At 46.7% G+C, this 66439-nt stretch overlaps 2 protein-coding genes across 3 annotated transcripts; one reads left to right on the forward strand and one right to left on the reverse strand.

The window, feature by feature from the left end:
* Positions 1 to 8718: 8718 nt before the first annotated feature.
* Positions 8719 to 11553, reverse strand: LOC146178042 (INO80 complex subunit C). Its single transcript, XM_084580711.1, has one exon. It carries the CDS (start codon positions 11094 to 11096, stop codon positions 10692 to 10694), a length of 405 nt encoding a protein of 134 aa, XP_084436837.1. The 5' UTR covers positions 11097 to 11553; the 3' UTR covers positions 8719 to 10691.
* Positions 11554 to 11684: 131 nt separating this feature from the next.
* Snx6 (sorting nexin 6) lies at positions 11685 to 46996 on the forward strand. Of its 2 annotated transcripts, none has more exons than XM_084580709.1 (12): positions 11685 to 11876; positions 16290 to 16391; positions 16524 to 16634; positions 18418 to 18539; positions 24538 to 24866; positions 26478 to 26553; positions 28629 to 28668; positions 29038 to 29124; positions 35707 to 35802; positions 36695 to 36758; positions 44906 to 44991; positions 46771 to 46996. In XM_084580709.1, the coding sequence occupies exons 1-12, from the start codon at positions 11817 to 11819 to the stop codon at positions 46831 to 46833; spliced, it is 1236 nt and encodes a 411-aa protein (XP_084436835.1). In that variant the 5' UTR covers positions 11685 to 11816; the 3' UTR covers positions 46834 to 46996. The 2 variants fall into 2 exon arrangements, with proteins under 2 accessions (XP_084436835.1, XP_084436836.1); XM_084580710.1 differs by having other exon boundaries at positions 11864 to 11997.
* Positions 46997 to 66439: the final 19443 nt, after the last annotated feature.

A 66439-nucleotide genomic window follows, 5' to 3' on the forward strand; every position in this document is an offset into this window, starting at 1 on the left:
CTCCACTACGGCTCCTCTTCCTCTCTTTCTACTTTCACTTCCACCTTCCTCCCTTCCTTTATGGCGCGGTTGAGGTGTCCACAGTAAACAAGTGAGACAGTTACCGCGCCTTTCCCTTCCTATAAATCAATCAGGCAGCGGAGGTGGCTCACTAACAGAGCCAGTAGCAGGCCCATGCATTTTCTTTTCCTTCTTCCTACAGCCCAACAACCCCGTTAGTAATTAGTGATAGCCTGGAGCAACACCACCTGTGTTGCCTGGAGTGACTAAGAACTGATTCTGTAACCTGCGGAGCAGGGTGGCTTGTGCTCGGTCGAGGTCGGGGTGAGGAGGCGGGAAAAGGCGTCGCGTCTCTTTGTGAAAATTGGTAATTTCGGAGGAAGTCTGGAGGTCTTCAGCGAGTGGGTCTGGATGCGTGAGACCGACTGCCCGGATTGTTAATCCTCGAGCAAGTTGGTCGGCCCCATCGTTTTCAGAGATGCCCGCGTGGGCGGGTATCTATATTAGGTTAATTATGTGGTCGAGAGTGCAGCCGCGCAGGATGCGTGCGGCAGGAAGGCAGATGTAGCCTGCCGAGAAATTTATAGCTCTTTTTGAGTCACTGATGACTGTACGCATACGCGAGTCAGCGATGGCCAGCGCTATCGTTGTTTCTTCTGCTGCGGTGGGGGAGGAGGCGCGCACCGTGGCGGCGGAGGCAAGGGTAGATTGCAGCGTGGTAGCACAAGCCACATAGGTTGTTGCATCTTGCCTTGCCGCGTCCACGTATGTTGCGTGTTTGTCGGTACGATAGACGTCATCGAGTGATTTGGCTTTGTGCTGGCGGAGGGCGTCACGTCGGCCAGCGAGCATGGTTTTGGCAGCGGTACCAACGAAGCGGCTGTGTACACATGTCGGGAGGGGAGCTGTGGGATGGAGATCGCCTATTGGCCTCGAGATCGAGCAGAGTCGCCACCTTGCGGCTCAGCGGCGAAACCTACTCAGTGTGGATGCGTTTTCGCGTCGCGTGCCAGCCCGCAGTGATTTACGCGCGCGCATGGGACGTGTACAGGAGTGTTTTTGTTTGTTTCGCAGTTCCTGTGAGCTTTTGCTTACCTCTATGCCTCTTGCAAAATAAATATGAACAGTTTATAACCCCACGCTTCATTAAAATAATATATACTTGTCCGTATCGGGTATGTCATGCCTGGATAAGGACATCATCCATCGCGGTCTTCGGCGCTTGAAATCCTTTGACATGCAATGTCTCAAACGAAGTGGTACTGTCGTTACCGCCGTGTCAAAGCAAAACAGGTTGCTGCCGTCAATAAAAGTTAATGCAAACGCTCAGAAATCGCATATTCCCGTTTCTGTTTGGAATACCGCAGCTACTAAAACATATGCCACCGCAGACGGCTTCATATAGCAGATGCAGTTTGAACAGACCACTCTATGCCTGCTATGCCTTTTGTATGCACGATAGAATTGTGTGAGTACTTTTTTTTTCTGCTTTTAAACCTCTGTCGCGGTGTCTCAATGGTAAGGGCCTCGACTGCTGATTTCGAGAACGGCCGGGGGATTCAATCATGACCGTTTCGAAAAGCGCTCCTGTGCTGTGAGATTTGACTGCACAGGCGTCGTGTGCTGTGCGATGTCAGCGCACGTTAAAGATCCCCAGGTGGTCGAAATTACTCCGTAGCCCTCCACTACGGCTCCTCTTTCTCTCTTTCCACTTTCATTCCCACCTTCCTCCCTTCCCTTACGGCGCGGTTCGGGTGTCCACAGAGCAAGTGTGACAGTTACTGCGCCTTTCCCTTCCTGTGAACCAATTTATTATTATTAATAAACAATGAAAAAAAAATAATAATAACGACACCAAAACCAGCCTCTCCAATCATCCGTCATAGCCGATGCCGCTTTCATGCGTTAAACCCGGGCCAATATGCATTTCTTTTCTTTTTTTTTTCCTTTCTTTTTCTTGCTTTTTTTTTATTTTGCTGTTGAAGGCTTCTCTGCATCCGTAAAAGGGGTAGTGAGCACATTTTACCTTAGAGAAATGCTCGAATATTTGAGAAACATCTTCCCTGAACCTAATTGTTACACTGAATATTACATAATACAGTTAGATTAATGTACTTTACTGGTAGCCTATTATAATCATTATAATCCCTTTTCGTCCAAATGCTGTCTTCCGAGAAAACTCGTCGTTTCTGACAAGGGGAGTAAAACAGCTTCATGCGGGCTTAAATATCAGTGTTTAGTTCGAGAATAAATACATTTTTATAGTCGCATTATAAGACGACCTCCATTTCTTTCGAAATAGTTTTATATCCGGCACCTGTTTTGGAAGCTACCCTAATATTTTACTTCGCATAAAATTAAGTCACTGCTAAATAATCAGTGATACAGAAATTTTCAGCCGTTAAAATTGCTTCACAGAACATGACAGTGCCCATGCGCAGTTTATAACGATGTCTTCGCAGCGAGTAATTGGTAGCTTGCACTTTAACGTTACTGAAAATTAATCGCTGATTATTGTAAATTCTGTCAAGTGTGTAAAAGCTCACACACGGTGAAATTTATTGACATTGCAAAACGAAATAATCACACTACTAATTTACCTTTATATATTAATATCACACACGTCAGAAATCCTTTATACTTTCCTCGGATTCAGGAAATCGTTTACAGTTAGTGCCACATGCAGGAATACGCTATCACATTCTATGACAGCGGCCGCAAAAAGCATCTCGGCAAATTCAATCCACTCAGCGCTGTAAACGTGAACAATCAGCTTTCCTGTGCGGCGAGGTTTCTGTATAGTGTCGGCGAGATCTCATTTTTGGGGAATACTTATGCGTGTTTGTCTGGGCCAGAGTTGATGTGCACTCAGTCTAAAGCAAATCGCCATGCCGTACGCTGCCAGTGCTACATTTAACCTGCTTATTTCTCTAGTCAAGTATATACGATATAATGAATCAGGCTTTCCCGATTCAATCTAAAGTACTGCCGGTCAGAGCCCGAACCTTGTATCTGCGGGAGCTTGACACTAAATTCACCAGTCTCACTCGCATGAGACACGCGTAAACTGTTTAAAAGTCGATAAGAAAAACAAAGCTGTCATTAAGCAGGCCCAAGTATTAGGCGCGCGAGCGTGGTACAGCGCAAGAAACGTGCAAAGTAAATCTAGAAGACTGGTGGTTGCGTGCTTTGTTTTCCTAAAATCCGCGCTTCTTCTGTTGCATTGGCGAAATCCTTGGATTTTTTTCTGCGATATTGCAGAAATACTGCAGAAGACACGTTTTCATCGCCAACAAGCCCGCCGTAAACTCGAAGGCAGACTATACGCAGCGTGCGTTTCTGCGAGCGCCGCCGGCTGCCGATCCACACTACCGGAGCGACGGTGGCGCCACCTCTAGGTCGATCTCGCGGCGAATTGGGTTGACATTTAACCGGTCAAGGATGAGACGGCCATGAATTGTCTTGAAGAGGCGATGAATTTGGGCTATCTTATGTCTTATAAGTTCGGAAAAAGTGTTGTAAAGGCCCAGTTGGAGGAGGTATTGTGTGCTAGCGTATTGTGGCAATCCTAGAGCAGCCTTGTACACCGAGCGGGTGATGCTTTTAATCGTCTCGTCATCTTTTCGGCAAAGGTGATAGTAGGGATAGGAGTATACTATCCTGCTAACGAGGAAAGCCTGTGTTAGCCGGCAGAGGTCGTCCTCCATCATGCCTCTATGACGTGTGGAGATGCGGCGGATAATGCCGATAATTTGGTGCGCTTGGGTGCGGAGGCGTTGTATTGCTTCCGAGTTCTGTGTATTGTTCTGTACTACCATGCCCAGGACACTAATGGTGTGAACGGAAGGTATAGGGTGTGTGTCGATGTGGAGCGTGATGAGCTCACGCGCTGCGGGAACGGGTCGGCGCACCTTCCTGTCGCGGATGACAAGCAGCTTCAATTTTGTTGGGCAGCATGTGAGGCTCTTCGCCTGTACATATATGTGGACGGTGTCAATGGCTGTTTAGAGGGATCTCTGGATGTCCCCGTGTGAACCAGAGTTGGTCCAGAGGGTGATATCGACGGCGTATAGGGAGTGTTTTACGTGAGGTATGGCGTTTAAAAGTGGGGGAAGGCGCCTCATGGTGACGTTAAAGAGGAAACGGGAGAGGACTGCACCTTGTGGGGTTCCTCTGATGCCCAAGGTAATCTTGTTACTGATGAGTTCGCCAGTGTGGAGTTCTGCGGTGCGGTTGTGTATGAGGTTTGCGATATGTAATTGTAGGTACGGGTTCCTACATTCATCTGAGAGAGATTTGTCAAAATGGAGGCGTGTGATACGTTGTCAAATGCCTTGCTAATATCGAGGCCGAGAATTGTCCATGTGGCCCGGATAGGACCTGGGTCGAGTATGTCATGTTGTATTTGCCATATGATGTCTTGAGTGGAGAGTCCGGCTCTGAACCCGATCATAGTGGGCTGAAGGAGATCTTTGTCTGCGTGTTTTATGTCTGTTAAGAATAACGTGTTCCATGACCTTATCAAGACAGACTTTAAGATAAATAGGTCGGATATTGCCCAGCTCAAGTTTTTTGCCCGGTTTAAGCATAAAGATCACGTTGGCATGCTTCCAGGTTCGTCATGCCAGTGGGTGTAAAGTTCCGTGAGTGCTTCGATGGACTGGTCATCGAGGTTACGGAGCATTTGGTTAGTTATATGATCGTTACCTGCGGCGGCGGTGGCCTTGATGTGATTGAAGGCTGCACGACCTTCGGCTGTGTTCGGCACATGACAACGAAGTTTTGACATTATCCAGCCGCGATGTTTTTGGCCCTTGCTTTGTAATAAACGGCACTTGTCAACGAGAACACGATCGAGTTCGCCAAGGTATCGGCTACGCATACTCAAGAAGTAGACACACGCATGCGGAGTGATGGATGCTGATTATATATTTCAATCATGACCATGTGCGCTTCGATCGCCGGCTGCCGCAAAAGGTGCATATATATGCATTTGCACAAGACGATATGCGATGTGATATACTTGAAAATCTTCATGTTTGGGATGATTAGCGCCGTTGATCGAGCGGCATATACACAGGCGATAGAATTCATTCATTCATGAATATGCGATGCATATATGTACAAAAGCCGACTGCATGTGCAGCTATCTGTGAATTATATAGCCACTCACGTCAACCGGCGCCAACATGCCGAATAAAATCAATTTTCAAACAGCACATATCGCAAGCGTTGACACGAACCAGCCTCGATCGATGTATGTGTATGCGCGCACCATGCGGCAGCTGGCACGATCGAAGCGCAAACAAACTTCGATCACGATTGAAGTCAGCATGAACCACATAACGCATGCACGTGCTTACTTGGTAGACACGGTTTGAAGTACGCGTCGTCGTTTCTTTGGCAAACACAGGCACCATTCTCGTTGACGAGTGGAATAAGGGTCGCTTCACTGTTTATCACAACACGCAAGCCATCGTTGCGCAAGCTGTCGTCTGCTTTCATGCGGCAGCTGCAGCTGCACTCTTTCGGCACTGACCGCTGAGGAGGTGCACAGTTTTGCTGAACTTTTCGTGAACTCGACCTGCACGACGTCTGCACTTTTCGAAACGAACGGCGTGGTGCAGAGGGCGCCATCTTGCATCGCTGAAACGAATGGTGAAGTGTAGCACCACGTGAACCAGTTCACGTAGTGCAGGTGAAACGAACGGACCTTAAACTACAGAGCCAGTAGCAGGCCCGTGCATTTTCATTTCCTTCTTCCTACAGTCGCAACATATCGCACAGCACACGGATGCCTCTTCGTTTCGTCATAGGCCCGCCGGGGTGGCGCAGTGGTTACGGCGCTCGTCTACTGTTCCCAAGGACGCGGGATCGAATCCCGGCCTCGACGGCAGCTTTTCGATGGAGGCGAAAAGCAAGGCGCCCGTGTGCTGTGCGATGTCAGTGCACGTTAAAGAGCCCCAGGTGGTCGAAATTTCCGGAGTCCTCCACTACGGCTTTTCTCATAGCCTGAGTCGCTTTGGGACGGTAAACCCCACAAACCAAAAAAAAAATTGTTTATTTATAGGAAGGGAAAGGCACGGTAACTGTCTCACTTTTCTGTAGACACCGCAACCGCGCCGTAAGGGAAGGGAGGAAGGTGGGAGTGAAAGTGGAAAGAAAGAGGAGCCGTAGTGGAGGGCTACGGAGTAATTTCGACCACCTGGGGATCTTTAGCGTGCGCTGACATCGCACAGCACACGGACGCCTCTTCGTTTCGCCTCCATCGAAACGCAGCCGCCGAGGTCGGGTTCGAACCCGGGTACTCCGGCACAGTAGTCGGGCCTCTTACCACTGCACCACCCCGGCGGGGCACCCCACAAACCAATCTATTGAAATAATACTGCGCCTTTCCCTTCCTCTTAACCCCACAAACCAATCTATTGAAATAATAATTGGTTAAGAGGAAGGGAAAGGCGCTGTATCTGTCACACTCCTTTCTGTGAACACCTGATCTGCGCCGTAGAGGAGGAGGTTAGGAGTGAAAGTGGAAAGAGGGGCCATAGTGGAGGGCTTCGAAGTAATTTCTACCACCTGGGGTTCTTTAACGTGTGCTGGCATCACACAGACACCTATATCGAAACGATAATTGGTTCACAGGAAAGGCGCAGTATCTGTCACACTTGTTTCTGTGGACACTTAAACCGCACCGTAATGGTAGGAAGGCGAAAGTGAAAGCTGTAGTGGAAGGCTGTGGAACAATTTCGGAATTTCGATGACCTGGGGAAGCCCCGCCGGGGTGGTGCAGCGGTAAGACGCCCAACTACTGTGTCGGAGTTCCCGGGTTCGAACCCTACCACGGCGGCTGCGTTTCGATGGAGGAGAAACGAAGTGGCGTCCGTGTGCTGTGCGATGTCAACGCACGTTAATGATCCACAGGTGATCGAAATTACTCCGTAGTCCTCCACTACGGCTCCCCTCTCTTTCCACTTTCACTCCCACCTTCCTTCCTTCCTTTACGGCGCGGTTCAGGTGTCCACAGAGCAAGTGTGACAGATACTGCGCCTTTCCTTCCTGTGAACCAATTATTATTTTTAACGTGGGTTGAAATCGCACAGCACACGGACGCCTCTTCGTTTCCCCTTCATCGAAACGCAGGCGGTCGGGATCGAACAATCGTCCTTTTTCTTAATTGGTCCACAGGAAGGGAAAGGCGATATAACTGTCACACTTGTTTCTGTGGGCGCATGAACCGCGCCGTAAGGTAAGGCAGGAAGGTGGGAGTGAAAGTGCATAGAGAGAGGGGGGTCGTAGTGGAGGGCTAAGCAGTAATTTCGACCACCTGGGGATCGTACGCTGACATCGCACAGCACACGGACGCCTCTTCGTTTCGCCTCCATCGAAACGCAGCCGTCGTTACTTTAGGTTTTGGGGAAAGGAAGGCTCGGGTGGACACCACGGAATCGTGGACACCCACATTTCATTAGGTTGTAGTAGCAAAAAATATATTTTAACAGAGGAATTCGGGGCTTAAGGTCACTTGAAGGTCAAATTTAGTGCCACGCGAAGGCAGGCACAACCTAGCGCAGTGGACATTTGCTTCGGGGTGGTGAAGGGTGGCAGTTCCTGGCCCTACGGGGCTGGGACCGTAGGTCAACGCCGCTTGCGGCGGGGCTAGCCAGCCAGCGAATTTTATTTGTAAGCCGTCATTGCACCTGCCACTGCTTCGGTTGTGGACGACGGCTGTTGTTGCGGCGCGCGTCTTTATCTCCCTCTTCTTTTTTCTCTATTTTCTGTCCGCACGAGGCAGCGGAGGTGGCTCAGCTATAGAGCCAGTAGCAGGCCCGTGCATTTTCTTTTCCTTCTTCCTACAGACACAACCTTTGCTTACATCACTATCTGTCAAGGTCACTTGAAGGCAAAAACCGGCGTCACATTGAAGCCACATGAATCTTTCGCTTTCCTCCAGTTACCCTATGTTAAACCAACAGCTAATTTTTTAATGCTCGGAGTCTCGAAAAATCACGAGTAATGTCTCTAGCAGGTGGCAGATGACATGGCCTGGCACGCATGAACCCTCCAGACGTGAAGCACCCGCTTTTCGTTTAGCAGGTGCGGGCAGTTCGCTGTGTGAGGCCTCCGCTACGTCGAAAAATAAGTCCAGAGCTGCTCCAAAAAAGCACTAGCATGTCTTGCCAGTTGGCAGGTGAGGTGGTTGGGCATGCCTGATCCTTAGTACACCCCAAATAAAAAACATTTGCAGACAATCAATGAGATCCGTCTCATATATGCGAGCGCACTACTTTCATGCAGTATACACGATTATTACCTCGGTAAAAAAAAGTGACAAAGATTAATGGTCTTTTTTCAATCATTGTACAGTAGCAGTTTTCTTTTAGGTGAATTAGACCACATGAGATGTTCTGTAGCCATCTAATTTTTTTCAGATGAAGGTTTCGAGCACAAGCTGATCAGCATAGCCTTAAGGCCAGAGAAGTGGACACTACCGTGCCGCTTCTCAGAGGCATGCCCATGATTGTTAGAAGTGGCAAAACCTAAAAAGGATTCCCATCTCATCCTCCCATATGAATGGAGCTGCTCGAATTGACAGCTCCTTCCAACTTGCCTATGCCATCTTGTCTCATGACGAACCTGCCAGCCAATCACACATCCAGCGACATCCATGAGCACCAGCATGCCATTGCACCTCCAACCTATCGTTGCTGGTCATGCCACCTACTAACTAGCACCCACGAGAGGAATTCTTGTGATTCTTGAAATGGGGGTGCACTTACTTTTGGAGTAAGAATATGTTAGTGCTTTTCCGATCTTTCAATATGCTCAAGGTGATGAGACGATGTGTGTACACGATAACAGCCTTATAGCACGACTCCCCTATGTTGCAACAGTTCTGCAATTACTTGATCTTCCTCTTCCATTGCCAGCAAGATATCCACTTTGGTGTTAACACTGTTCCAGTAAAAATGTTACAATTATTTTTGCTTTTTAGAGCCCACATCTTCGACCTTGCCCAATTTCCTCTTGAACAATTTTGTCCTACACTTCATATTTAGACCTTTCACAATCCTTTGTTTATTATACTTTACTAGTTGCTTAACTCTTAGTGATTATATTTAAGTTATATCTTGTTTAAGACTTTCATGCTCTAGGGTATCCTTCATGCATCATGTGCGGCGCATGTGTAAAATAAGGGCATTCTTGCCCATACCACATTGACTCGCCAATATCCTGCCGTGATGCCCCACCTGCTACTTCTATTGTACAGACTGTGAATATATTAGCAAGTTGTTGTTCACCTCGTTTAATATATTGTTACTCAGCTACAGTAAATACTTGTACTTTGGCAAGATTTAGAGCTCCTTTATTATTCTTTTCACCAATTTTTTTAGTTTCTTCCACATTAGCTTCCTGCATTTCCAATTCAAATACGGGCTAATATGAGACCTCAGGACCCAATGGTTACTTACATCTCTGCTTGCCAAGTACTAGCACATTCTGTACAAAGCCTAGATGCGGGGCACAAATAAAGTCAACACCATTTTTAGCCTCCCAGTCCAGACACTTCATAATTAACACTGCTTTCCCAAAATGGCTGTGGTGGTGGGCTCTAGATAATTTCTATCACCTGATGTTTTCTAACGTGTACGAACAATGCACAGCGCATCGCATCTATTGAATTGCAGCTGACGTGGCCTGAATAGAATCTGGGTCCTCAGTTCATTAGTTGAGTGCCCTACTTATTGAGCCACTACAGTAGGGGGGTTTCTCATTCGCAAAATAAGATATTCATGATCGACAAACCTATTTGCTTCTGTAAACTCTAGGAATAGCCCTCTTGTTGTTCCTAGTTGCACCACAGTCCTCTACTGCCTGGTCACTTGCCTTTTTTTTCCTACATTGGCATTGAAATGGCAGAAGCTACCCATCAGTACAGTGCACTGCATTTTTCTTTTTACTGATGAGATTTTGATTCAACTACATGAATCAAGTCAACCACTGATTCTGTTATCATAGACCCAATCTTGACCAAATGTAGGTGCATACAAAGTTCACGTTGTACCCATGGTTAAACTTCATCCCACTGTGTATTGTGCAGGACACATGGGTCCTGTGTGAATGCCATGTCGCCTTTGCCTAGCACAGATTTAATGTGTTGAGCGTGCAAATATCCAACACCATATCACCAGCGATTTCACATGTTATGCACACCTTAGTTCGGCAATGTCCAATCTTGGATTGAAGCAAGTGCATGCATGCGCTTCCAGCGAATGCAAAGGGCATTTCAATTTAATCACATGCATGATTGATGCTGCAATATACTAAATACAAACACACATCCAACAAGTCAGTGGAAAGTCGAGCTGAACGCCTCTTGACTAAGAAAAACTCAGATCTGAAAGGTGACTGCAGAGCACCGTCTTTAGAGCAAGCAATAAACCACAGGGTGAGATGAACTTGATGAACTTAGTCGGAAGCAGAAACAGCCCAACACAACCTGTGCGGAGTCGCGCGTGGCCTCGCCACGAAACTGTCCCTGCTGCACCTATCAACCTGCAGTGCATGCACAGTACCACAAACCAGCGCACGCCGCCTAAGAAAAAACAAACGAAGAAACAGCACACACGCTGGCTCCGGGAAGCAAACTCGTCTCTCCTGCCGGCAACCGAGACGAACACGCTTCTCGGCTGTTAGGTGACGGGCAGCGCTGCTCTCCTGAGTACCAGATACCCATTGACCTGGTCGGCGGTGAGAAGGCGCAGCCTCGCGTACTCGTGCCGGTTGGCGTAGCGCAGCTTGGTCTTGGGATCCGTGTAGGGTGCCACAAGACCGCTCAGGTCCGAGTACTTGCGCCAGGGACGCAGCGATGGAGCGGCTTCGAGCGCCGCGTACGCTCCCGGCTGCAGCCGCTCGGCCGTCACCACTTGCTTGAGGCTCTTCCATACTCGTGGCTTGTTCTTGGCCGCCTGCGACTGTGACTGCTGCTGCTGCGACGGCTGCTTTGAAGCTGCAGGGGGTTCCTTGGACGTCGACGGCCGGTCAGAAGGATCGTCCTCTTTCTTCTCGGGCTCGGGTCTGGAACGCTTCTTGCCCATGGCTGGCGACCGGTGTCACGCCGCCGCAGAGGTTCCCGTATAAAACGTCGCAAAGGGGATCGGTTTGCTCAATGGCAAGACGGCACCAAAGATTCCGACGAACTGCGCTGGTCGCGTCGCAATAAAAAATATTGCAAAAATAAGAAGGAAAAAAAAAACGCGGTTGGTTACGATGCGGACTTGGCTTGGATTGCAACAGATCGTTTTCGAGTTGACGAGTTAGTGGTTTTGGCGTTCTGGTTTCGCTGTTTCGCCATCGGCGTCGGTTGCGAAGCCGTACAGTACAAGCGCACTTCTGAAAGCACCCTTATTTCCTACACGAGTAGAAGCTTAATATAACACGTCTTTCAATGCACAAATAAGAAATAAACAAAAGAAAAGTTACTGGCGTGCGTGAGGTGCGTTCAGAATGCCCGCGTCAGCCGAATCGGCTGGCACAATTTGGGAGCCCTGCGATGCTCGCGTTATGTCATATTCGGTTCGTTTTGAAAGAAAGCCCTTTCCACATTGTCTGACTTTTCATCGCCCAACCGAGTCAGCTGCCCCACTATCAGCAGTGCAGCTGTGGGACGGCATGTCCACGACCGAGCCATGTGACACCGGCGGGGGGTGTGAGTGGGCGTTTTCGAACGCAGCAGCGAGCAAGGCCGGCTGCGGCGCTGAGCGGTCGGTTCTTGTCGCACGACGCACGGGGACTGCTTGCTTCGTCATCGCCCGGTGATGATGACTCTTCAGGACGGCACCGATGACACGGCAAATTCGGCGGACAGCTCGCTTAAGGTAAGCCCGGCGCGCAATTTCCACTTGTACGGCCACAAACACGCCGAGAGGTGTACGAGCGATGTTAGGCCTACCTGCTTGGGACGTGACTGAATACTGGCGCTCGGAAATGTCCCGCAGAGTGAGTTGATCGCCGTCTTTGCTGACTGTTTTGTGCAAGAAACGCTGTTTGTTTGTGTGAAGAACGTGAATGCGCTCTTTGCTTAAGCGAACCACGGCTGTTGCGCTGCTGAAACACAGACAGGTGACGCGACTTTCGGCTGTCGCCTCGCTGCGCTCATGATTTGTGTCACAGCTGAGGCTTTCCGTGTCGCCGGCGTCGTGCACACGGCGGTGGTGGTGGCGAAACCGATATCTTGAGGTCAATGCGTTTTCTGAAACCGCTTTCCGATGCTCTGGTTGACAGCGGCTGACAGCCGCCCCATCCTGTTCTTGCGCAGTTATTGCGGAGTGTGCATTTTTCTTCGGGGGTCGTGTCATTGTGCTGCTACTACTGCTGTTTACAGGCAGCGGTCGGCACAAGCAGCTTGCATACGGCTGCATTTAGTGTCGCGTCTTCAGTCGCCGTCTATTTGGCTGTGTTGCTTCGGCGCTTGTCGTAGCCACATGTCAAACGCCATCGATGAATGATAAAATACAGATGCGCGGTCGCGGCCTGTGGCTGTATGCGTTGATGCAATCCGTGACTACAAAACGCATCATTGACTTTTTTTCTTTCCCTTCCGGACGTCCGTTGTCGTGTCGTTCTGGCCGGCATTGGGGCGTGTCGTGTCGAGCGCCGAGCCGATGCTGTTTGTAAAATGTGACGGGTCTCGCAATCTCCGTTTGCTGTCAAGTTCGCGTGCCTTTACCGCTCTGAAACCAGGCGAACGAGCCGAGGCAGGCGGATGGTCTCAAGTGGATTAGTAGTTGCAGGACGTAAAACCGAACCCTTAGCAGAAATCGGGGGTTGGGAGAAGAGAAGCTCGTGGTTTAAAGCACCAAACACTTTGGTCTCTCGTTCATCTTGTAGCCATTGTTAAGCATGCCACTTCACTCTGAGCCGTAGTATTTCGTATTGTTCGTCGTGTGGCTCAGTGACTCGGCTGTGGGTTGTCGATTGTAAGGTCACAAATTCGATCCTGGCCGCCGCAGCTGTTTCAGTGCAGGCGAAATTCAAATACCCCCTTATGCTGTGCGATGTCAGCGCCCATTGCGGAACTCCAGGTGGTCTGAATAAATCCAGAGCCCCGCACTACGAGATTCGTCATAGCCAGGTTTTACGAGATTCGTCATAGCCTAGGTCACGTTTGGATGTTAAACCCCACTATTTATGCAGCTGTTGATAACAAATTTTTTTTAGTCTGAGACCACTGAAGTATGAAGTGGTAGACTCCTCTTCCTCAAGGCAATGGTGCAAGCCGATTATAGTGACATTGTAGTTCGACGGCCTGTCAGTTGTTAATCCCCCTGCAACGCCCTCTGATCTGCGATATTTTACTAGTAGGCACAGGTGATTAACCATAATGACATGACAACCAGCAAATGACTTTGGGTGGAGGGCCTCCTTTAAATGTCATTCTTGAGTTGTATCCTACAAGATAACGTGCCTTTTCAGAGTATGCCTATACTGGCAGTGAAAGTGTAGGCACTGGATTTGATAGCCTTGTAGAAGTTCTAAATGCGAAACGGAAAGCTTCGTACCAGCTGTTGGTGTCTGCTTATTGTGCTTTACACACAGGCAGTGCTGTGATTTGTGTTGAACTAGCGTTCTTCCGGGATTCCATGCATACCTCATACCTCCTTATTCACATAATTGAAACTGCTCATGGCATGTGGCTATTTATAGAGTACTCATCACAGCTCTCCTGCAGCTGTAGGAAGTGGGCACTGAACATTTGATTATCTGCTTTGTCATAGTGATACATTTAGTCACGGACAGATCAATGCTGGTCAGGCTTCGTCATTCTAAATCTTTCCTCATGCTGCTTAACGGAGGTGGAAAGGTACTTGCTACCTTTGCGCTAGTAGTTCAGGACACATTTACTTACCTAATTATTGAAAACTCTAACAGCGTAACATGTCGAAAGATTTAGGACCGCTAAAGTGTGGTCCTTATTCTATCCACAACTACCTTATGTGCGCTGCAGTCCTTTGATCTATACTAGGCCCTTTTGGAAAACTTTTCATTCATTGGGTAGACTTTCTTTTTTTTTCTTTTATTGACTGCTTCACTTATGTCATTTTTTTTGTAGCTGTTTGACATGTACACATCATGTTTCTACCCTAAAATTAATGAGCGATTCAATACAGACATGACAAAAAAACAAGGTGATATTTATAACTAATACTTGCTTACAGAGATAAATTGCACACTATAAAGGTTTGCAGCTCTTGCATGGGGGGTGGATTGGGAAGGGGAAACATTCGTTCAAATTTAGGAGTGGGGCCATGGGTCATGCGGATCTTTTTGTGTTCTGAGGTTGCAAAAACCTTTTAGTACACTAGCTGCCACCTTTGCACATCTCCCACGCACACTCGATCAGCACACACATACTTGTCGTTTGCCTCTCTCATGGCCGCACTGCCGCTGTCTTGATTTCTCACTAAAAACAGACATCTCACAGAAGACCAATAGCACGCAAATCAAAAGGCCAAAACTTCACACATGCAGTGCATAAAAGGGCAGGGAATTGCCTTCCAAGAAATGCCATTAGGCTCCTGCGTCTGTGCTTTGGCTGGTGGTTGGCATTGCACACCTGACTGAGGAGTCAAACGAGGACAACCTATATCTTGCGAACAGAAGGGGCACTTGCCACTCTGATAGTGAAAAGAAGAGAACTGCTTGTGGAAACGTTTTCATTTATTTCTAGAGTTTTCACGGAACCTCATGTTCTTGTAATGTTGGGCTCTTAGAGGATTAGGGTCTCGGCACACTGCCCTGTTTTCTGAGTGATAGTATGTGCCTCTTTGTCTACACTTAGTGGCTCATTGTGTGTTGGCAATGTCAGCTTCAGGTTTTGTGGGTGCTGCAGTAGCAGATTCAGTGAGCACGCGTGTGCTTGGGGCATGCTGAAATTGATATTATGACTGCAGGGGGAACGGGGGTAGAGGTAGATTATTTCTCTGCTAATTGAAGGATATCCCACCGTGAATTGCACTAGGTTTGAAAAATGTGAACACTTGAGATATACGTGCTGATCGCTCCATGTTAGCAGAAAACTGTCCCACAGTAAAGCAACGTTAACAGGTTTACGCCATGGTCTGGGGCTATATTTAAAGGAGTATAGGCACCAAATTTTCATGGCTTTTTTCTACTTGTAAATGATACGTAAGACATTCCTATATGTGGATCATCATGTGATTTTCGCCTATGACCGCTAAATAATCTACAATTGGATTTTCTTTTCTCGCCAGTTTCGGCTTCAGGAGCCGAAAGGTGGCTGTTACGTCAGAAGTCTAGGTCACGCGTGGCATCAAATAAGTGATATAATCACCGACTCTTCACTTGTTGTGATCCTTGTTCATGAGGCTTGCTGGCTGTAGCATTGTAGTGAATTTAAATGACAGAGAAACGATTATATCACTTTTTTTTTTCATCCCTCATTTGACCTAGACTTTATTATTTTTTTTTTTTTCCAAGGAACTTTATTGACAAAACCAAATAATATGTACAAACACCGCTTGGACCGATAGCTCAGTAGGCTAGTGGCCGGTCCAAATACAAATATTACTCTCAGGTTCAGTCATAGAGGATCAATGATTGAAAGGAACAATAAAGATATAAACGCAACATTACTGCTACAATTGCATACATATGCAAGAATACAACAAAGTGCAAGTAAAATAATATACCCACATAATTATGAGTACCAAATAAAATCGACAAGCATAATAGTACTACAATGAAGAAAAGGAGAATTAGAAAGAATATGGTTGCAAAGTACAATAAAGTGCAAGCGAAGTACACGATACACTCACAAAATTATCGCGCACACGTAATAGCATGTGCGCAACAACAAATAGCACCTTGACTTAATAACCACCGCTCGGCTGTTGAAACTGAAATAGATGAGAAAACAAATTCAATTATAAATTATTCAGCGCTCGTAGGCGAATATAGCGTGATCCGTGTACAGTGTGTTGCATATCATCACAGAGGATAAAACTCGAGACATTGATTGCAAACTGTTTTATTGCAAGTGGTCACATAGCAGTCGTGCCTTTGACGACCTGTTACAGCGATGCTTACAGCCTGTTCCTCTTTGGCATTGCATTTTTCTTCATTTTACAAATGTACAAGTGAAGTGAAATGAAAGAGATTTGGATTGTGAGAGACTTTGCCATTTTTCTTCATTTTACAAATGTACAAGTGAAGTGAAATGAAAGAGATTTGGATTGTGAGAGACTTTGCCACACACGCTCCCTCCACAGATGCGGTCGGACACCATCGACCTGGCGGACCAGTCTCTACTGGTGGACATCTCGGATGCCCTGAGTGAGCGGGACAAAGTCAAGTTCACTGTGCACACCAAGGTGCGTAGTGTCTCGCTACAACGCCTGGCTGTCACTGTCACTTCAGTAGCATTTGTGCTACATGCACATATTGTAGAGGGCGCATTGTCTGAAGGGGGGGGGTGTCCTCTGCTGTGTTTGCGTCATTTGCAGACGACGCTGTCGGACTTCCAAAAGCCAGAGTTCTCAGTGCTGAGACAGCACGAGGAGTTCATCTGGCTGCACGATGCTCTGGAGGAATGCGAGAACTATGCGGGATTCATTGTGAGTGTTGCACGCAGAGCCTTTTTCATGCACAGCGATGTGTGCACGAACGTTTGCAGTTGGTCGTCACTGGATTGCATATAAAATGACCTGCAGAAATGCACATCGTGCATTATTTCGACAGTGGGGAGGCACTGTTTTTCTAATATACTTGTTTTTCACGCTAACAGTTCTCTTGTAGGAAATTCTATATTAGGTTCAAATTGAAGTTTATTTACTCTCCTGCTTGAGGAAACATAGAGAGGAAAAAGCTTCCGGGATCTTGACAGACTTGAGCCCCAAAAAGCCGGCAGCAAAATATAAAGCTACAAAGAAATATCAAATACACAGCGCCCTTGCAGTATTGCACAATATGTGGGAGCACAAGGCTTTCTACCTATTTCGAGTTCAGATAGGACTGCGGTACACAGGCATAAAGTTAACTCATTGTAATAAACTACTGTGAGCTTTGTTACTGAGGAATCATTCAGAGGCCATGTAAGCATTAGATCTGCTGCGAAAAATTGGCATTTTGTTTTTGCAGGCAACTTTGGGAGGGTTACAGTTTTCACTGGCAGTGTTGTCCACTCAGAATGCCAATATGCATTAGTAGACAGTGTATGAGGCTATTCAGAATCGCTATCACTTGTCAGCCTGTACAGTAAGATTTGATGGAATTGGGGGGGAAGGTGATGTAGATTTGATGGTGGCCATTCCGTACTTTCACAGTGCTGCCTTGGATGAGGTGCAATTAAATGGTGGCACTCATCTTTTTGCGCATACTCGAGGACAAAGAAGTCGTTCCTGTGAGTGCTGCCATGTTTATTGAAATGTTAGTGAATGAAATTTGTGCATTTGAGCGCTATTGAGACATGATTTAGTGCTGAGAACAATGTTCACTTTAGTTGTAGCCAGAAGTAGAGAATTTCAGTATTTTTTATGCTTCCACCTCTTTGCACTGTTGACAAGGACAAATATAAGGCCACCGACCTGCTTTTGTGATTCATATAAATTATTGGCCTTTTAGGGTTTAGGTTAAAGTGGAAACTGCAAAAAAAAAAAAGAAAAGGGTGCTTTACGATATGCCTGTATGGTAGGCCCCATCTGCATGCAGGGCCTAGAACACTGGCATTCATGCCATGCTGTACAGGTGCGGACATCGGTAAATGGGCACGCTTTTCTATTCTAATTGCGTTCACATTTTCCCAGTCGGAAACAATGAAACAATACTTGTTCATTATAAAGCCTAGTATTGCCTACCAGCCTGCACATATCAAAGCTGCCACTTCCAATCGGGCAACACGTGAAAAATGTTTAAACGCAATGGCACTCTGCGTTTACTAACGTTCGCACCTGTACAGTCTCTCTTAAAAAGTTTAGAGCCCAGAGGGTTTGCTTCAGAGCCGCCTGTAGTGCATTCACAGTGCTCTAATTATTCTTAACTAAAGTGTTGTCCTACCCTCTCCAAAGGAAAGAATTTCCATGAATCCTAAAGAAGCGCTACTACACGGCTTTGAGGCAGACCCTCTGGTCTCTAAAGTTTTGACAGACTGTACCTGCAAAATGTGGAGATAACTACAGGAGTTGTACTGAGGAAGTTAAAGGAAGTTAAAGGAACATCGCAAAGGCATTGTTCCTGTTTTGGAAAAAAATTTGCTTGTTTTTGCTTTTTTAATTTTTATTTATTTATTATATTATATTTATTTATTTAGGACCTGGAAGCGTGCGAGTATGCGCAGCAACCAGGCAGATCTCTGACCTGCCCCCGCATCTCGTATCTGCCTCTTTGTGTTTGGAATTTCAGATTCCCCCAGCACCGCCCCGTCCGGACTTTGATGCGTCTCGGGAGAAGCTCCAGAAACTGGGCGAGGGTGAGGGCTCTATGACCAAGGAGGAGTTCACCAAGATGAAGCAGGAGCTTGAAGCGTGAGTGTGAAAGTGTAGGGGGAAGCAAGAGATCTTAGGCAGGCCGACACCAAACATTGCTCGTGTCTGAGACATTCATAGCGCTCGAGGTGATCCGTAGCTGCAGAAGTACACCCTCTGTGCATCCCCAGCAATATTGTGTTGATGATTAGCTGACGCAACTAGCAAGAATAATTCAAAAAGATTTGTTTTGATGCTTTTTGCTTTGAGGGAGAACAGGGTCCTTGATGAGCAAAACATTACAAAAAAGAAAAAGAAAAGCGATTTGTTGAAAAGGAGATTTCGGAAATGTACAGTCCATTTCCTGCATGCCAACTAATTTATTCACTCCCTGCATCATTTTTATAATGTGCCAATGAGCTGAATAAACCATATCTATGTTAATTTTTTTTTCTCAAAGCTCAAATTTTTGGCGGTTTGCTAGTTGAAGGATATCTTCACATCCAGAGGCCACAGAAGTAATTTTTATTATAGCGTACTCCTGAGTGATTAAACTATACAATTTTGGGAACAGTTTTCTCATTTTGCACTTGCTAATTGTTTTGTGCGCTCTCATTTAGATGACCTTCAACAAGTGGCAAAATGACTAATAATGCTTTAATCAAAAAAGTAGTCCCTATGTTGTATTCTTTACACCTAATATTGTCTAGCCACACGTTAATAGCAGTTTTCCAATTAGTGATTTATTTTCTCCATTGTTTCTGTAAACAAAGGAGTGAAAATTTTGAAAACTGACATAGCACAGAAGTGATAGCATATTTGAAAGCAGCGTAATGAACTGTTAAAACTGTGCATTTTGCATTTTCATTAAATTTAGTCTAAATGTCAAGAAGAATGTTGCAAGAGCCCTGTCTCCCCTTAGCGTAATTCTGACAGGTGCGGAGCAAATTTTAACTGTGCATCAAGGAGATTGAACTGAAGTCACGTAGTAACTAGTTTGAAAGGGGGTGATGGCATCTAATTTCATTTGCGCGCATTTTTTGTGTGCTGTGACGATCGTATCTTGAAAGCTTGTGCAGTTGCCACGGGTAAATCTCATTTGCTTGAAGCAACAGCAGTGAAGCGAAGCCCCTCACGTGGCGGACTCTTGGTGGTACCAGTGGTTAAAACTGTTTGCTGCAGTTTCACACGCCCTGCGCTGTCAGGCCCCAGCTCAACCTCTCTGGTTTCCGGTGCTGGTCCACGTTCTTGTGCGGACCGGTCTTCCTCTCGCTGGTTCATTGCCTCATTTTTGTGTGTGGTTGTTCTGCTCTCCTCTCCTGCTTCTTCCACTCTGTTGGTTTGGGGCTTCCACGGACAGCTTTATTGCATTCACTGCCTTCTTTCAAAACTGGAGCACATTGTAACCTGCTAATTATCGCCTGTTGGTTCCTGCCCTGTGTGATAGCAATCACGCTAGCTCCTGAATTCTGCGTGCAAAAAAAATTGGGGGGGGGGGGGGACACTTAAAGCTCCATCTTAAGGGCACGACACAACAGGGTTAATCCTTGCCATCCGCAGTTCCGCTTCCCACGCAGGTATGGATACTGTTCCGTCTTTCATAATCATTATGGGAAATGCCGTACAACACATACGTAGTGCCTCCGTCCGTCTTGTTACTGGGTCAGCACTTTCTGTAGCATGCCACGGACTTGTCACGTCAACACAACGACGGACTTGACTGTGCACGGCTGACCATAGCTGCTGACTGCCACCTGGCCCATCGCACATTCATTATCACGAGCCTCCACGGATTGTGGCATGTGATGCTGCAACCTACACAATCTATTCGACTATGTTCGCTCGAACCAGTGCATTTTGGGATTATACATTGCGAACGACGGCGCATACTATGCGGGTGATGCTGACAACTCTGGGAACTCTGGGTTTTCTGTGAGGCAGCCCCTTTACTTTGTTGTTTAAAGTAGGTTTTCCAGGTCTGCTTGACTATTTGCAAACGTCGACATAGCAGAATCGCCTTGCTTCTACTCCGTATTATTAAGGTTAGCTTCCTTATTCTGGCCGGCTCGTCCAGAGAACTTGCTAACTGCTTAACATTCTGCCCTTTGTTTCTGAATTGGAAAACCCTCGTTCAACTTCTGGCCCTCAGTTTTGTTGCTAGATTTGTTGCTTTTTGCATAAGCATCCCCTTTTGGTGTTGGAAGTATACCTCAAAAGTGCATTACGTAAGGGCCTTATACCCCTGTCACACGGCACTTCTCCGAGGTCTTTACTGCAAAGGAGGTTTATTGCTCTAAAAGGGCAAAACCAAAAAGGAGCAGCAGCGCATGCTACATGGCAAGTGCAAAAGAGATGGATATGATGATGACGATGATCGACGCAACCCCCTATAGTCATCTGTCTACCAGCAAAATCACTTTTAAAACAGGGAACTAAAGCATGGCAATATGAAATAAATAGTACTTTAGCCAGCAAACACTTCCCAACGGAAAATGAGCGCACAACAAAAAGGGCAATGAAGTAAAAACACTGGAGAAGGAGAAAAGTAAAGCACATGTATGTCAATGCGGCTGCTGAAAACAATTGAAGTGGTATCGCATCAGTCCTTGAAATTAACCTTTGAATAGAATTAGGCCTAAATATAATATTCAAAATTATATTTGCGTCAACGTTTTTGTCTTCTGAGCTCTCTTGCTGGCGCTCATACATTTGGGCTGCTCCTTTACGCACCTTAAAGGGACACTAAAGAGAGAAAGGAAGTGGGTTTGCATCGATAGAATGCCAGTTCCTGATTACAAAAAGACCACTCTTACTGAAAACGGAGCTGTTATAAGGTAGTAAAGAAAAATAACAGAATATACAGGTATCGCCACCACAGCCAAACGGCCGAGGCTCGTAACTACAAATCACGTGACGTGCTAGGGATCCCGGAGGCTGACAAATGCGAATTACGTTGCATGTTTGAATGCGGTAGTACGTTTTTTCTCAAACATGATAACACGCTTTTATCATACGTAACGACGGCGGAAAGACAACGTAAACGTTGCAAGGCAAATACAAAAATATACTTGGAGGCGCCACAGGCGCCCACTTCAGTTTTGGTTATGTTTCAGCTCAGGCATTTCGTGCGCACTCGGATAGCTTGTTTGAACCTGCAGCGCCTGAATTACGAGCTTGGAGCAGCAGATGCGCCTTGATGGTTCCCATTTGAGCATTTGGAGGCACGAGCGAGCTAAATCTGCTACCGCCGACACGCTCCTTCGTTCACACTTCTGCGCCAACATATCGCCGCCGTTGCCGCTTCGACTGCGACCTGACCGCTTGACTGCAGCTACGTACGCCACGAAAAGCATACATATGCTAAGTACTGAAAGAAAAATGCATTATCATTCAATTGTTCACTAAATCATGGCACACCTGACCAACATATACTGCGTCAACAAGACCTTCAACGTGCTATTTGCAGGCGTCGTAAACAAAAGGGGCATACTTGCCGCTCATACCAAGGAGAGCGTCGATATATTGCGCTCGTCACCCGGCGGAAAAAAAGGGCCTCGGGTAAAAAGTAAAAACTAAAAATAACGAAGCACCAGAAATACATTACAAAAGGCTAGCAAAAAATCGATTTGTAAAAAAAAAAAAAAAAAAAAAAAAACCTCCAGTAGCGGAACTCGCTACTGCTTGCTCCGTAACGTTCGGCGCTAACCGCTCGGCTACGCCGCGCCACAGAAACCTTGGAAATATTTCTAGTTTTCATGTCATGGCCCCATTTACAATAGTGTTTTTGCTGCCGGTCTAAAAATTACAACTTCTTGATCATCGGCGCATGCTGCCTGCTCTCATGTCTTGCAACTAATGTTCTGGATGCCTATGCGCACTATATTGTGCACTGGATCCATTTTAACATGTGAAATTTCACAGCGCTTGCAAATGTAGTGGCGCCGGCACTTCGGTCATGTTCTGCTACTGTGGACTTAATTTTCGCTGAACACGGAGCTATAGCACAAGCCTTGAAGGAAAAAAGTGCAACGAAGCTTCAAAACTGACAAGCGCAGCAGCGAGGACACTATTTTGCTGGTAACTAAATCTTATTTGTATGTAAACATGTCGGGAAGCGTTGTGATGACCGAGGGCTCGGTTTGTTTATACACAGTGCAAGAAGGAGCGCAAAAGCTTAAGAAACATGTAAAGTATTGTGCATTACAAGCGCTCTGTTTTTTTTTTTCTTCCTTTATGGGCCCATTGCTCGGTAAATTACTCTCTTCATCGTTTTATTTATTTCGGCTGAGGCCGTCATTGCGAGTACGCTGTTGCCATGTTGGCCCTTGAGGGATGCGACGCCGCGGGCCGCGCCGGCTCGCTAGCTATCACGGAGTCTCCGCTTACGTCATAGTGTGCGTCACTCAACTCCGACTACGTAGTCGGAGGGCACAGTTTGAATTCGGCCGGCGGGAACAAGAAAAAACCTCAACTTCTTATCACAATATCTCGGTAATTATTCGATTTTTTGCTGCCGGATATGCGGCGACAGTGTCACCAAATGTAGTTTATTAGATTTTCATACCATCTTTGGCTGTCTTTAGTGTCCCTTTAAAGGCCACTGACGACCGCCTTTCCTGTCACGGGCCTTTTTTGCAAAGGTCTCGAGACTGCCATGCCAACCGCCTTTGGAGCAAAGAACCTTAATTCCAAAGGTCTTACAAGTGCCCGTGTGATAGGGGTATTCAAATCCCCCAGCAGTGTGGTTAGTCTACGTTAACTTCCTTCTCCACAACAAGAGAGAAAGGAGAGGTTTCTTTTGAGTGGTGTAATTAAGAGGCCTAGATAGAAAGGAATTATGCGCCCGTTCAAGTGTTAGAGGTTTAGTACTCCCTATCCATATTTTGTTCGAGCTTTGTTGACTCCTTCCCAGAAATAATCTTGGTTTGTCTTATTGGCGGCATAATTGCTACCTGTTAAACTAGCCTAAACAGACTTTGCAGGCTTTATTCTGCATTCAAAACAAGCTGGCCAAATCATAGCATGAACCAAGTCATGTCAGGGGGCAGATGACACTGTTCAGCGCTGAGCAGAGGGTGTCGGTCTGGCTGCAGAAACTGGCTTTCTCCACCTGTTCTGAATAGTCACCGGATATGGGTTTCCCCCAGAGTGTGTTTCTTTTTTTTTATTTACTAGCAAGTCACAGTGGGCCCATTTACAGGGCATGCCAGTGGGAACAGTAGCAAGGGAACAGTGAGGCAAACATGATGAGTCATGCACTTCAATTAGCTTCAGTTGTTCATAAGCAGGCAAGGAAAAAGAACTCTTATGAGCATACATAGCACCTAAAAGGAGGGAGCTTGTTCAAATATGAGCTGATAAAAATTGCTTTGCAAGAATCCATGCTGCGGGCAGTTGCACTTAAGAGCCTTCGTACAGAAGAGATTTGCAACTCTTCCTGGAACCTCCATATATTTCACCCTTTTCCTGGCTTAAGGGGTGGTTACTTGCCAGGCCTTGTCTTCACGCCTCGCCAAAATGCTGCAGTGGTTAGGGTGCTCGACTACTGTGCCCAAGGATACAGAATCGAATCCCGGCTGCGGCGACCACTTTTCGATGAAGGCGAAAAGCAAGGTGCCTGTGTGTTCTGCGAAGTCACGGTGCATGTTAAAGAACCCCGGGTAATGAAGTTTCCGGAGCCCTCCATTACGGTCTCTCATAGCCTGTGTCACTTTGGGACGTTAAACCCCGTAAACTGTACCAAACCTTGTCTTCAGTTCTGCCTTCATTTTACTCTGTCCCTGTCAAACTAAATCTGCCAGGCCATTATCGCACAGGCCAGCAGTTCCTTAAGTACTGCCTCACCACACCAGCCCGCACCATACTTCTTAAGCACCGCCACCACGTGTGTTTGTCTGGGGTGTTTTTTCCTTTTCCTTGGTGCGCTACTCTCCTCGTGTGCTGGAGGGTTTTCAAGCTCAAGTTTTTGAAAAATGCGAAGTGCTGGCAGTCTGTAGTTCGATACATCGAGCAGTTTGCGAGCTTGCTCCCTCCTTTTCCCCCCTTCCGGGTGGTGCAGGGAGTATCTGGCGACCTTCAAGAAGACTGTGGCCATGCACGAGCTGTTCCTGCAGCGTCTGGCGCTGCACCCGGTGTTCCGCACAGACTCCAACTTCCACGTCTTCCTTGAGTACGAGAAGGAGCTGAGCGTGCGGGGCAAGAACAAGAAGGAAAAGCTGGCGGGCCTCATCAGCCATCTGGGCAAGTCAGCCGACGACCTGCGCCTCTCCTCCACCCAGAAGGACGTGGACGAGTTCTTTGAGCACGAGCGAAATTTCCTCACCGAGTACCACACGCACGTTCGCGACGCCACCACCAAGGCTGACCGCATGACGCGTGCGCACAAGAGTGAGTTCTGTACAGGGGAGGCATTAATTTGAAATAAGGAGGGGGAGGGGGACGGGGGAGAGGCTGAAAAAGGATCATTCTGGTCAAAAGTGTTGAAAACAAAATTTGCATTCTGTAATATTTGAACCTAAACTTACTTTCACACAGGAGTGAATTTTTAAAGATATTGTAAGGTAAGTATGCCCTGCCGGTGTGGGAATAACCAGAATGCATCAGAATTAGAGGTGTGTGAACATTGAAATTTTTTAATACGGCTCGAATATGAATAGGGGAAATAAAGTCATTCAAATATAGAATCTGATATTTGATTAGTGAAGAAAATTCAAGGAAAATTAGAAAATACCATTGGTTCATCTTATTTCAGAATTCACATTGTATCTGCAAATAACATTAAACTAGAATTCCAAATAACTTATACCCTACCGAAATGTTCAGTCTAAATTTTGTGCAGGATTTCATAGACTGGCGTACAGTCGAACCCCGCAGTAACGAAATCGCCGGGGAAGCAAAACTTCTTCGTTCTCGCGAGAATTTCGTCGCTAAAATGGACAAGTAAGCACTCGCATTACTTTCCAGAATGAAAATTTAATGAAAAAAGTCTCTTAATTTGCTCTGCTTCACACTTCTATGCAGGAGCTTCACGACTCGAGCTTCACGTTTAGATAAGCTGTGCATAGCTTGGTCGTTGTCGTGGTTGCCGAGGAAAGTGCAGAAAACATCAAAAGCATCAAGCGGATTATCTTGTTGCGAAGTTTGTGCGAGATTGACGGTGATTGTAGCCAGCGATGTGCCAAAAATATAGTAACGCAGCTGCTTTCACTGCAAGAAATCAGCGCAAGGAAAAGTGAATCTGCCTCTACAGACAACTAGCATTGCCCCTTCAACCGCCGCTATCATTGTGAAAGACAGAGACAAGATTTTCAAACTTCAGGGAGCACTGGAGGTCATATCGAATTCTGATGCTTTTTTGCACATGGACTGAGTCCGTACTTTCATTACTCGGTGCAATTAAGCACCTGATGAGGTGTTGCGCAAAGTGGAAGGTGTATATGCTGTAGTGGAGTAATGCAGTGCAGGGTCGTGTTTGGTGCATGCAACAGAGGAAAATAATTGATTTCCTCAAATAAATCATCTTTGGAATTAGCACATCTCTATTTAGGCTTTGCTTGTCTACACACATGCCTACTGCCCAAGTACGTCATTTTCATACCTAGGTTTGACCACTGGCTTATAATCGCTTATAATCGCAGATTTCTCACTACAACAATATTTCAAATGATTTTTTGGGGTCCCTCAGGATTCGTTATATCGAGATTTGACTGTACTCTTGCAACAGCTGCCGAGCAAGAGTTATTGGAATGGTGAGCCACAGAGCATGAAGTGGATAGAAGGAAAGGCGAAGGTTGTGGTACATGCGCATTCATGTGCTCAGGGAGCCTGAAAAGCACTACAGGGAGTGCACTTTACGAACACCTGGTAAAGTTCAGGGGAGTAAATGTTCAGACTTCATGGGACAGTTTTGAGCCATAAAGTGCTGCAAGGTAGCTCTGAGATGTATAAATCTTTCTGCCCCCCCCCCCCCCCCCCCTCGTCTTTTGTTTCTCTGTGCAGATGTTGCGGACAGCTACATCAAGATTTCATCCTGCCTCACCCAATTGGCCACAGTCGAGTCATCCGAGCTGGAGAAGTGAGCCTCCCTCTTGTTTCTCACTCTCCCACTTCATCTCTGGCCTCTCGCTCCCCCTGTCTCCTTATTCTCTTTTTTTTTTCTGTCATGAAGACGTCTTGGATTATATTTACGTCTGTGCTCTGCACGATAGTCAATGGATGTTTGGACAGTCCTTTCATGCATGTCTTTGGATTCGTAGGTTGTTTCCGTAGTCGTCCGGTGCTCCATACCCTCTGATGGATTCATCAAGATAGTTCATCAAGATAGTTCATCAAGATAGATTGTCTTATCATTTGCTGGCCATCACAGGCTGAGACTAATCATGGCTGCTACATGGCAGTGAACACCGCAGAACTTAAAGATTTAGGGAAAAACCTAATACATTTCAGACTGTTGTTTGCTGGCTATGGCGTTTAGTTGCTGAGCTCGGGATTGCGGATTCAGATCTCTGTTGTAGTTACCCAATTTCTATGAAGGCAAAATCTGTGGAGCTTGTGCGATGTGCGGCTTATGTTGTTGGCCAAAAAAAAAAACCCGCTCTTCTGGCCTGCCTGCCTTGTTCGCTTCGATGCAACGGCATTTGGAAGTCAGTGATTCATTCATCTCAGTGTGACGTTGTGTTAAGAGGGGATGAGGGTCTGGAAAACATTCTTTTTAGTTTTCAAGATATCTTGTTGAAACTTGACATGCAAGTGCAAAATAGAATGCTGATTTACATTTGCATTTGCATTTCAAATACCTCATAAGGAAGAGAAGATATATCAAAATAAGTCATTTATTACGGGCCATTACAGTAATTTCTCGTTAAAAAAAAAGACCCCTTTTGGGAATGCACACTCATTTTGAAAGGTTCACTGCACATTCTAAAGCTTAGAAAATTTTTCTTTTCTTAGTTTGGTTTGTAGGGTTTAACATTTCAAAACGAGCCAGGCGGTGAGAGATGCCATAGGGAAGTGCTCTGGAAATTTCGACCACCTCGGGTTTTTTAACGTGCACTGACATAGCACAGCACACAGACGCCACTCCATTTCACCTTCATCGACATCGCACTGAGCTGGAACAAATCAGTGCAATTGGGAAAATAACTTTTCCACTTTGTAATGCTACTGTCTTATTCTGCGAGCCTGAGGAAAGTTATGACACCAAATGCGCCCATGGTGTCGGGAAGAAGAGTTGGTACTGAATATCCCATTACACAGTGGTAACTAGCCTGTTGCCTAACCTGCTGATAGGTCAGTGTTGGGTCGCTTCATGTTCTATTTGATTCCTTTCGTGCGTATCATTCGCCGGGACTGTTCTGGAAAGTCCCTGCACTGCCTTGTCATGATGGGGAAGTTGATATAGTATACCTGCTGGCACCATGCAGCAGCGATATTCAGCCTGACGGTTCACAGGCGGCGATTGGTACTGCTGTCTGAACCTGCCAGTACCACGGGATTCTCGTGTGGCCTCATTTGGACCACTGTAGCTTCACGTAAGGCATTCCACAGAAGCGGGTTACAGCTGTGGCGCGTGTGCATGGAGCTTGTTTCGTTTGCTGGGTGTGTCAAGATGTGAAGTGCTTGACGATCATCTCACTCGGACCTCTCGTTTTTCTCCTACCAGCACCATTCTATGTGGAAATGCGTACTGCACGGAAGTATTTCACCATTTCCCGCAATCCGTAAAAATAGGTAATATCTGTTAATGTTAAAAGAGGGGAGATTGGTTTGTGGGATGAGTACCCTTGTGGTCTTGTTGTCTTTTAGTGGGGTTCGCAGATTATAGAACAGATACCTTTCCAGTTCGTTTTGCGTAGCCCCCTCGTTGCTTCTGCACAAGTGCCTTGTCTGTGCAGATTATTGGTTTCATTGTTTGTGGCAGTTTTTTTTATGCGTGTCGTCGGTTCGCTTTTACCACCTGCATGTCAGGTTGACCGTGCCATTAGGTTTCCCCTCCCATGCATTCCTGCTCAAAACAAGTTTTAGTGGAACCTTCTAGGAAGCTTCAGGGGAGATTTGTTATGCTAATAGTAATCTATATAGTCTTAACAACTGCAAGCACAGCCAATGTTTTTGGACGCCCTGACACATCCTTCCCTCGTCTTCCTGCAGGTTCTTCCCCAAGGTTGCAGAGAGCTTCGAGAAAGCACGGGTAAGTCTTCAACGCAAAGCTCAGAAGCTCAGGTTTTGATGGTAGGCCTGTTAAAAGAAAAGAAAGAAATGCTTTGCCAGGTGCCCTGGCTTCGCGGAAAAGTTTCACTAGTCAGTACATATTTGCCCATGATTGGTAATTAAGCATGCTTAATTTGTAAAAGATCTGTAATGGGGGGGTCTAGCCGCAGTTATTTTACCTTGTGCCATGCTCACCTTGCAAGAGAGGCAGGAATGTTTGCGATATTACTTTCAACGCCTTTAGTGAAAGGAATATTGGACTCTTGAAATTTTTCTAAGTGCTTCCTTACAATAGGAGCGTAGAAAGTCAATGCGACATTTTTGATGCCATCTCCTCATGTCGCTGCAGAAAATTGAAGGTCGGGTGGCTACGGATGAAGACTTGAAGCTGTCCGACACCCTGCGGTACTACATGCGGGATACCTCGGCTGCCAAGGTATGTGTGCTACTTGGATTATCACCAATCACCCTTCCACGGTGCTTCAGTGGTTAGGACACTCGACTGCTGAACTGGGATCAGATCCCTGCCGTGGTGGCCGCATTTTGATGGAGGCGAAAAACAAGCCACCCATTTGCCATGATGTCTGTGCATGTTACAGAACTCCAGGTGGTCGAAATTTCCGGAGCCCTCCACTACGCCGTTCCTTACAGCCTGAGTTGTCTCGGAAAGTTAAACCCCATAACCAAACCAAGCCACCCTGGGCTTATCGAGTGAAGTCATCTTTGTTCATAAAAAATCGGGGGCAGGGTCTGACCTTGTGGTGCAGTCAAGTCCACCTATGCCAAACGCTGCCCTCATTACAGGTAATTGTGTACAGTTAATAATGAGGTGGTCCAAATATAAGTGTCACCAGTTAATAATTAAAGGATTATTAACGATGCACCCTTAATGGTGCGCACACCCCCAGACTCCCTTAGAATGAGTGGAGATAGCTGTTCCGATTGCAAAGGAGATGCCCTCAACCTGCGTGGCGAACTCAGCCGGAATTCAACTACTGTAAAAACCGGACTATAGGTCGGACCGGAATATAGGTCGATCCCCGAACTGACCAATTCTAAAAATGAAAAAATCTTTTTCAGTGGCAAAAGTACCGAAAGACACCCTTACCTTGAAACACATGCGACTCAACCGGTTGCACAATGGTGACAGTATTTTTCACTTAAATACTGCTCGTATGTACACCCGGCAAATTTTTCCTTACCTTGAAACAAATGCGACCTAACCGGCACAATGGTGACAGTATTTATTTTCACTTAAACGCTGCTCGTATGTACACCCGGCAAATTTTTCAACAGTATCGCGCGACCATTGACCCGCACGTTTGTCAGCACCTTATCATCATGGCACGAAGCAGCGACAGAAGCGAGAGTAAGCGCAAGTGTACACATGCGCGTACTTCGTTTGTTTCGCCACTCAGCAACGTTAATAAGGCGCTGACAAGCACGCGGGTCGATGGTCGCGCGATACAGTTGAAAAATTGGTCAGGTGTACGGTGCACAGAAAAAACATGAAGTGCGCAAGCGTTGGTCTGCTCAGTCATCAGAGTCGTCCAAACTCGAGTCGGATGACGAGTGCTTGTCACTGCCCACGTCCCTCAGAGCGTCATCCTCTGTGCCCTCCAGCGCGTTGCTGATGCTGCATTTTCTAAATGCCTTTAGCACCATCTCTTCGGGCAGAGATTTCCGTGCCGACGACACCCAACCACAGACAGTCGCAAGCGGTGCACGTCGCAGGCGGCTGGTGGGGGTGGTCGGGTTGTCGCCCAGCATCCATTCATTATAGAGCTCGCGCACTCTATCTTTAAAAGGCTTGTTTAAAGCACAACGTCTAGTGGCTGCAGCACATACGTCAGCCCACCAGGTATGACCAAGAGGTCAGTCTTGCCATCGCACAGGGCCCGTTTTACATCTGCTGTGAGGTGGCCTCGAAAAGAGTCGAGAACGAGCATGTTCGCTCGCTCAAAGAGAGCACCAGGTGGCTGCTTCCAGACGAGCCGGATCCACTCCAGCATTACCGCTTTGTTCATAAAGCCCTTTTCATTGGCCCGGACGATGACATCGCGTGGGAACTCTTCCTTCGGCAATTTTTGTCTCTTAAAAATGATGGAAGGGGCAGCTTCATATGATCGGCTGTGCACGCGAGCATCACAGTGAATCGCGAGTGCTCGTTTCCCGTAGTTAGAAGCTTGATCTGCTTCACCCCTTTCTCGGAAACAGTTCGGCTTGAGGGCATATCGAACCACACGGGTGTTTCGTCGGCATTTCCGATCTGTCCCATCATGTACTCGCGTTGGTGCCGGAGCGCAATCACATAGCGCTGAAACTCGATGAGTTTGTGTTCAAACTCTTCGGGCAGTTTCTGGCCCACAGAAGTATGGCGCCGTAGTGCAAAGCCCTTCCTCTTCATGAAGCGCTGCATCCAGGATGGCGAGTCCTTGAACTGCGTCCTTGTGAGTCCCGAGGCACGCACAATCTCTACCGCTTTCACGTGGATGCATTCGGCAGTCACAGGCAGTGACACTGCACGCAACTCCCGGACGAAATCTGCAACCTTGGCTTCTAGTTCTGGATATGGTGCAGTCCGCCCACGAAATGTTTTCTTCTGGTTGCTGCAAGTAGCAATACGCAGCTTCTGACTCCGCCAGTACCAAACGCTCTTTTCATACTTCAAATTCACGCTGTGCCGCCAGGTTACCGTGAAGCTCTGCATGCTCAATTGCCTTTTTCTTGAAGGCGACGGTGAATTGCCATTGGCCTCCGCTCATTTTGAAACAAAAACGTCAAAAGCTGGCTTTTAGCAGAATAACTAGACTATGGTGGCTGGCTCCAGACAACGAAAACGCAAAATGGCGATGCCACGCCGCGCTGCTGCTGATGGCGATGGTGATGGAGATGTGATGGAGGCTGTTGACTTCGGCCGCCCATTGTTGCAAGTCCTCCATAGTTTTTCCGCCAATGACCAGTATATAAGACGAGGGCTGACTTTTCGCCACAATGTTTTTGAAAAAAAAACAAAATTCGACCTATATTCTGGTTTTTGCGCGGTACCTTATAGTGACAGAAAGGGGTGGCCGTTCGGAACTCGGCTTTCGCCGGTTCAAGCCAGAGTAAGGGTCGGAGTCGGAAGTAACAAACAAAACAAACTTTATGCACAGCAAGAAACGATACAGAGGAATACGCACACTAAAATGCACAGACGAGAGGCTCGCAGAAAACACTAAGCATGCAACTCAAGAGGTATTCAATAACACAGAGGTTTTACAACTCTGAAAAATACACGAGAGTCAAATAAACACCAAATTGTTCACCGGGCACTGCTGCAGTCCGACGCCTCGAGAGTCTGGCTGCCATGTAAGACTAGCGACGCTCCCTTGCAGGTCTGTGGACTTGCCAGCAGCGGGTGATCCCCGGGAGTCCAGTTGAAGCACTTGCGAACACACTGACTGACTTACACAAGCGACGCGACCTCCATAAACAGGGCGCGCTGCGTCTGTTAAGACGCGCCAAAGCTAGCGCGCACACACACTTACTTCGGTTTTTGCAGCGTTCCCTTTTCTTCCCGCCGAGCCGCGCATTGTCATTGGCTAGGTGCCGCCGAAAGTTCCCGATAAGACTAGCATATTCCGGCCGGTTGAGTCATCATCATCGGCGTCACCCTCTTTCTCATCGCTGGGCGATGTGTACAAGGCCATGCGTTCTCCTCGCGCAGGGAAGGAGGCGGTTCTCGAATGTCGTCAATGTGGCGCCGCATGGGCTTAATAAAAAAATGTGCACCGATTTCGTGACAATAGGTAACAACTGCAGTGTAGACTTTAGAAGTGTTCTATGTGCAGTTCACCATCAACTATATTCAAATTTTGGTGCTGCTTGGTGTGCTTTCATGAGGCTGTCCATTATTTCGTTGGTTAGGATAAATATTATCAACAGAGATGCGGTTAGGTCTAATGAGTCACTCTCAAGTAAAAGGCTGCTTTCATTCATGGAGCAGACAGTTGAACCCTTTTACAAGATTTATGTACCAGAGAGCAGTTTCTCTATTGCATGGGCGTCGTCCTCTCATAAGCAGGGTGCCACGTTTTCATTATTACACTTGTGCTTCTACTTTGGTGCCCAGCGACGCTTTCATAATGGCCGGCTACACCACCCATATTGCTCTAGTTTATGTAACTGCAAAAGTAGCAGCTTAGCTTAGTTTATTGCAGAACGGTTCAGTTGGCCTTCTCTAACTAGGAATATTTCAACGAAAATGTTGTCTAGAGAGAAGTGAAGTGTGAAAATTTACAGAGCACTGACAGTGTATTGTTGCAATTTATATATTAAGCGTTCTCTCTGGCATCACATCACAGAACACTTTTCTGTAAACCAGGCGCTTGATTACAATGGAGGGAACTACGAGTAGCGCAGACAAGACGCAGCCAATGTTGGAAATCGTGCCTGCTTTAGATTTGTGCGAATCTCCATAATGCATCCACAGCCACCCCGAGTCACCCAGCATGTCCTGTCCATAGCTTTATTGCCACTGCCTTGCAAAGAATACTGCGGCTGACGTCTCTCTAGATGCCCCCGCTTTGAGCTTCTTGCTCGGTGCAGTCTGACAACCACACGCTTGCGCCCGTACTCCCATTACTGTAATAGCTTGGAAACTATAAAATTTAGCTGGCTTTGTGTTAGTTACAGTTTTAAAACTATAAGGGTTGTCGTTCCCTGCCATCTCAAGTGCAGTTTGTAACAATGGCACACCACATGCTGCCTTCAAGGTTTCAAAAGGCCGGGCCAGGTCAGCCAAGGTGATGTCTAGTAATTCTTGGGCGACGTTGGGAGGCAGGGAGGACATGAGGTAGAGGAATTTGGTGTCCTGGCTGTTGATACGCCACAGCTGGAAATGCGCCTCAACCTGGAGTAGTTAGGCACGAAGAATGGTGAGCCTAAATAGCGCCAAGTTGACCGTTTGGAACGCAGCAAAAGCGGCTCACCATAGGCCAGAAGAGCCAGGAGAATCCATTTTGGAGTGTGGGGTTGTGTGTACAATGCCGAGTCGCCAAATTCAACGGAGATAAGATGAATGACCAGCTTCAACAGCGTTGAGGTTCGAACTGTTTTTATTGTACTCCTCGCGCAGAGACACGCCTCGTGCAAACTTCTTCCTTGTGCAGTGCCGTGCCGTGGCTTTGCAATGGCTTGCAATCGAGTGTAGCATGAGGGGTGCTGCAGCATCTTTGCTTTTTGCCCATGATGGAGCTCGTCATGTCCTTTCTTGGCCAAGAGAGATACGAGCAGACAGATTCGACCAAGTAGGCTCTCTAGCACTCTGAGTTGCTAATATTTCTAAGGGATCTTGCATCTCTTTTCCTTGATTTTATTTTTATGTGCTATAAGATCTTTTTGTGACATGCCGTAAAAAGATTTGCACAGTCCTGTGTTTGGAAGGCAGCAGTGGTACTTTTAACAGCCCGTGAGCACACCACACAGTTTCCTGAAACCTTACAGCTAAGTGCACAAAAGCGGGGGTGATGTTATGCATTGGCAATAATTGCATGTCCCCCCCCAAAAAAACAGAAAAATACTTACCGCAGTAGGTGCTCTCAACAACAAAAGTTTATTGCCTGGCCGTACAGCTCGTCTCCACTTCAAATCACTTATTTCGGCGATGTACGCGGCAAGCTTGGCCTCCAGCTCTTTTAATGACGTATGTTATGTCTTCTTGTACTGAATCATACCACCTATGTGGCTTTGCACTGTTTCCCCCTACACTAATGCCCCTATAGGGCGCTGTAGGTACCTGAATAAATAAATAAACAACATACCAACTTGTATCCCTTGGAAGCCTCTTCGCTTGGCATCACAGGTGAAAATTTTATCCACTCCCACGTAACCCATTTAGAAGCTTCAAATTTGCGGCCCACGGCAGAGTTGTTTCTTCGGCATAAATGATAGCCGCCTCCTTAAACACTACATGGAACAAGCGCCGAATGCTGTTCGGACTAGAAAACTCCCGATTAAGCATGTAGCCGGCCATAAAGTCAAAAGTAACGCGCAGTGAGCCCGAACTCAACAATGATCGGTGCCAGCTCTTCCATCAACCATAGACACTCCCTGGAAGTGCCGCCATGTCACGACCCGACGCGACTGACTTATAGAATGGGATCGTCGCCGCAATTCAAACAGCGGCTCTTCCATAAACTATCAACACTTCCAGAGCTGCTGTATGTGCTGTGCACTAAAAGTTAAAAAAGAAAAATTCTTTGAGAAGCATCATCCAAAAAAACAGAGCGAACTAACGGGAACGACAGGAAGAAACCACAGGAACAAGCGCTGTCCTGAGTCTTTGCATTTTACTGACATTTTGTACAAACACTCCGACCAGTTGACCAGGGAAATCATCGAGGCATATAATATGGCTAAGAAAGAAAGATTGTGTGTCAGCAAACCTTCCCTGCTCCTGCGTGACTGCGAAGTTGCATATCTGGACATCACATAGCAACACATGCGGTCTGATTTTGGTGCTTTATTGTTTCTGTTCCTTATATAAATGTATTTTCTGCGATTAAACTTTAGTTGACAGCGCTTGTTCCTGTGGTTTCTTCCTGTCGTCCCCGTTTGTTCGCACTGTTTTTTTGAGTGATGTATCACCAACTCGTCCGCTTAACTATCCTTTGAGAAGCATGCTCAGTAACTGAATGTTGCACTTAAAGCCGTAGAGCAAACAAATTCGACATACCCTCCCTGATACAGTTTGTCTTGCTCTTGTTAACAGTACCATGCTTTGGTTTCAATTGTAAGTCAACCCCCCAACTTCAGATTTTAGAAAGGGGTCAACTTGCCATCAAGTAAATGCGGTATTCAGAAATTTAGAACAGCACTTTTTCGAATCGAATAACAAACATGTTCAATTCACTCTTAAAATTTCAAATATGTTCCCACACCCATACTCACGAGTGTAGTTGTTTGCCACAGTTTCAGAGGAGTCTGATGTCGCTGTACCTAACCAGCGAGTAATGCCTGGCATGCGTGTGTGCAGGACCTCCTGTACCGGCGGCTGCGCTGCTTGGCCAACTACGAGAACGCGAACCGTGCCTTGGAGCGAGCTCGCAACAAGAACCGCGAGGTGCAGGCGGTGGGTTCATTGCTCTTTTCCTCTTCTCCTTCGTCATAACTTTTCCTCAGAGTAAATGGCATTGCCCTGTGCCACCAGCCACTTGCATTCCTATGGGATCGCCTGCATACTTGCGTGTGACTTCAGCATCCCTCAGTGAGGAAGGGTACTGCACGTAGGCAGTAATGGTGGCATCTCTGTGTGTCACTCTTAGGTTGTACTTGCTGCTTTCCAGACAGCACAAGCAATTGGCCCGCAATTGGCACTGTGTTGGCGATGTTAGACTCGACATGGTCCCATTACATAGCCAACAAATCCAATATTGGGCCAGTGGTCTGTGCCGTCTGGGTTCCTGGCCCTTATTTTTAAATGCTTGTAGGGCAGACAGTAATGTCTGCACTTAATGGGTGGGTTAAGAATGTGCCCTTGCTAGTTTACTGTTTGGCTGTGGATAAAGTCTCTTTCCTGGAACTTGTTGCTGTCTAATACTATAGGTGGCTACATTTGCGGTATTCACTTAAAAGGAAGGGGAAAAATTGTGTCAAAAGCCTCTCAGGAGTACAAAATTGTCAACTCTCGTCAGTTTCTCTCTGCTATTCGTAATATTGTGAAACTCTTTTAGCTTCAGAAATTGCAAATAATGCAGTTTGCAGCCTTGTGCACACTGGAAATAGTTCGGACTTTAGGAAAATCACTGACTTCCCATTTTCACACCGTTCACCCTAAATACATGAGCGTCGGCGTACTGGTATGTCATGTTTCGTACCGGTGGTAAATGCTACTGAGGGGTCCTCTTGCAGTGTTTCGACTGTGGCAGGCAGGCCAGAATATGGCATAGTATATATACACTTTTCATGTGCTGTGCTTGTGGTGGAACTGACGTCCTCGTCCTGCCCGTGCTTTCTTTTCCCAGGCGGAGGCAGCTCAGCAGGAGGCCTGCGAAAAGTTTGAGGGCATCTCCAAGCAGGCTAAGCAAGGTGAGCGGTCAAAAGGTCTGGATTCGGTGGGATCACATTTGTGTCCTAATTGGTTCAGATGGTACAAACAAGGCAATTGAGTTGGAACACGCGCTTTACACGCTTCCCACTGCAGTGGCATAGTAATTTGGGTGCTCGACTTCTGAGCCCAGTGGTTCGATGGTCGCATTTCTCCAGAAGCAGAGTGAACCAACCTGAACCAAAAATACAGTGCAGAATCATGGGGAAATATATTCACACAGACCTGTTCACGACTGACAGGATTTATGTGTGGTAATGCGGTCACAGCTCTCTGCATGTAAGCCATGTGTACAGTGTGACTGGTGATAGCACTACAGTTGACGACTGATTTGTCGGACTCTGAACGGACCACGAAAATGTCCGAAAAATCGGGCAGTCTGAAAAAACAAATGTGCACCAAAAAAAGCTCAATTTATTGCCTATTATTCACTTTGAGGCCGGAAAAAGTCATGAATGCTTTTCTGCACCACGCTCTGCTTCCATGCTAACAGATCCGCCTGAATTTCGCTTGCATCAGCTCAGCTTGCGTCGGCTGCGCTGCTGCAGGTGAGTCATCGTCGTCGTCGCTCTCAGACTCCACAAGCACTTGGCGAATAATTTATACTGTGGAAGAAGGCTAGGTCAAGACGGCGAGGTCGTGGCGGCAAGGACAGCGAAACCTTGTCTAGCGTTTTAATCCGATCACCAACCCAGGCACGCGCCGGCGCCGCGGGACGATGATGATGGTATGTACAAATGAAAGATGATGATGATGGCATGTACAAATGAAAGAAGGTCCACAGAAGGCTCACACAATCTGCCCAGGGGGTCGGAAGTGGCCAGCCTGGCCGCTCCTAACTAACCGATGTACCGCGGCGCACAAACGGTTTCAAGCGAGAAACATGAACAATTTCAGTTCCACGGTGGCGTCGATCGGCTGGGGGATCAACAGGCGTGACTTTGTAGTTAACTGGAGAAGTTCGGCTGATGATCTTGTAGGGACCAAGGTAGCGGTGGTGGAATTTGTCACTAAGGCCAGGGGTGCGCAGTGGAGTATAAAGCAGTACTTCGTCACCGGGACGATAAGAGACCACGCGATGCGTAGAATCGTAGCGACTCTTGCGGTCTTCCTGGCACGCTGCTGTGTTGAGGCGGGCAAGATGACTGCATCTGGCCACACGAGATAAGAACTGGGTAGGTACCGATGTGGAGTAGTCGGGCGTAGAGAAGAAGGAAGCGTCGAGAATTGTAGTGGGAGGACGGCCATAAACGAGGAAAAATGGAGAATAACCGGTAGTCCGCTGTACTGCTGTGTTGTAGGCGAAAGTGACGAATGGTAGAATAGTGTCCCAATTTCGATGATCCGGTGTGATGTACATGGAGATCATATCCGATAAGGTGCGGTGAAATCGCTCAGTCAGCCCGTTAGTCTGGGGATGGTAGCTCGAGGTTGTCTTATGAAGGGTGGATGACGCGTAAAGAACTTTGGCAAAGACTGTCGATAAGAAGGCCGTCCCGCGGTCACTTAGGAGCACCCGAAGAGCGCCATGATGCAATACAATTGACCGCAAAAAGAAATTTGCTACTTCTTGAGTGGAACCGGTCGGTACAGGTGCTGTCTCAGCGTAGCATGTAAGGTGGTCGACAGCTGTTATAATCCAATGGTTACCCCCATCGGAGAGAGGTAGGGGACCATATAAATCGATGCCGACTACGTCGAATGGCGTGGCGGGACAGGGAACAGGTTGTAGAAGGCCAGCGGGTGAAGAAGTCGGCCGTTTGCGACGTTGGCATAGAGGGCAGGATGCGACGTATTTGGCAACGCTGGAAGATAGGCCAGGCCAAAAGAATCGTTTTTTCACGCGGTCGTAGGTTTTGTCAACACCAAGGCGACCTGCAGTAGCGTCATCGTGGAGAGCCGCCAGTATACGTGGGCGAAGGACACGCGGCACGACTGGGATCCAGCGAGTTCCATCAGGGCAATACACGAAGCGGAGTAGGATGCCATTTTCGAGCTTGAAATTGCGAAGTTGTCTGCGAAGCCGAGCATTGGGTGGGTCCGAAGCGCCTATAAGGCGGTTGATGATGGGACGGCAGTAGGCATCGGCTAATTGCTGTGAGCGGAGAGCGTGTTTGTTCTCAGAGTCGTCAAATGAAACTGTTGTGATATACGTCGTGGAAAGAGATGGTCAGCTGTGGTCATAGGTGGAAATGCATTGGGAAGAAAAACAGCAAGCCGATTCCGAAAGTGGACAGCGAGAAAGAGCGTCGGCGTCTTGGTGTTGGCGACCCGATTTATAAGTGACGTCGAAATTGTATTCTTGCAGGCGTAGAATCCAACGGCCAAGTCGGCCTGTCAAATTTTTGAGCGAAGACAACCAGCAAAGAGCATGGTGATCGGTCACAACTGTGAAGTGCCGACCGTATAGGTAAGGGCGAAACTTTTGGACAGCCCAGACGACGGCAAGGCACTCCTGCTCGGTAATAGTGTAGTTTTTCTCAGCTGGAGTCATAGTCCGACTGGCGAAGGCAATCACTTTCTCACGCGAAGCTGCAGAAGTACAGCGCCAAGACCGAGACCACTGGCATCAGTGTGCAGGATGGTCGGAGCACTGTCACTGAAGTGTGAGGGCGTGCTTCAGGTTATTAAAAGCAGCTTCGCACTGTTCAGTCCACACGAAAGGGCTGCGTGCTTTAAGTAGTTGATGAAGTGGAGCAGCAATACTTGCAAAATGCTTTATAAAACGCCGGAAATAAGACGCCAGGCCGAGAAAACTGCGCAATTCTGTAGTCCGTTGTGGACGAGCAAATTTCAAGACCGCGATGACTTTTTCAGGGTCTGGACAAATTCCGTCATGGCTGACTAGATGTCCCAATATTTTAATTTCCTTCTGTGCAAAGTGGCATTTCTTGGTGTTGAGCTGAAGGCCCGCTGAAGCGAGACACGTGAGGACCTCATTCAGGCGAGTGAGATGGTTGTTAAAAGTTGACGAAAAGATGACAATGTCATCCAAGTAACATAAACAGGTTCTCCATTTTAGGCCACGAAGCACAGTATCGATCATCCTTTCAAATGTCGCTGGCGCATTACAAAGTCCGAAAGGCATAACATTAAATTTGTAAAGGCCATCAGGAGTTGCGAAAGCGGTTTTTTCTTTATCGTCCTCGTGCATAGGTATTTGCCAATAACCTGAGCGGAGGTCCAAAGTCGAGAAATATTCGGCGCCTTGGAGAGTGTCAAGGGCGTCATCAATTCTTGGCATTGGGTATACATCTTTGCGGGTAATTTTGAGTGCGCGGTAATCAACACAAAAGCGTACCGAGCCGTCCTTTTTTTTAACTAACACTACTGGGGAGGACCATGGACTTGTTGAGGGACGAATTTTATGCGACGGAGCATGTTATTTACATTTTCAATTACTTTTCGTTCTGAGAGGGAAACCCGATAAGGCCGTCGGCGAACGATAGAGTTACCTTCAGTAATGATGCGATAGTGCGCAACACTAGTCCGTCCCAGTGGTGGGGAAGTGGCATCAAAAATGGCTTGGTGTTGTCGGAGCAATGTCAGCAGTTTTTGGCGTTGGTTCGGCGTGAGGTTAGGATTAATAGTCCTTGTGAGAACAGAAAGAGAGACGTCTGTCGAAACACGGTGTTGAGGCTGAGGGGCGGTGAGCACCATCAAGGACAAAGGTTGAACATCCACCATGCAGGGGAGAGAAGTTCCTTTTCGGAGCACGAGGGATTCACGTGAAGTGTTAGTGGCCGCTACTGTCGCTGAGCCGTTGCAGAACCTCACAAGACTAGACGGGAAGGCGATACCGTGTGCAAGATGACGATAAGATGGTGCGATGAGTACGTCGCCGTCAGCGATGTGGTCAGAAACAACGGTAAGCAGTTTTTCGCACTGAGGAGGCAGAACAGTATCAGCGGCGGCAACGAGGGGATGATGTCGTTCGGAAACTTCAGATGAAAAATCGCTGTCTGTCATATGGATAACACGGTCGCTACAAGAAATTAACGCCGAAGCGGTTGACAAAAAATCCCATCCAAAAATCATCAGATGCGCACATGGTGAGAGCACAGCAAACTGCACATGATGGCGGACGCCATCAATAACAACTCGTACGGTGCACTTTGCTAAAGGGCGCAAAGGGACGTCATTGGCTCCACGGAGTTCAGGCCCATCATATGGTGTCGTAACTTTTCGCAAACGGTAGCACAAATCAGCGTGAATGACAGAAATTGCAGCCCCTGTATCAATCAATGCTTCGACCGGTAATCCTTCAGCGAAAACAGAAATCACATTATACGGGCGATCTGGAGGACTTTTGGTAAGTTCGCAGACTGCAGTTTGACCTCCGGAAACTGCAACGCTTAGTTTTCCGGATGGCGGACAGGGAGAGTTGTTGCGGGTCGGAGAGGGGAAATTGAGCGGCGGTATGGGGATAGGGACCGACGTCGGGATGCATGGGTTCCACGAGGCTCAGACGAGGATTCTGGAGGTGGGGATGATCTTCTAGGTTGGCTGGAAATAGATCGTCGCTAATAATATGAGGGTACTTCACTTTCGAAGGCGTCATAACCACGCCGCTCGTTCTGAATACGTCGACGGCAGAAGCGGGATATATGTCCTCGTATTCCACAGTAGTAGCACACTGGGCGAGAGGGGCGCCAGGGTGCGTAATAGGGTGGCGTAGGCTGAGCCGTCGTCACAGCATTGATGTGATTGTAGGGCGATGCCAGTTGGGGCGGCGGAACAAAAAGAGGGGGTGATGCTGCGACGTGCGCGTAAGTCGATGCTGGGCGGGGTGCAGGAGGGTCGGACGCCATAGGTCGCGTGATTGTTGCCAGCTCATCTTTAATGATGTTGCGGAGACCGGCGTCATTAGAAGGTACGGAAGAATGATCGCACCCGTGTCGACAGACAGGCTTGAGGGCTTGGAGCTCCTCCCGGATGATGGCTCGAATCAGTGCCTGTAGATCCAGGTCAGCATAGGTCGGGCCAGTAGCAATGCCGGGCTGCAATCGGGAAGACTGCAGCTGGTCGATGCGTTGGCAGGTCGCAATAATGGCGTCAACAGTAGAAGGATTCTGGGCAATCAGGGTATTATAAGCCACAGAATTAATTCCTTTTAAGATGTGGTGTACGCGTTAAGGTTCCGGCATGGTGGGACTAACACGCCGGCAGAGTGCAAGTATGGCCTCTATGTAAGACGCGTACGACTCATCGGGACCTTGGAGGCGAGAGGCGAGCTTGTTCTTCGCGACCTCAGTCCGAACTGCTGGGTCGGCGAAATATTGGCGGAACTGCTGCTTGAATGTTGTCCAGTTAGTGGTGTGAGGTTCGCGGTTAATAAACCAGGTTCTGGCGACCTCAATGAGGTAGAAAGAAACATTCAGAAATTTTAGAGCATCGGCCCACCGGTTGTAGTTACTGCAGCGTTCATAGGTGTCCAGCCAGTCATCAACGTCTTCGTCGCGACGACCAGCGAACACCGGCGGGTCGCGTTGTCGTGTGGGCACAGTCGGAGGGGGTGGTGCAGCCGAGGTAGAGGGTCCTGCCGATTCGTGGGTGCTCTCGGTAGACATAACGATGGTGGCAGGCGGTAAACAGCGACCGGAACGTAGCTCCAGCGAGAGGCAGGGCACAAAACAGCAAGGGGATCAATTCTCACCTCCACCACTTGTGGAAGAAGGCTCAAGACGGCGAGGTCGTGGCGGCAAGGACAGCGAAGCCTTGTCTAGCGTTTTAATCCGATCACCAACCCAGGCACGCGCCGGCGCCGCGGGACGATGATGATGGTATGTACAAATGAAAGAAGATGATGATGGCATGTACAAATGAAAGAAGGTCCACAGAAGGCTCACAATACATCTGTGAGCCCAGTGCCCAATTCCAACTCGTGGTCCACGTCTGTGAACTTTGAGAACGAGACAGCCAATGGAATTTCGACACCAGTAGTGCGCAGGTTGTGAATGAGCTACTCACTGCCTGACAGATGCTCGACGACGTTCTCCTTGTCCAAGGCAGCCGACTCGTCATTCAGCACGTCTCGCGTGGCAAAAGCAATTGCGCGGCGTTGTGGGTGCTACAGGCTTCCACGCATCGGCGAGCGTGCTAAGTGTTCCAAGCAAATCGACAGAGTAGGTTTTCCCACTGTCGAGGCACACCACAACCACCAACCACTGGATCACAACACAGACTCCGTTCAGTGCCTTCTCGCTGCCACGTTGCACGCAATTAAAAAAAAATAAAACTTCTTATAAAGTCCGAAAACAGCTTCTTGAAGAACTACAACCACCAACTACCAACCACTGGATCACAACACCGACTCCGTTGAGTGCCTTCTCGCTGCCGCGTTGCATGCAATAAAAAAAAAAATTCTCCTTATAAAGTCCGGAAATAGCTTCTTGAAGAACTGAAGCCGATTCGATTAAATGAGAGCCACAGTAGCGACGGAACGTAGTTCTCGCATCAGCACGACCATGGCTAGGCCTACTAGCGCTCGGCAACGCACTTGAAGCGCACGGCAAACACACGGAGGAACAGGCAGTCGAAGTGATCACGCTAAAAGAAAGAAAAGCACTCCAGAGGCGAGCAGCGACGACAGCAACGTTGTCGCAGAAATGGAAGCTGCTGGCAGATAATATAGCCTCGATCCAGCATCAGTTTAGCTGAGGAGCGGCACAGAAGGCCGGCACCGGTTTCGAGGCTATCAAAGGAAAAGGTAAACAAACAAGATGGCGGCTCAAAATGTGTGGCAGTTGGCCCGGCTAACACTTGGAATGTCCAAAAAATCGAATAGCCCTCCTTAGAGTGTCTGAAATTTTGAGCAGCGTAATACATTGACCTTATAAGGTATGTCCTGGGGCCGGGAAAAAGTCCAAATAATCAAGCATGTCTGAAAAATTGAGTGTCCGTAAAATCGGTCGTCGACTGTATCAGCGATGTGTGGACCCAGGGTGCTGCCGCTTACTGCTCGTGGTATCGCTGGCATGCTAGTAGCATGCTGTGGTCACGGGTACCGTCACGGCTCACGCATTTGCATCATTTGGAGTAGCATAAGAGGTGTTCAGAACCCCTGAAATTCTCTACTTCGTGCATGCGGCACTTCTGGTGGGAAATTAATGAATTCGTTTTATTCTGAAATTTATATCGGCACTGTTCATGTGGGGTTTTGAAAGTTCAACATTCCAGCCTTATTAATGACTCTTGCACTCGTTTGCTTGTTCTTTCTTATTTTTTTTATTTTGCTTTTTCCTTTATTTTTTATTTTTTCACTCTTGACGTATTGCACAATTGCGACGCCTGCACACTGTATCAATGTCCTTGGCTATTTTGATGTGTAATTCACTTTTTTGGCTCTAGTAACATCATCAATGAAATTTTGTACACTGACATTTATTACCCTCTGCGGCATAACAACCATTTTTTTACTCACCAATCTATTAGTTTTTCTATAGGGACAGTGTGGCACCTCCGCAAATGCAGAAATCCTGTCCACATTCATGTTCGCCTTAAAACAGCGTACCACGAACTGGACAAACAGAAGACTTTTACACACAGGCACTGTGCCAACAGCTACTGATCATCTATTGCATCTTCTTCGTCCTTAATCAGAAGAATAAAACCAGAAGGCCCCCAAATATTACTAGAAAAGAAATACCAGAAAAAAAAAAAAAGAGCGAAGAAAAAGAGAAACCTATAGAAACTCAACCAAGAGCAGAGAAGGCAGTGAATGTCCCTGTCATTACATATTGCCTCATTGGTGTCCAGATATCCAATTTCTTTTCAAATTTTCATAATGCAGCTGGGAAAGCTTTTATGGATTGTGGAGCAGAATCAACCGACATCACTGTCTGGTGTTCACAAATGTATTTTATCAGGCCCGCTCAGGCCTGCAATTGTATTGAACTTGACGGCGTTCACAAAATAGTTTGATATATTTAACACCTCGGTATATAAAACATGCCAACAGGCTAACTCAGAAGCATGAATACTTCCAAAACAAACAAAAATCGAGCTTTCCTGTGAACTGTCTTGGAGCACAGTGTGGGGCCGCATAGAAGCCTTGTGCTGCATTACTCGCGCTGTACCCGCAAGACACCTGTGTTGTTTGAGGATCAGACATTTGTTCTCTTTTCAGAGCTGACAGACTTCAAGACGCGCCGAGTGAACAACTTCCGCAAGAACCTGCTGGAGCTGGTGGAGCTCGAGCTCAAGCATGCCAAGGTGAGTTTGCCAGTCACAGTCCATGATGGACCATGAAAGTGCCAAACGATGGCCTCTGTCAGTTAAGGTTGTTAAGCATTAAATGTGCTATCAAAACTGGAGCAGCACAGGAAGGAGGTCGGTATTTGAGGAAGTGGTAAATTTGCAAGGTAGCACATGCTGCAATCAAGAGTTGCTGTTACACAAGAAAATTGAAAATGTCGATGATCACACAAGCCATGCAACACTAATAGTGTATGTACAAGGCATAGCAAGGGATAGTAACAGTAGAGCAGGAAACAAGCATGCTCATTAAATTGCTTGAACGGGTAAATGTCGCGCTAAGGCGAAGGCGTTCGTCTGCTGCTGCACTTCGATGGCTTGCGCATGCTAAATTTACGGCTCATTCTTGAGCGGCATCAATGAAGTCGGAGTTATTTGCAACTCTGTCTAGAAAGTCGTCGGACAACACGGCAAGACCTCGCTCAAGCGCCGACCAGAGGCAGCACCACTTTTCCTCTCGCGAGCCGCCCGCGCCCAAGCCCTGCTGTCACCGGTGTCAAGAAAGCATGCTAAAATTTGGTTTTCTCTAAAATAAGAAACCCTGGAGTATAGCAGTGAAGCATGAATCCTTCTTGGGGATCGTTGACCCATACCGAGTGGCTATAGTAGGAGTAACAGCTGTGATACTAGTAAATTTCTACTTGCGACTTCATAGCCGCGTTGCCGGTGTTGCTCACTTGGTCAGCTTGTACACGTGTGCTAGCTCCAGTATCAAGTCTGTCGAATTGAAATGCACCTTCCTCTTATTATCAGAAAGTAAGGTTGACAATAAGGCAGAGCCACAAGTAAGAGATGTATATTAAGCTGGCCAATACGAGAGTGGTGCCCGTGGTCGGTTTAGCATGTGAACAGCAGTAACCACATTAGCAAAAAGCGCAGTCAAACATGTCCATGCGACATCGCAATGCTTATTTAGTCAAAACCATGTATTCAAGTGCACAAATAAACTGAATATTAGCTTGGAGTAATTGTGCTCGCAATAAAATTGGATTTTAAGGTATTTTTATGAAAAAGTAATTACTACAGTGGGCTGCAGCATCTGCATCGGCTCTGCCGTAATTTCAAAATGATGCTTGTTTTTGCCGTGTGACAGTGAGCACTGAAATTGTAATTCTTCCTATGTAAGTGCACTTCGTGAAAATGCCAATAAACTTGCCTGTGTGACAGGGGTGTAACCGTTCCCATCCATTTGTGCACACAAATCACGCCCTTTCCCGCTCGTTCGCATTCAAACGTTTCAGATTTCCCGCCACCGGAAGTTGGGTTTACATCACTGGGAGTCTAGTACCACGCGACTGCCTTCGGACGTCGACGTTACCCCTCGCAGTAATTTTGATGTCTGGTTGACTTAATTGGCTCTAATTATTTAACTAATTAATTTCATAAACTATTTCGCCACTTGCACACCTGTCCTCAACTTTATCCGATGATACCATTCTTTTTCCGATATACCAACTAATTCGCTTTTAGAGAAGGTCAAGCCCATGTGAAACCCGCCTACATAGCCATACAGTGCTTACGCATTAATAAATGGTTTTCCAAGAACACTCGTCTCTTAAACGTTTGCTGCCAATAGCAGTGCAGTGGTAGGACATTGTTTGTAGTTGGTTTCCTCTATTGTCCCCTCTCCCGAAATGTGATAGATGCATGTTGGCCTTCCCCAAGTTTGTGAACACATTTTGTGAGCCCTGCCTACTTTTCGTCACACGTGCTCGTCTCTTTCTGTGTGTGTTGCAGGCACAGGTGCAGCTGCTCAAAGGCAGCATAGCACTGCTCAAGAACGAGCCGGTCAAAGTGTGAAATCGTGAGGGAAAGGAGGGGTCCACTGCCACCACCACCTCACCAGCCCAGAGTATTTTCCTGTATCATATTTATTTTTTTTTCTTCTTTCTGCTCTCTTCTTTGCCACTCGGGGGAGATCTTTTTTTGGATACACAAAATAAAAGAGCATTCTATTCAGGTTTCCAGATGTGTCTTCCTTTGCTGTGCAACCCTTCATGGTCATTCGGTGGCATTGATGGTCGGCTGCCGATCCCCAAGATTTATGGGTTTAATCACTGGAGGCTGCATTTCGCAAAGCCTAAATGATAAACTCTTGTATGCTGGGTGAGTTAGCATGCCTTCAAGAACCCTGAGTGGACAAAGTTAACCCAGAGCCCTCCACTGTGGTACGGAGGTAGTCCTCAGGTGCATGGTCACTTTGAGGGAGATTAAAAAATTACTAGTAAACATTATTAGTGTTGTATATAGTTAACATGGTATTTGCAAGTAATGTTAAAAATTTCCTAGAATTGTATGCCTACCTACTGAAAAATCTAGTATAAATTTCATGAATAATTTGATATGAGATTTCGTACAGGAAGAACCTGCGTAAAACTGGGTGGGGCTATTTATATTGCTGCTGAACACTGAAAACTCTTTAATCTGGCATTGAAGTAACCATGTTTGAATTGCTCGAATTATCGAATAGGCATTAAAATACTGCAAAAAACTTGCGTCAGAATAATTAACTCTAACACATGCACGATGGTTATGACGTTTTTTCATGATTTCATCAAATGTGTCTCCTTCCCATCATGTTTTGAGCACGGCCGCTCGATGGAAGCGCACTGGGTGCGGCCTGCTGCGTCGCGCCGCCGCCAATGGGCAAGCGCGTCCTTGGGAGTTGCGCCCGCTATTTCTGCTGAGGGCGCCACTGTTCGGGGACACGTCGCCGCCGGGGTCGCCGGCTCTGAGCGCGCGGTTTGCTTCCTTTCTGGGCGCGTTCGCCTCGCATCTGCGTGGTAAACGCAAACTTTTTTGTGTGCGCGTGTGCAAGCATGTTAACGTTGAGACTGGATGAGTTTGTTTTTTTTAAGGCGAAAGCCATTCTAAGCTCATGGAGTGAAAATCTATGCGCAGAAGCTGTGCCTGTTATCTGTGCGTCGCATCTGTGCACTGGTGTGCCAGTCGCAAAAGCGGACGTGCAAGGAGGGAGATTAGGAATGAAAATGATTGATGGTGATAGGTAATCAATAAAAGTTATAGACATTGATAGAGGTAATGACTAATGCTAATGACTAATAATGATTAATAATGACTAAAATGATTTGTAATGACCAGTATATCAAACTACGACATATAATCACCGCAATAGAGGCTTTACAAAAGGTAACGCCATCTAGTGAAAGAAACAGAAACTACATTGACCTTGGAAACTGTGCGCGGCGGCCATGTTTTGCTCAGTCCGCCCGCGCCTCCCATCGAGTACGCTGTCAACGTGCGCCTTCGTAGAACCCGTGCACGCACCGTAAGGTGCATTGGAATGCTCACAAGCGATTGTTTCATTTTTTAACACCACAGCAGTCGCTGTTAGCTCCAAGCTCTATTCGGAATGATGCCAGCATGTTGTTGCGTGCCCTTCTCCGGCCAGCGCACCGTCGTAGAAGCGCACGGAATCAAGGTATACGCGTGTATGCGACCGTTCGTTTGCAGTCCTAATCGGTTTTACAAGGGTCACTTGCATCATGTAAAGCATTACTGCACGTCCCTCTGACTGGGAGCTAGCTCACAGAATGTGCTATCACCTAAAACAGCAAAGTTAATTGTTTTGCGCACTATGGAGCCTTGTGAACTTGAAGGATAAGCTTATGCTGCGATGGAGGACACGGGAGAAGGAGCAATGCATGTGTAACGAATGCTATTGTGCAAATATGTTCTTTGAAACATTTTGTACGTAGGTTACATTTACCATTGTGTATTTGATTTAAGACACGCGGGCATGATTACCGAAACTACTTTTTACAGTCGTACGAAATGGTAGTGCTTGGTGCAGAGAGCAATACGGTTGTCTAGTGCGCCCGAGGTGCGTGTTTCACGCTGCAAAAGCAAGCGGCTGCCAAACCCGCGGCGTCTATAGACCGTTTTATCATGGGCGCTGCCATTTTGTGTATGCGGCGCCATCTAGCGGCCGAGTTGTGAACAACCGCCATGCTGGTATGTGGGGTCCCATCCGCGGAACCGGCGACAAGTAGCGGAAATCGGCATTTTGGAGCTTTCGCGTGCAAATTTTTGCTTTCTGAAAGTACCTAGCTGAAAGAAAAAAAAGTTTTCAGTAGCAGCGAAGCCATTCGGTAAGAAATGACAAAAAATTATGCTCCTGATCAGGTCGGCTGAAGGCTACAAGCCTGATTAGTGTAACTTCTATGTGGCACAGAGAGGCGGCGGCGCACCACTGGCAGTGATGGCAGCTTTCGATCTACTTTTTATTCTTAAATAATTTCTAGAGACGGCTTACAGTAACAATTTGAGGAAAGAAAGAAAGCGAATGTAGTCGTTTCATGTCACGTTTAGGAGCAATGCTAATCGCGCTAGATTTGTTGGGTCAACCGATCATTCATACTCTTTACTGCTTGAGCGGCTACTGCGGAAGTTCCCACACCTTCACTGGGGTTCTATTCTTGAGTATCCATTATCCATTTCGGATCCATTTACTCTCTGGCTACTTTTGTTGGGTGACAATCAGGCAGGGTGTTCAAGCGTACACGGTCGTCCACTTCTACCTTGAACACCGCTCTGCGTGGCCAGCGCTCCGCGGAGCGCCTCTCGCGGGTGCCTGGGGAACGAGCGCGCAAGCGCGCAGTGACAGCTGTAGGTGGGGCCTCCGCTGCGTCGTCTGCTTAAGCGGCGGCTCCGCCAAGGCTCCGCCAAGGCGCGGTCGTTTTTAGAGGCGCTGCGCTCGTCCGCCTTCCGCCAGCTGGCGGACGCGTTCGGCACGGGAGGCGCATAGGGTGCTATACGGTCACTTTTGGGCATCTTTTGGGTGGCGGATTTCTCCAGCGCTCTGATTGGCGCGCCCGGCGCGCGCTGCTTCGAACGTCGAAACGCTGCATATGACGGCTGCGGCGCTGGTTTGGCGAAACTTTTCCTCTTCACGGTGGCTCTCGATCGTCGGCTATCAAATTAATTTGCACCTAGCTGTAGAGTTATTGAGCCCCCGCATATACAGCACAAACAGTATGAACTGACCATTAGTAGAGCGATTAAGTCGCCGGCGATGCAATCATCCAGCAACAGCGTAGACGCACGCATATGCCCCAACGACACCTGCTTTCGCCGTCTGCTTGGTGTGTTTATGTTAGTATGAGGAGAAGACGGCACGAATTTTTTAAGTACTCCCGAACGTATACATTGAAAGGTAAAATGTATATATTCATACCTCCCCTGCCTGTGTTCGCGCGTTCACTTCGGTATAGCACTCGCGGCAAAGATGCAGGAGCTGGCAATTTAATGTTTTCATCCGAAATTACAGCCTAAACACATTTTACAACACGCCTGTTTTACTGTGAGAAAATAGACTGCAAAGCATAAACAAACATGCACATCATTTGTAACATGTACAGAAGCACTGTTTTCCGTGCGGTTCTCCCCGGTGGTAGCAATTTCCTAGTGGCGTACATTTCGCCACGTAATCCTCATTTCTGGCTGCAACATACAGCTGTGGTGTTGCATATGAGATGCATTTGCACGCAGAAAATGTGTCGAGGTTCATGACAGTAACAAATCTTTAAAAGTGCATGGAATTATTTGTTATGGTATCCATGCCATAGCAAATGATTCAAACAGTGCATGTTCAAATTATCTCTAAAATTCAATGTGTTTACTACTTCAAACACATTTAAAATAGCTGCTCAACTAGTTTATTTGTATTCAGTTTGGTTTTCAGCACTACTCATATTTGATTCAGCAGCAAGACTATGCTATTTATAATCAGTTTGGTTGGCAAAACTACAATTCGCATGCCCCCCAGTAATACTAGTTTCTCCATCTCTGTGCTGCCTATATTAATAAGTGCCTTCATGTCAAGTGCAGCATACACTTCCTTTTCTTGACCTATGCCATTTGGTCTTCCTAGGTTTCATGTGTGTGCACTGCTTTTGTCATTTCAAACACAGAAAGTAGCAAATGAAATCTGGCGATTGAGTGTTAACATGCAACACAGCTCAAGCTACTCAGCTGCGGCACGTACTGAAAAGAATTGTTACCAATTGAGACAGCCTCTACCAGTCAAATTTCAAGTGAAATATCTGTACAGTTAGTGCTGAGCACAAATAAACAAGAATTATGGCACAATTGTGCTGCTGCTGAGGAAGAGTCCATAAAGTTTTCGAAACATTGCATGATATGAAATGACTATTCTAAGTACAGATATGTATATATTGGATGTTTTGTGTGGAATGAGTGTTTTATTCTTCTGTTGTAGTTTTATTTCACTGTTTCTCATACTTAAAAACAATACAGCTAAGAGTAAGCACTGAAAAGTCGCGTCACTGCACGAAAGAGTAATAGGGCATGGCCGGAGCGGTCAGTTGGGATCAAGAAATACTTAGCGCCCACTGCCTTGCATCAGCTAAGGGTCCCCACTTGTAGAGAAAAACTGTCCAGGGGCTAAATGTAAAACAGTGACCAAGTGTAATGGCATGTCACTTAGTTGCCAGGACAGCATGCAGACTTGATGGAATTTTGACTTGTCTGTGAACATGAAATACTATACTTCTATGACTAGTGTACTTACCTACCCGAGTCCTTTGCTTTGTTTACATAACTATCCTGCAAGCCCATACATCAAGTTCATCGTGGAGTGAATACACAGATCCTCAATACAATTCAAAGAACAGAAACCAATTGTAGTGGCATGTAAACACAGTGCAATTCTCCAAAAGAGTCACGACAAAACTGCACCTTGTGATATCGAATAAAATATCCCCTCTGAGAATTTCAAGAATTAGATCTAGAAGACAGAGAGCCTGAAGAGATGTGGACTGATGTTTGTGATATAATACAAGAAGTTGCTACTAAGGTAGTTCCAAAGCAAAAGAAATGCAAGAAAGCAAACTGGTTATCTGAAGAGGCTTTGCAAATAGCTGAGGAAAGGAGGATGGCAAAAGTCGTGGGGGAAAGAGAAAGATACAAGGTTCTCAATGTGGATTTTCAGAAAATAGCAAGGAGAGATAAGAATGCCTTCCTGAACATACAGTGCCAAGCTGTTGAGGACAACAGCCAATTAAGGAACACAAGAGCTCTGTATAAGACAATCAAGGATATCAAAGGAAGCTTCTGTGCTAAGCTGGGCGTGATAAAGGACAAACGAGGCAAGGACCTCACTGAAGCCTCAGAGATAAAGAAGAGGTGGCAGGAATACACAGAAGAACTGTACAAGAAGGACCCGAATGTGCAAACCCAACATAAGACGGTTGTGATTGCTGATCTCAAGCCAGGCATCCTGAAGAGTGAAGTTGAATGGGCCTTAGCCAGCCTTGCTAAGAACAAAGCTAGCGGAATTGATGGCATTCCAGCTGAGTTGCTTCAAAACTTCAACCATGACGCTGTTAACATTCTGCACACATTATGTCAGAAGATTTGGACAACCCTGCAGTGGCCACAGGATTGGAGGAGGTCAGTTTACATCCCCATTCCAAAGAAAGGCAGTGCCAAAGATTGTTCCAACTACCGCACGATCGCGCTTATTTCGCATGCTAGCAAGGTGATGTTGAAAATCCTCCAAGGAAGGCTGTAGCAGTACGTGGATCGGGAGCTTCCAGACATGCAAGCTGGGTTTCGCAAGGGCAGAGGAACTAGAGACCAAATTGCCAACCTTCGCTGATCATGGAAAAAGCAAGAGAGTCCCAGAAACCCATCTACTTCTGCTTTATTGATTATGCGAAAGCGTTTGACTGCGTAGATCACAGCAGATTGTGGCAAGCTCTCCAAGAGATGGGAGTTCCAATTCACCTCATCTGTCTCCTCAGGAACATGTATGAAGGACAAGAGGCCACAGTCAGAACTGGGCATGGTCTTACTGATTAGCTTCTGATTGAGAAAGGAGTGATGCAAGGCTGCATACTGTCGCCCTGCCTATTTAACCTATATGCAGAGTGCATCATGAGGAAGGCCGGTCTGGACGAGTCTTCAGCTGGAGTGAAGATTGCTGGAAAACGTATCAACAACCTTAGATATGCGGATGATACCACTTTAATGGCAGAAAGTGAAGTGGAACTCAGGAGACTTCTGATGCGCGTACAAGAAGAGAGTGAGAAGTTTGGGCTTAAACTGAACATTAAAAACACAAAGATCATGGCGTTTTGCCCTATCAAGTCCTGGAGCATCAATAGACAAGAAGTGGAAGCTGTGACAGATTTTATCTTTTTGGGCTCCAAGATTACCTCGGTAGGAGACTACAGCCATGAAACTAGGAGACGCCTGCTTTTGGGAAAGAGAGCTACGGTTAGCCTTGACCGCCTAGTAAAGAGCAGAGACATTAGTCTGCCAACCAAGATCCGTATAACTTGTGCTATGGTCTTTCCAGTTGTGATGTATGGATGCGAGAGTTGGACGGTGAAAAAGGCTGACCGCCGAAGAATTGACGCGTTTGAATTGTGGTGCTGGCGAAGACTCTTGAGAGTTCCTTGGACTGCCAGAAGATCAAATCAGTCGATATTGTCGACCATAAACCCTGACTGCTCATTGGAGGGTCAAATTCTAAAGTTAAAGCTCAGCTACTTTGGTCATCTGATGAGAAGAGAGGAGTCGCTGGAGAAAGATTTGATGTTGGGAAAGGTTGAGGGTCGCCGGAGAAGGGGTAGGCAGCGAACGCGATGGTTAGATGGCATCCTCGAGGCACTGCAGATGAAGTTATGTGATGTTAGGAAAATAGTGAGAGACTGGAAAGCGTGGCGTGACATGGTCCATAGGGTCACGAAGAGTCGGACACGACTGAACTGAACTGAAAAAAATCCTGGCTATGCCCACTATCGAACCGTTTGAAATTATGGTTGCATTTTGTATACTTACTTATTTCCTTAATCAACTGAAACTGGCAGTGTTTTTTTTCCTCAATGATACCTATGCTTAAAAACCCATCTAATGTAGCTTTGTGTTTTGGATTGCTCATCTCACTGAATTTTGTGTATTTACAGGCACATATGGAGACTTCTGGGTCATTTTACAATATCACCAAGCAGCAGGCGTACCATAAAAAACACATTTCATGCTTTGGTCAACCGCTGCAGGATCCTTCGTCAGGGAGTCTGTCTCTACAAAAGCATCGAATGTAAATGTATGGACCAGTGAGGCTTTACATACCTACCAGAGGATGCATGCATATGTAATAGTCATTCGCAACTCATCCATATGTGCCATTTAGTAACTCAAACAGCATCTGCCTTGCAATGGAAACATGCCACTAGGATGCTACATCTGCTGACCATTTTATGCTTGTAGTACTTGCTGTAATGCTAGTTGGTTCACACTGACCATTTGAGCGGCGCAAGGATATGATCGCAGGAAAAGAAGATGGAAAGAAAGAGCGCCTTTCAATCCCTCTTCTTTTCCTGTGATCGTGTTCTTGTGCCGTTTTATTGATCATGTTATGCTGGGTTACTATTTCTTGAATGCGTAACGGCGCCCTCGCTTCACTGCCACTGGAAGGTTCTAGTCTGTGCCTGGTTCAATAGCCCTTAGTTTAGCTCGCCTGAAGAGCTCATGCTGCATGATACGTCATCCTGTCCCGTGTTAGATGCGTGTAGGTTTCTATATGCATTCCTAAATTTATTTTTTTTTGTCTGTGTTTCATTGTTACTTTTTAGATGTTTCCAGGATCATGCACAAATTCCTGTGAAGCTTTGTGGATGCGTTCCTACCTGCGCTGTAGTGTGTTCATTTCCTTCTCTGCTATTGTCATTTCCCTTCATTCACTCTCCAGACCTTTGGGCTGCGTCAAATAACATTGGCCAGCACTACTGCTTCTTGTGCGCCTTGTTTTTGTGCTTTTCGTTTCCACTTTGTTCCCCTTGAAGCTGGATAGAAACTAGTCCATGCAGTTTCACACTTGGAAGATCCTGTCTGCTTTAATGCGTAGTCCCCAAGTAGACGAGAGGAGGGGGGGGGTTACTGTTGTAATGCAGCAGTGATACACAGTGGCATGCACAACATATAATAGTGATGATCACACCTTGTAGACTAGCAGACAATGCTGTTTTGCCTTTGAGCAGTGTGGGTGACTATATTGCTGGGTTCTTTTCTATCACAAATTGGTTGGTTGGTTGGTTGGTTTGTGGGGTTTAACATCTCAAAGCAACTCAGGCTGTGAGAGACGCCGTAGTGGAGGACCCTGGAAATTTTGACCACCTGGGGTTCTTTAACGTGCACTGACATCGCACAGCACACGGGCGCCTTGCTTTTCGCCTCCATCGAAAAGCTGCCGCCGAGGCCGGGATTCGATCCCACGTCTTTGGGAACAGTAGTCGAGCGCCGTAACCACTGCACCACCCCGACAAATTGAATAAATAGATAAGTTGGCAAAGCACTACTCTTGCTCATTCATTACAAGTGTGTTTTCTTCAAGCATGCAGCCTTGTACTGTAATCTGACTTCTTCACACTTGCGCAGCGTTGCATCTGGAGACAGGCTCTGTGGAATTTTCCATACAAAGGGGTGCTTGCAATGGGTGTATACAGTGACAGCTTCATTTAGGGGGACATTATAAAAATAGCCACTGAGCTCAACAGGGAAAGAGAAGTACATTGCTCTGAGAGGACACATAACATGCTGTAAGGTGCTGTGCTCCAGAGTCGTGAAGCACACTAAGCTTTCGGTCAGTCCGAGATTGCTAATTAGGTACATGCTGATGCAACTGCATGAATTTTCACTTGACAACCATATCTGTGGAGTACCTAGAAGCACTCCAGTGATTTTAGGTGTGTGTAACATGGCTTTTATGAGATTTCAAGCTGTTCGTGCTGCCTGATAGTAATGCTGCACTGCTGTGGTTGAAGCCAGGAAATTCAACAAAGCAAAGGATATTTTATCCAGATTTCTGCATGCTATACCATGAACAAAAAATGAATGTTGCCTGTCTGTAGCAGCAAACTTAAGCTGTTATATGCATATCCCCAGTTGTAGCATCTCGCATCTGTTACCAGTATAGTGGTCTTTGAAGCCAGAAAATAAATGTTTATCCTCCCCATTCTGGTTCTCCTCAACATTTGGTTCTTGCCAAGTAATTTCCATTTTCTAGCTACACTAAGCAGCAGCATTTAACATTCTCAAGAAGCATCACTTTATGCAGCTCAAGGCAATGCAAGGTAATGTGGTTGTGCGACGGGATTCTATCAGAATTATCATGCTGTAGAGGGTTGACACTATCGAACCTTCACGGTTTAGTCTCAAGGAAACTTGTTTGAAAATTCATCTTGCTCAGTTGCAACTCGTTATTTGAATTCGTCTTCCCCTCAGCGTGATCAAGGGCCTTGCCCTGGTAAAAGTGTGCAAGTACCTGTATATTGTTGTATCATTGCAACTGGAAGAATGTTTAGCCAAGTTGAAAAATCCTTTCAGATTGTACATTTTTTTTTCATTCTGCACCATAATATTGCCCAATTCATTACAGTCTTATAATAGGCCTTACCATCTTTCTTAGCCATTCATTTGGTGGCATCTTGCTCTGTTGAGCTAAGGATAGAATGACAGAAGTTGATTACACGGCATGTGCTCTATTGGGACATGAATCTCTCCTCTTGTTTTTGGCTCAGCACCAAACCCTCGGTACCCATCATAGATATGTACCTTTTTCAGAGAGACAAGAAAATTAACAGTTTTGTCGGCACGCCATCATGATGCCCAGCACCCACAACATAACGATTAATCAGAACAAGACGTGGCACAGACAAGACAGGCTTGCTATAATCTAGCTATAATTGCAAGAATTATACTTCATGAAGAATCAAGCCACCGAGTGGTGCCGATGCTTCTGTAGTCACATCAGAAAGCAGACAGCGGAGATCATTTCATTAATACAAAATAGTTTCCAGAAAGGTCACATCGCACCCAAGGCTGTTTTCAGGCACAGTACACACGAGCCACAATCAATATTTATGATGGACACGTTGCAGGGAAAAAGCCGTGCATGCATGGTCACTACAGGGAGAAGAACAAACGCGACTACCTGCACAGATCAATCTTTATTTCAGCATTCAGAATGCAAGATATGTGTAGTGAGCTTTTCAAACGAATCAAATACTTGTAGGCAATTTCAACCACGAAAAATAATAGGTGCATGTTATTGCCATTATGAAAAGCATTTTTTTTTTGGCTGTTCATAAGACAATGAGGGAAATGTATATTGCAGAACAATGCCGCTGGTCAGCTGTTCACAGGATTTCACGTGACGTCTGAAGTGCTTACATGTGCAAACTGCCTGTCTTGAGAGTACAAAAGCTTATGAGATGCTATTTTCTGCATATACCTTTGGTTTTTCATTGCAATGCACTTGAAAGAACTGTGGTAGCAGCCCATTTCTTAGCAAACTCAGTCTGAAATTACCTGCTCCTTCTTATACCTCTGCGACGCGAACACTTGTGATCCTCATTGAGGTTTTCAGGAAGCATTGAAGCATCTGGTGCTGCACGGCCGTTTTGAATGACCACTGAGAAGCTTTCTTCGTGTGCTTTAGGTGACATCGAGGGTGGCGACGCCCACTCTCGGATGTGCTTCAAAACTCGAGTGCTCAGAAACAGCTTCGATCCAAGCAGGCTCGGGCACGATTGCACGAGTTGAATGCAGATCGAGTTCAATGAGGATCGAAAGTGTTCGTGTGACAGAGGTATTACATACATTCTACTCATTAATTTCTGCTATGAATATTCCTAAAATCTTTGCTCCTTGAGTCATACTTGAGAGTACCAGCATTCATCACTCTCATGAAGTGTTACTGCATGCAGCTTAAGGCATGCCAGATGTAAACAAATGCCTTGTGCCATGTATTTGCACCCCAAGGTTCACACTATGCTCTGTGAGCCGCATGATAAAGCTGAATCCATAGAGCCTCATACACTTTCGTGCAGGTGGTTTTCTACTGAGATCTTGCTTGCAGGTACTCTTATTCTTTATTATTATGGCTTGCAGTGCGAGTTTTTTTTTAATTTTTTTTTTATGAGAATATCATGAGGACTGTCCTGCACAATGTGCAGAAAACTTCCATCCTTCTAACCTTATACTGCTCCAATGGGGAAACTGAATAACACATAAGATTGCATTTCATTTCAGATTGTGTCTGTACTTTTCTTCCTGTACCATATAACACTGCCCAATCTATTACACTTGTCCTAAAAAATCTTACACACCTTCTTAGCTTTCTCAGCCATTTCTACGGTAATCGTTCCATTCACAGAACAAGAATGCGTTGTTTTTTTTTTTTTCTCGGCACTAAAACTTGGTTACAAGCCCGCCGTGGTTGTGTGCCCACAACTCATACCTATATATAAAGAGGCCAAGAACACTAGCAACAATGCCGTCCGCGCACGGTTGTAATGAGAGCATCCGGAGTACAACGATTAATCCCAATAAACACATCTGTCGAGACATCACACGAAGCAACGATAACAAGCAACCATCTCAAACATACTTCACGAAGCATCAAGCAGCAGATAGGTGCCGGCTTCCCGACGCTTCTCCGTGCAGACAAAATCGTTTCGCGCACGTAAAACACAGTTTTCAGAAAGGGCACTTCACACCCACGGCAGTTCAGAAGCACAGCACATACACGAAACACGATTGATATCAGTGATCGGCACGTAACACGAACAACATCGTATGCTCGCGATCGCTGCACGCAGACGAATGAATGCGACTAGCACAGCTCAAAATTCATATCAACATTCGGAAAACAAAGCGTGCGCAGTGAGCTTTTCACTCGTAACAGATATACTTGCAGGCGATTTCCAACTTGGCAAAACAGCAGACGTTCCGAACGTATCACTTTCGCTACACTCCCACTAATTGTGGCTGCTATGAAACTGTCTGCGCACAGGGAATTAATTCACTGCGGGGAGCTGCTTCTTGATGCTGTCCGTGAAAATCCTGCAGCAATCACAAACGGCTCCAAATAAACACGTCGAGGCACCGCAACTGTGTAGCAGTAGTACATCTTCCGTCGGTTTGTCGGCCACTCGTCAACTCGGTGCAGGCCAACTCAACTGGGGGAACTGTCACTCGATGCTTGTGCACATGGCAAGGCAAACTTCCAAGTCGCTTTGAATAATCGTAATAAACGAGCAATAGCGACATGGTCTATCTTTCATCGACAGGCACCGTCCGCCTAGGCCTTGCTTCGCCTACGCTCGGTCGGCCGGCGGCCATCTTTGAAAAAGTAGGAGGAGCTTGCGATGCGGCTCCAGCGCATGCGACAAAAGTTGAAGTTCGCGAACTCTGTGCGGCAGCCGGGCGGAGGACGCATGCCTCCGTCCGCCCCATTGTTAGGACCTGGCGGATGCGTCCTCGAGCGGACGGGCGGAGCGCACAAATAGTGACCGTACAGCGGCCTTTAAGCAGACGACGCAGCGGAGGCCCCACCTACAGCTGTCACTGCGCTTGCGCGCTCGTTCCCCAGGCACCCGCGAGAGGCGCTCCGCGGAGCACTGGCCACGCAGAGCGGTGTTCAAGGTAGAAGTGGACGACCGTGTACAGTATACCAGGCAATCGGATTTCAGCATTGCCTACATGACTCAACCACCTGTTTACCGGTATGTGCGGGGAGTGGCGATGACTTGTCAACAGCGGAAGCTGCTATCCTGCAATTTCTCTGACTGGGCGTTAGTTGCGTTTGTCTGACGCTGCCGTCATGCTGACATTAAAATACAAGATAAAATGGACAAATGCTACCTATGGAATAGGGACCTTAAATTATGTCCCATAATGACCTCATCGAAAGTTGCTTTTGTAAACAATTATATTGTCCATTTTTCGTCGCAATGTTTGCTTATTGCAAGCAATCGCTGCTATTCCTATGATCATATTCCCATTTATTATCGGCAGCAAAATCTTACGAGATGCGCGTTTTCAGAAAAAATATTTTAGCGCTGTTTCACTAAAGTTGACAACCAATTTATTAGTATATCGTTGTCTTCAAGTGGGACAGGTTTTTTTTCATGTGCATTAACCTCAGGTGACTGAATCGAAATAGTTCTTTACCTGGCGGCATCTCGTAAATATTTGCCGCAAGGTATATCATCCGCTTGTTGCCCAAAGTCTGCCGTTGTTGCACGGGTATTCAGTCTTTCCGGTCCCTAATCTACAAACACAGTATTCGGAGCTCGCACGAGAGGCTGCCAAAGCGAAATATTTTCGGTTGGGGCTTGAAATTCAGAAGCTGCTCGTCTTCGCCCAATTGAGTGCGTTGCAAGTGGAACAGTGTAGAGCAACACACGCGCATACCACCGCTGTTAATCTTTTATCTTCAGTTAATCATCTCCTTTTGGTTGTTATTTTTTTGCTAATGCAAACAGCTGAGTAAAAAAAAAAGATTGCGTTAACCGCGGCAGCTCTTAGCAGCTAAACTGCGGCCGGCGGAAATGAAACGATCAAGGAAATGAAGAAAAGAAAGGGGCGAAAGAAGAAAGAACAGGGAAAGAAAGCACATCGCTCACATCAGCTAATCGGCTTAGATACTTTGCGGGTTTTCAAGACACTTTTTGGTGCAAAAGACTGCGACGTGTGCCCTTTCTCCGTAGAATGCCCTGCCGCCCCCGCTGCTATCCCCGCGTCCCCACATACCAGACAGGAGGAGCCGCGCAGCGCGTTCCGGTTCGAGGTTATTTTCCTCCTCGCCGCGAAAACGGTCTATAGAAAAACAGAAGAAGATGACATCCCACTAATGTGTTGTGACATGCTCACGTATAGCCCGTTTCGACCGGTCCACGTCCAGAGCGTGCAGCTCAGGTTTTATACTTGCCAGCGCAGCCGATAAAATAACGAAGCGTGCGCTTCACTTTTGTGTTTTTTCGAGTCACCCGATGGTTCGCTAATTCACAGCTACCTGAAATTCACTAAATTTTTTTAATATGTCAATTTCTTGTTTATTCCTCTGTCAGAAAGCAAACATTTGAAGCCGTAATCTCATATGAAAGCGCTGACATTGGAAGCTTCGAGGAACTCGGGGGAGGAAGAACTCGGCTGAAACGAAAAGAAATTTGAAAAGTCAACTCACATTACTGCGAAGTGTTTGTGCTTTGTGCAACTGGCTGTGTTCATAAAATCAGATTTATATTATATCATATCGTTATAGAAAAATTAGGGGGTCATTTAAGCTCCGCCGTTAAAGGTATAACGCGATAGTGTCTCTCTCTCTCATACACGCACACGCACGATGTTTTTTTATTCGCGTGTTATATTTTAGCTCTTTTATTTATTTATTTATTTATTTATTTATTTATTTATTTATTTATTTATTTTATTTACCAAATACTGCAGGCTCTAACTGGGCCCTAGCAGGAGGGGCGAAAAGAATACAATGCAGTGAAATATGAATTCATCAACGACTCGTAGAGCAATTTGTAACTGCGCTCGGCAGCACAGCCGGTGGGCCCCGCCACGTCTCGGCTGTCAAAATACGCTTTTAGGCGTCTCTAACAGAAACAGCCAGGGACCGAACTGAGGTCCAAGCACAGCACACTAGGTTAAAACGGGAAAAGCGCGAACAGAACGGCGAGCGCTGACGGACGGACACAAAGCGAACGGATCTAGAGCGAACAAAATATGGCGGCCAGCGCGGGATCAGGGTGCCGCTCACGGTTGCCAGACGTACTTTTGTAAACCCTCTATTGATTAGAAATGGGTATAAGTGCTTAGCGATGTGTGGTAATGGCTATAGCTAGGCATGACTTATCATTACTGTTAATGATTACAAAATGACCAATATGTGAAACGACGACATGTAATGACCACTGCTGATTCTAAATGAGTAACGTGCTTAGTTATGAGTCATAAGGGCTACAATGACTACGCAGGCATACTCATCATGACTGAGAAACGACCAATATATCAAACGACGACTTAAAATGAACTGTGGCAAATGATGAGAGGCAAATGATAGGAGAAGGGTAGGCTTTCGCCGTCCTCCGCTTAAAGGCCCACTGTCCACCCTCCGGTCGAAAATATTTTCTTCCCCGGTGACTGTGAGGCTTCGCCCCTAGAACGCAAGGCCGCAAAATGTTTTTGAAAAGAGTAACTAATAACGCAGTTACAGCCACCGCAATCACCCGATTCTGTCATGCCTCTCTCCTTCCGTTCCCTCGCAAAGGTTTTTCACTCCTGCCCGAGGTCGTCTAGCCTCCGCAATACAAATTCCCCTTCCTCCTCCGCGTTTGGCGGGAGGTGGGGCGTGGCTCTCCGCGAGCGCGAAAAAAAAAATAACGGTCGAGGGAGCGCGCGCCGCTGGATTCAGTCTGGCCGTGGCGAGGGAAAAGCGCGCTGCGAGCGGTAGACACCCATCCTTCTCCCGTCAGTCAGCGAGACGGACCAATGGACATCGTTCGCGGTACGTACGTCATTGCTGTGGCCCGTCGGGCCAGCGCAGGAAACGGGGAAGCTGGCTTCCCGGAGGAGAGCATGAGAGAGCTTTGAATTGTATTTTCGATGCTTTGCGGCGCGCGTGTCACTGCAGCATTTTGCACAGACTATCTCCGGTACCTGATCGAAACACTGGGCTCCTTTGCTTAAAAGGGCCTTCCCTGGACAGTGGCCCTTTAAGAGACATCTAAGAGACGCTCTAATTTTATCTGCTGAGCTCGCTCAGGCAAACACAGCAGCGAGGAGTGGAAATGCACTCGCTTCCTCTGAAATGAAAGCAGCACTGAGGTTAAAAAGTCCAGATGCTGAAGCATAATGCCCTATCAGTTGCCATTGAATTTGCTACAAGGGACCGCAGATTGGACTTGTTGGTGATTAATTATAGGTTAACCGTGCAAGCAACGTGACGGGAACACAGGAGAAGAAGACGGCACAACCGCGCTAGTTGTGTCGTCCTCTTTTCCTGTGTTCCCGTCCAGTGAACTAGGATTTTTAACGATGTGTTGTGAAGCAGATGAACATGACGAGGTAGCGCCAGAAGCTTTTCTAGCAGGTTATGTTGCGAGGACATATCAGAAAAAGCTACGAAGGGTTTTTTTTTTTATATAAGCATGCAATTTGTTCTCAATTTTGCCGCGCTAGTCTGAGTGGCCTTGCAAGTAAAGGAGCCTGTGCATACAACATTTGTTTATACTGTTGAGACTGTTTGAGCCGATGCGATAAAATGAAAAGCCACGTTTCACAGAAAATCCGGCGCCCGCTCTGTCGGCGGAAAGTCGGAAAAAAAAACCTCTCTGGTAAGAGGCACTTTAGTTGATGATATGGCCAGACACCTTTGGCACAATGAGAACACATGACATGTTCAATGTGGCAGGAGCTGCCAAACCAGAGCGAGTCAATAAGATGTAAGGATGAAATGGGAATTATTGAAAGCGGGACCCTTAGATCCCAAGTCAGGCACACTATATTCCTATAGGGCACGTTAGTACGGCTTCGGTAAAGAGGGGCTTTATATAGCTATGTGTAGGGTGCTATTTCATATAATGCGGTGGCTTAAGGCTGCATTCTAATGATATGCGTCAGAGGCAGCAATTACTGGATACGGTGAATAAGCAGGTAGCAAAGTGCGGGCACTCTAACGAGGCTCCTCAAGGAGACTTAAGAACCCCAAGTTTTGTTTATCACTACCAGGTTGTTGCCTAATTTATGCGATATTTGGTAATCGTTTTGAGGCGACATGTCAGTCGTGCAAGAGCCTGTTGCAGGAATTATGAGTCAACTGGACCAGTTACAGGTTAATGAAAACCAAGGGCAATGGAGGCTTGATTTACCCCGCAAAGGAAGAAATCAAGCTTTGTCAGCTTACGAGCAGCTTCATTAACAGGATGATGAAGTCTGAAGAGGTCCGGCGAAGTAGCAAGCTGTGTAAACTTTTGGTTTCATCATTGTTTTGTCACTGTACACTGTACCTGCAGCTAATCTATAAAAACAATGATCGTGCCCATGCTAAGGCACTATGCAAGATATCGTTAAGTTGCTGCCCCCACTGATAGCGAGCTGGGCTGGAAATGTCAACTCAACAGTGGAGCGATGTTATGGCATAAACCTCTCTCAAGAAAGGTTTTCCGTCTGCGATTGGTAATTTTCTTCCTTTTTTTGTGTGGCCATTAAATAAGCGTACTCGGCTGCTCGCTGAATCTCAGCTGCAGTTGCGCGTGAACATTCTTGTGATCACAGCTAAGAGTTTCACAACAGCAACACTCGATGCGCGTTCTTCCATTGAAAATAACGAACCAGCAAAATTATATGGGTTTACGAGCAGCCAATAAAAATAGTAATAAAAACTTTCGGCGCATATACGTAGCACTTTGAGGCAGACCGGCTCTGTCAAGCGCGCTTACTTTGTCCGGTCATGCAAAATGCGGGAAGCCATGACGGATAGCGTTCTGGCGTACAAAGTTTAAGGTCTCCAACTGAGTCGAAGATCTCAGATTATCATCTAGATTTAACCTAATAAACATCTTCATATTTCCACCGTAAAATTTGTCACAATGAGACAGAAAGGTTGGTTACATGACGCATTTTCACAGAGGTTGCTCATAGTGGGACATTTTTTATTGGATAGCGCTGGCAGCTTAGAACAGGTTGATATCAATTTGTGTATAAAAGCTGTATGCAGGAATGAGTAAATGGTATGAAAATTACACACGGAATTCGCGACATAATTAAGTGGTTATGCATTAGGCTACCATGGCAGCTGAACAGCTTCGAATTGTTCACAGCCGGGTCACATTTTAATGAGACGAACAACTGGATTCGAATCGTAAAACAGCGCGAACAACGGTATAGACAAGAACAAGAAAGACACGGGAACATCTACCAACTTGCCCAATTGAACATTCTGGATTCAAATGCAACATCATGGTAATGAGCGCTCTCCAATCGATTGGCCTTGAACCACCGTCACTATAAGTTTTTCGGGGTACACTCCAGTATACATCCTTGCCAAGCAAGCGCTAAGTGCTGACATGGTCACAATAGACATGAAAGTATGTACTCATTCTTGTTGCCAAATTGTGTGAAGCGGGGCTCTTATATCCTTAAAAAAATAGGCTTCTACCACGCCGACGCCTCCCGCAAAGCGCAGTCAGGCGCAGCTCTCCGCACGCGGCTGTCCCCGAACGGTGGTGCCGCGGCGGTGGCGACTGGAAGTAGGCGCCTCCCGCCGGTTTCGGGCGACGTAGCAGGCCGCACCTAGTGCGCTTCCATCGAGCGGCCGTGTTTTGAGGATGCTTTATTGCACAGTCCAGGCAGTTGAGCACTGCAATGAAGTGTGCAGTGCGGTAATTTTGAACGTTTGCATAGTATTCGTAATTTTATAATATTAAAAGATTCCAGATATCAGTTTTTTTTAATGGGAATGAAATAAAAAATATTTCATTCGTATTTGAATATTTGGATGCCCCTAGTACAAGGGTAAGCGAGAGTTCCCTTGCAGTTTTCCAGCACATGTCAAAAGAAAATGCGATGAACATATTACGAAGGAAACTTTGTAACAGAGCAAAAATAAGTTCACCCATAACGAACTTTCTTCGGTTCATCAGTTTTGTAATGTATGTACCGTCTTTGCCAAAAGTAACCAGGCTGCTTCGAAGGCTGCCGGAGCAAGCGCGCGGCCGTGTGGCGGCGTTGCGCTCGCTGTAACTTATCGGTGATCGTCAGCCCCGAGGGTACAACAGCTGACGTAACTTCGCACCCTCACTCTCGCCCGTTGGATGATAAAAACTAGGCGCGTATGATGTGTGGGCTGCGGTTTCACGCGTGCGAAGCCTGGTTGTGCCCAGCGAGGGCGCTCAGTATAGCGACGGGGCTATTCGCCCTTCTCGGCAACTGCGGAAAACAGAAAAGCAGGTGATAGAGACACGGTGAGCTCTTGTTCGTTTCAGGACGAATATGTGCTAGATTTGCCAGACAATGCTGCTCTGAAATAAGGGTTCCGCGAACGAGAAAGCAGTCATGTGCATATAATGGCTAAGCGTGAGGAAGCTTTCATTATCGTTTGTTACCTATACCAAAACTTACCTACAAGCAAATGCAAGAATTTGTTAGAATCAAACATTGATCTTATTTATACACTGCAGCCTCCCCAAGGGACTAGCACAATTTTGTAAGCCTGAAAGAGAGATAAGGTGGCTTGGAAGGGTTCACAAGCTTTCCCACAACTTTGTACCGGAGTTACGGTCCGTAAAATTGCAGTACGCAAGGCACCTAGGAGAAAGCATGTTGAATTTGCAAGGTGCGTTATCATTCTTTATGTACAGGCGCATCAAACACGCAGGAAAGCGCAATTCTGCTGGTGTGTTTCAGTAGCGGATTGCAGAACACAAGCACGTATAATTATATAGCGAGAAACGCGACATCTGCTTCAGGGCAGTTGCCTAGAAGAGCGAATAGCCCCGTCGCTATACTGAGCGCCCTCGCTGGGAATAACCAAGCTTCGCACACGTGAAACCGCAGCCCGCACATC

Source organism: Amblyomma maculatum, chromosome 10 (assembly GCF_055883805.1).
Source record: "Amblyomma maculatum isolate TAMU_Amacu chromosome 10, ASM5588380v1, whole genome shotgun sequence".
Lineage (NCBI taxonomy): Eukaryota > Metazoa > Arthropoda > Arachnida > Ixodida > Ixodidae > Amblyomma > Amblyomma maculatum.

Coding starts and splice junctions, on each gene's coding strand:
- LOC146178042 (XM_084580711.1), bottom strand. CDS start 11,096: ATGGGCAAGAAGCGTTCCAGACCCGAGCCCGAGAAGAAAGAGGACGAT.
- Snx6 (XM_084580709.1), top strand. CDS start 11,817: ATGATGACTCTTCAGGACGGCACCGATGACACGGCAAATTCGGCGGAC. Junction 11,877..16,289: donor CGGCGGACAGCTCGCTTAAG/GTAAGCCCGGCG, acceptor CTCCCTCCACAG/ATGCGGTCGGACACCATCGA. Junction 26,554..28,628: donor GAGTCATCCGAGCTGGAGAA/GTGAGCCTCCCT, acceptor GTCTTCCTGCAG/GTTCTTCCCCAAGGTTGCAG.